At 45.2% G+C, this 71,652-nt stretch overlaps 4 protein-coding genes across 8 annotated transcripts in view; 2 read left to right on the forward strand and 2 right to left on the reverse strand.

Annotated features, from left to right (window-relative positions):
- Window positions 1-3,312, reverse strand: part of LOC135911295 (uncharacterized) — a 16,285-nt gene extending 12,973 nt beyond the window's left edge. For 2 of the 4 annotated variants that reach the window (XM_065443498.1, XM_065443495.1), the window contains exons 1-2: window positions 3,192-3,312; window positions 2,052-2,157 (exon numbers count right to left, since the gene is read on the reverse strand). In XM_065443498.1, coding sequence (XP_065299570.1) covers window positions 2,052-2,155 — 104 coding nt within the window. In that variant the 5' untranslated portion in view covers window positions 2,156-2,157; window positions 3,192-3,312. Of the gene's footprint in view, window positions 1-2,051; window positions 2,158-3,027; window positions 3,143-3,191 lie in introns of those variants that run through there. The other 2 variants (XM_065443496.1, XM_065443499.1) reach the window with 2 other exon arrangements.
- Window positions 3,313-5,256: 1,944 nt separating this feature from the next.
- On the reverse strand, window positions 5,257-28,427 carry LOC135911297 (uncharacterized). Its single transcript, XM_065443500.1, has 9 exons — window positions 28,406-28,427; window positions 26,733-26,835; window positions 25,366-25,541; window positions 16,563-16,739; window positions 14,129-14,260; window positions 13,051-13,144; window positions 12,126-12,392; window positions 11,460-11,756; window positions 5,257-6,341 (listed from the first exon to the last, which is right to left on the reverse strand). The coding sequence occupies exons 2-9, from the start codon at window positions 26,831-26,833 to the stop codon at window positions 6,023-6,025; spliced, it is 1,563 nt and encodes a 520-aa protein (XP_065299572.1). The 5' UTR covers window positions 26,834-26,835; window positions 28,406-28,427; the 3' UTR covers window positions 5,257-6,022.
- A 4,887-nt stretch (window positions 28,428-33,314) lies between these two features.
- Window positions 33,315-34,517, forward strand: LOC135911274 (prenylated Rab acceptor protein 1-like). Its single transcript, XM_065443472.1, has one exon. It carries the CDS (start codon window positions 33,502-33,504, stop codon window positions 34,159-34,161), a length of 660 nt encoding a protein of 219 aa, XP_065299544.1. The 5' UTR covers window positions 33,315-33,501; the 3' UTR covers window positions 34,162-34,517.
- A 7,527-nt stretch (window positions 34,518-42,044) lies between these two features.
- LOC135911298 (neprilysin-11-like) lies at window positions 42,045-54,069 on the forward strand. 2 transcript variants are annotated; one of them, XM_065443501.1, is made up of 7 exons: window positions 42,045-42,178; window positions 43,827-44,204; window positions 44,831-45,018; window positions 47,478-47,686; window positions 48,951-50,093; window positions 51,398-51,541; window positions 53,663-54,069. In XM_065443501.1, the coding sequence occupies exons 2-7, from the start codon at window positions 43,901-43,903 to the stop codon at window positions 54,039-54,041; spliced, it is 2,367 nt and encodes a 788-aa protein (XP_065299573.1). In that variant the 5' UTR covers window positions 42,045-42,178; window positions 43,827-43,900; the 3' UTR covers window positions 54,042-54,069. The 2 variants fall into 2 exon arrangements, with proteins under 2 accessions (XP_065299573.1, XP_065299575.1); XM_065443503.1 differs by lacking the exon at window positions 51,398-51,541.
- The last annotated feature ends 17,583 nt before the right edge of the window (window positions 54,070-71,652 follow it).

Genomic DNA, 71,652 nt, shown 5'->3' on the forward strand with positions numbered 1-71,652 from the left:
GCATGAATCCTTGTGAGTGGTGGCAGTCCATTGGCCGCTTCAGGTACCCGCTTTTAAGTGCACTCGCCCGGAAGTACTTGGCGATCCTTGCCACTTCAGTTCCTAGTGAAAGAGTCTTTTCTACCGGTAGAAATGTGACAGTGCATAGAGAGCGTTTGCTTTCTGGCCATATTGAGCAGTTAATTTTCCTTCACGACAATCTGTAACAAGCGTTTTACCTGACTGAGGGCATTACCTGAGTCCATTATCTATAATTGAGTACCTCTTTAATTTGAAGCAACCTTGTAAAATTCAATGTTATTTTTAAAAGGGTAATAAAGCTATTGTTACCTCTCTTGCAATTTTTTAATACTACACATGTATTCGATATTCGATTCGATATTCGAAGAGAGTTCTTCGCCTTATTCGTATTCGATTCGTAATCGAAAATTTCAATATTCGCACACCCCTAAAAGGAACGTTTTATTGTTTGGGCCAAGCTACCTTCATGCGTCCTTACGCCGCTCCTGGCCCTGAACGAGCGCTTCGCCTCACTGCTTAACCACGTGACGTTTGCTTGCGCGTGCGTGCTGTCGCCCACCTTCGGAGAAGCGCGAGCACGGTACGTTTCGCCAGGCACGTTCGTTTCAGTCACGCGTGCGGCATGGAAGCGTTGCTAGGCGTTGCACGACGCCGGCGTGCCAGCGTTGCTGGAACACATCAAGTTTCGCACTGTAATGCACTGCCTCTTTAGATTTAGTAAACAAAACTGAAAAATAGCGTCCACGCTTCTCTATATTAGCTCATCAACTTAAATATTGTGCGACGATAGAACCTTTTTTATTGAATAGTGGTGTTCTGGTGTTCGCCTAAAGCTTTTAAGAGATAATCTCGAACCCAGGCATGGCGGCAACCGCTCCTTACGTGAGGACGGGTGAAGGGAGCTTTCAGAGTATGCTTGCTTCCTCCATCGGTCCTTCGCTGCAAGGAGGCCTCACGTAAGGTTAGGAAGCGCTCGAAGGAAAGGAACGTTTCATTGTTTGGGCCTAGGTCTCGTATCACTCTGTACTATAATATACGTGCGAAATCATGGTGACATTGAATGCAAAATCGCATGCTACAACACAAGGAAGACATATGATAAGAAACCAGCAAACACTGACACCAAGGAAAACATAGGGGAAATCCCGTAATAAATAATATAAAGAAACGATGAATTATTGGAAATGAAAGTGGATGGAAAAACAACTTGCCGCAGGTGGGGAACGATTCCACAACCTTCGCATTTCGCGTGCGATGCTCTACCAATTGAGCCATGTCCATGTTTATGTCATTTATTAAGAACAAGTAATTTCCCCTATGTTGTCCTTGGTGTCAGTGTTTGCTGGTTTCTTATCATATGACTAATAAAAATCGGGACCCTCGGTTAACCCCTCTGTTCTCGTTTAACAAAAGAATGCGCCATTCATTATAACGGTGCTTGGGCCAGAACCTCCATCAGAAATAATAATATGACAAGTATTGATAGTATGTGTTCGTGAACGGCGCAGAAGCGTAGTAACTTCCTATGAAATCAGACAAAAGCTATTTGTTGACGATTCCTGGGGATAATGGGCAGGGGAGTGACGACATGCCTTAAGTAGAAGCTGAAGTACTGCATGCCAAGGAGACAGCTGTGAGCAACTAATGCATGTAACTTGTTAAGAAAACAGGCAAAGGCAGCGCTCTTAAAGCAATTCTGGGCTTTTACGTGCCAAAACCACAGCGTAATTATAAGGCATGCTGTATAGTGGGGGACTTCGAATTAACTTTTGCCACCCGGGTGCTTTCATTGTGGGCCCAACGCGCCGCGCACTGGTGTGCTTGCATTTTTTGCTCCCATCGGAATGCCACCGGCGCGGTCGCGATTCAGTCACACAACGAAAAGACGGAGCTGCGAAAGACATGGGTGGTCTACAGGGTTTGCAAGATTCGTCATTAAAATTTAGCATGAAAACAAATTCTATATAAGAATAGCTGGCTCTCTATGCGAGGTTTCTTCTCACGGGGATGTGTGGCACGTTCTTTCTTACCCGTGGAATCGTAGCAGTGGCGATGGCGTCGTGTTCTGCATAGGCAAGGTGTGGAGCAGGTGCAGAAGCCCGAGGCTTGCGAACAGCCTCAAGAGAAAAAGCATGCCTGAAAGTACGAATATGATTGTTGAGTCGCATAAGAAAACAAGGAATAACGAGCGAAACGCCATGACAGAAAGCAATTTCTTTAATTAATCTTTGTCACGATTTAACTAAACATATTTAAATCAGTTCAGCCAGAGTGTTACAATTGGGCAAAATGGTATGTTACTCCTGAACAACATAGAACAAGCACAGCGGGAAAACAAAGCGGGAGACCCTAGGCTTTGAGTGGCATTGTTGCAATATACTGCTTTGAAAACTAGCACCACGGAAAACTAGTGGTCGCTTTTCTTTAAATGAAAAGAGCACGCGCCAAGTGAGAGGCTGTCGCTGCACGAGCTTCCGACGATGATGGTGTGTGCCTCTCTTACTCGGGGGCACTCTTAGCAAGTGTGCCCTGTACTACGACAGAACTGCAGTCATTTAGCGAATCCACCCGATGAGCAAGGTAGCTCGATAGAGTTTGGGAGTTGAGCCAAAGGAGCGCTAAATTCGAAAGAGTAACGGGAAACCGAGATTTCTATTTCGAGTTTGAAGCGAGCACTTCATCTGCTTTACACTCTACCAGCCATTCCGTGCATGAACTGGAAACTATAGGGGTCGTGCCATCTAACAAACAACAAGGGGCGGTGGAGGGTTCGCCTATTGTTTGTCACTGCTAATCTTTGCGTAAAACTCCCATTGAGTTGGCATCGCGCGATTAAGGATGAACGATGGAGAAGCCTTTCTGGTTCTCCTTTCTCGTTGGATGACGCGATCCATAGCTTTCACTGTGCTCCACAGCGTTAGTATGATGGAGTACTGTCCAACGACGCAAAAAGAGCGCGCCTACTTTTGTCGCAACGAAGCGAGAAAGGCTCACGTTAGCCCGTACCGATAGTCTCCAGCGATTCTTCAACTGCAAGGTCGGCTGTTTAGTGCACGGCGTTAAGAAAAGGAACGCTTAGCTGAAGCCGAACACATGGCATGTCTAAAGCCGCATTTTTTTTTTTCAAACGCGTAAAAAGCTTTCAAAAGACACGCTATGGAAGAACTTGCCTGTTCCGAATTCCGGAGCTCTGGATGAGATGCTCGTGAGGCTCGTGCAGGGCACGCGCTTTCTTTTTCTTCACATCAAGCTCACAGGCGCTTCTTCTTCATCACGTTTTGCCAAAACAGCGCTCGAACTGTGCACCACCAAGTAGCAGTGGTTGTGACGATAGCTTGGTCATTACTGTGATATACAGTGATGGGTTTGGTTACAACCTGAGACCGAATCTCGGCCAAAGTTAAATCTATACGCGACCGTTGCTGAGTAGTTGAGTGTCTTGGATTGGTGTGGCGATTCAAACCGAACTCTTCCAGCATAAGCTAAGTGAATAATTTCTTGTATGGTTTGTGAATGGCCACATTGAAGTCTCCAGCAATGACCACAGGAGTGGCGTCATCACGGCTAATCCATGCAGAGTGCGTGGTCGCGAACTTTTCCATATCACACTTAGGTGTGCCTGAGATATATACAAAGTTGATATCACAATTCCGGCTTTAGTTTGTAAGGCACAGACATCCCCACATTCGGTGGCATTGTCCTCTTGCGAGTCAAGGGTGTATAGGTGCACATACATTCACTAGCTCAGATCGACCTCTCTGTCTTTCCTGTCAAATAAATTCTATCTCCTGTTCTTTGCATATAGGGTAACGCCTCCTGCCTGTGGGTCCATGTGATGTTCACAAAGAATTCCAGTATACCCGTGGACTTGAAACAATGCATCTTGATTTATTATTATTATTATTATTATTATTATTATTATTACTATTATTACTATTATTATTATTAGCGCAGTGCTTGAAGCCTGCTTCACCTCCTCCGTGAGTCAGTCCGGTATTGCACTATCTACGGGACCGGCGCATGCTCATTTCTTATGTCGTTGACGCACTGACACGAAAAATACCTCGGTACCTAGCCATATACAGCTTCGCCGTAATACGAATTGCAACTCCATGTTCTGCAGAAGGTCAATTCAGGTTCCGTAATCAGAGTCCTCTTGACTTCCCTTGCTGTAGTCATAACACCGATCATTCCGGAGGCCAGACCATCAGAACAAGGGCTGTCTGATGTGTTGTGTGCTTAGGTAGTGTAACACGTGGTGCACAATGGTTTCTTGTGCCTGGCACATGCAGTTGGGCAGGACGGCACCGTCTATGACGAAGACCTTACTCTTTAAGGTGGCAGCAGGGTTGAGGGCAATGCCAGCCCAAACCTCCTCTGACCTCCACCCCTGTGAGATTGCGAAGCAGGGAACGTGCACACCGGGCACATTTGTCGCGTAGGAGTGAATTCTTTGGGACTAGGAAAGGAGTAAATAAATGTGGCACAAGCCTTTGTTAAAGATATTTCCCTGGTTAGGAAAGAGTCGTCGGTGTCCAGAGAATATCATGCATCCCTGCCGCGGATTGGCATAAAAAAAGAAAGAAAAAAAGAAAAGAAAAACATTTGTGGATTATTCCAAGTTACACCAAGGAAATATTTTCAGACTGCTTTAATGAACACTGCTGAAAGACATAATCACATGTTACATGGAGAGGAAAAATAGTAAAGATGAATAATACTATTTGAGAAGTAAAAAAAAAAAGATTCTTGGACATTTAGCTGCAAATGCGAGAGAAAAACGTTAGAATTATGTCGCACCATTACTTCGCACTTATCTGAGGTACCGGGTTTATAATTTAGATCTTTGAATCGAAACCACGTTCACCACATTGCAAATTGTTGCTCAGAGAAACAGAGAGGCAAATGAGAGAAAGGCAGGGATGTTAGGAGCTCACTGGACGCACGTCCTGGCTTTTCGGAGAACGAAGAGCAACTGGCAGGCCCTAGTAAGTTGCACTATATATATATATATATATATATATATATATATATATATATATATATATATATATATATATATATATATATATATATATATATATATATATATATATAAACAGTCCAGTATAATACTTTGTAACATTTATTTATTTATTCAAAAGAACCTGACAGGCCCTATGGCAGCGCATTGAGGCATGATTCGGCTTGACGATGCGCAGTCTTATTGAGGCGTGGGCTTGTACTTTAGAGCGCCGCTCTTACGCGCTCGTTCCGGCGCTGAGTACAGGCCTCGGCATCGGTGTGACCGGCAGAACGAATGAGCGGAGCGCAGCGGTGGATGCAAGACGGCGGCAGCGAAGAGAGCGTGAGGAGGAAAGCGGAGGAGGAGAGTATGGCGAAAGAGTGAGGAGGAAAGTGGGGTGCCGCACGAGACATGCATCACGGCGGTGACCAATTACGAGATGGCGCCATAGTAGCGAGCACCACCACCCGGTCACCGATAACGTCCTTAATAAGGTATGCGGCGAGCGCGTCCACTGATACCATATATGGAAAGGAAGCGCTGGAGTGCGCTTCGCACCCACTGCGCATGCGCTGCTTCACCTGCGCCTCCGCCGCTTTCCCGCTTTCTTCAGCCACGTGTTCACACTTTCTGAGCAATGAGCGACACAACCAGCGACATTCAAAACACCTGAAGAGCTGCGCTCAAATTTTTGCACTAGGGGGTATCGTAATCGTCGGCGAATTTTTTGTTGCGAAAGACGGCGAGCAGATCGGTCGTGACCGCTGCAGACAAGCACGATTCCCATTGTACGTGCTCCTCAAGCGCACAACCGATAGCGTGCAGGACACGGGCTAAGAGCCTCATGTTGCTCGCAGAACCAAGTTGGGCCATAGGCAATGCGGACAACAGGGTAAGCGTGCGGAGCAGGTGGAAGCAAAGTAGCGAGAGATGTATAGTACTTCTAAGATTCAAGACCTCCAGCCGAATCAAACAGCGTACGTACACGTATATTTTCTATTTCTTATAGTTTGCAAAGAACACTTTGCGTGGCGACGCCGGAAGCGCGTCGCTGGACTCGCTTCGCGCCTTCGGCTCACGTGCCGCCGCCGAGTAACGTGAGCTGCTGCGGCTGCGCAGTCTTCTCAAGGGCGCCCGCGTCTTTTCATCATCGTCATCGTCGTCGTCGGCTGCATAGCGCTGCGACTTGCCGGAGCGGGCCGCATGCACCGGGAACGAGCGGAACGAGGACGCCTCGTCACTGCACGTGGCCAGCGGGGCCCGACGCCGATGCGGCTGCAAGCGCTGCGACGAACGACCACTGGCCGCCGCAATCCTGCGCATTCGGCGAGAATTCGCTTTGGGAATGCTGGTCTGACCTGCCGTGTCCAAGCGCAGCCTAAAACACTTTTTGTCTTAGCGGTAATGTTAAAGGTACGTGGATAATTATCAGCACTACGTGCACCCCAGGCACGTACCCAGGATTTTTTTTCGGGGGGGGCCCACCACCTTTATCATCATGATCATCATCATCATCATCATCATCATCATGTTTTATGTCCACTGCAGGACGAAGGCCTCTCCCTGCGATCTCCATTTACCCCTGTCCTGCGCCAACCGATTCCAACTAGCGCCCGCGAATTTCCCAATTTCATCGCTCCACTTAGTGTCTTGTCGTCCTCGATTGCGTTTTCCTTCTCTTGATACCCATTCTGTAACCCTAATGGTCCAACGGTTATCTAACCAGCGCATTAGATGACCTGCCCAGCTACATTTTGTCCTCTTGATGTCAATTAGAATATCGTCTATACCCGTTCGCTCTCTGATCCAAACCGCTCTCTTTCTCTCTCTTAACGTTATGCCTAGCAATCTTCGTTCGATCGCTCTTTGCGCGGTTCTTAACTCGTTCTCAAGTCTCTGCCCCATATGTCAGCACTGGCAAAATGCACTGATTGCACACCTTACTTTTCAATAATAATAGTAAGCTTCCAGTCAGGAGCTGGCAATGTCTGCCGTATGCGATCCAACCTATTTTTATTCTTCTGTGAATTTCCTTCTCATGATCAGGGTTCCTTGTGATTAATTGACCTAGGTAAACGTACTCCTTCACAGTCTCTAGTGGCCGACTGGCGATCCTGATCTCTTGTTCCTTTGCCCGGCTATTTATCATTATCGTCATCTCCTGCATATTAATATTCAACCCCACTCTTACACTCTCTCTGTTAAGGTGTCCAATTATTTGTTGTAACTCGTCTGCATTGTTGTTTAATAGAACAATGTCATCGGCAAACCGAAGGTTGCTGAGATATTTGTCGTCGATCTTTACTCCTAAGCCTTCCCAGTTTAACAGCTTGACTTCTTCTAAGCACGCAGTGAATAGCTTTGGAGAAATTGTGTCTCCCTGTCTGACCCATTTCCCTATAGGTATCTCCCTGCTCTTCTTGTGTAGAATTAAGGTAGCTGTAGAACCTCTGCATATATTCTTACGCGAAGGACGAGCCAGTAAGACGAGAAACTATTTACAGATTATATTTACAACAATGGTTGCAGCGCTGACCGGTTAGATTCACAGCGCGAGCGCAGTTCGTTCTTCCTCCTCTTTTCTGGAGTGATGGCGCCCATGCACCTCGTTCAAACAAACAAATACCACACGCATGTAGCAATATTTTTCAAGCTTTTTACGTAAGTGTTCTGTAGTCCTTGATTACGTAGTGCCTCTAGACTGCTGGTATCTCTACTGAATCAAATGCATTTTCGTAATCTATATAAGCCACATAGAGAGGCTTATTGTACTCTGCAGATTTCGCGATAACCTGATTGATGACATGGATGTGATCCATTGTAAGGTATCTCTTCCTGAAGCCAGCCTGTTCCCTTGTTGACAAAATCCAGTGTTGCCCTTATTCTATTGGAAATTATTTTGGTAAATATCTTATATAATACTGGGAGCAAGCTAATGGTCCTATAATTTTTCAATTCTTTAACGTCTCCTTTTTTGTGGATAAGTATAATGTCTGCATTCTTCCAGTTTTCTGGGACCCTTGCAGTCAATATACACTTCGTATAAAGAGCCGCCAGTTTTCTAAGCATTATGCCTCCTCCATTTTTGATTAAATGGACTGTAATTCCACCTTCTCCTCCCACTCTTCATCATTTCATGTCTTGCAGCGCCCTTCTGGCCTCATCGCTAGTTATAGGAGAGTTTCTGTATCCTGTTCATTACTGTTTCTAAGTGAGGCATCGTGACTCCTCTGGGTACTGTATACAGGTCAGCTTAGAATTTTTCCGCTGCTTTTACTGTATCTTCGAGATTGCTTATGATATTATCCCTCTTATCTTTTAGTGCATACATCATGGTTTGTCCTATGCCAGGTTTCTTTTTTACTGATTTCAGGCTGCGTTCATTTTTTTTACGGCTTCTTCAGTCTTTCACATGTTAGAGTTTCGAATATCAGTTATTTTCGCCTTGTGGATCAGTTTTGACAGTTCCGCGAATTGCGTAACGCTGTGCGGCCGCCAGTCCCATACAACCTCGTAGAGCACAGGACTCTGCGATTCTAGACGTACTGCGCTCACCGAGAAAGGTTCGAAAAACACCCACATAAGCACAGCAGAGAAGTGGCTACGTGAGGTGGTTCGACCGATGACTGTAGAAGCGTCATTCAAAGCAAGTAATTATTCTCCACTTCCGGCGGCGTTTTCTCTACTTCCTTTTTAAATAAAAAGATGTTGATCCATAAATATTCTCATAAACAACGGTTAACATTTTTAATATTCGCTTTTGCTTGCAGTTTGGTTGTTGCGTTGGCTCTCTTCCTTAGTAGATCGCTTAATTTCTCAACTCTTTGCGATTTTTGTTTCCGGTTTCCAATTTTGCACGAAAAGTGCTATATAATTAAGGAAAAACAGACGAGGTAACTGGGGACAGTCATCTTGCTTATGGGTTTAAGGGTTATTGCAGGGTTTCATCATGGACGCTCTTTCACATCATTTTATTTCCCACCTTCTCTAACCCATATCACGTGTATATGGTTCCGGGCATCTGCCAGCATCGCGGCGAGCCGTAACTCAAGGAAATAATGAAGCAAAGGGAAAAGTTAAACGCAATTGGTGTTTTCTCCGGCCGCAACTCGTTCCATGAGAGTACAGACCAGCTGAGTAACAGCCGCATCCCTCTCCTGGTCCCAGGATCAGCCTAAACAAAGAAGGTTGAACTAACAAAAGCAACAGCTATGCGTGTGACGGTTGAATAGATGGTGACAACTGACCGCATCTCGAGTTAATCGCGTGGGTGCGGAATCTACGAGAAAACTGTCCTTCAAATTACAAGAAATGCCGATAACTACCGCCATCTAAAAGGAGCGAAAAAGGCAGCATAAGGCTGACCGATGAACAGGTGCGAAGTCTCAACATTAATCTAGCGGCGCTTTAGGAATGTGTGAGGAGTGGTGGCATGGGTGGGGAGGGGGGGGGGGGTATGCCACTTGATTTCGGGGGGGGCCCGGGCCCCCCCGGGCCCCCCCCTGGGTACGTGCCTGGTGCACCCCCTTCAACCATGAGCACGAGCGTAGTTGTGGTTTGTCCGGCTCAGCCTGGTGACCGGTGAGAACTCGTTAACTGACGTAGCATATGAGTAGAATTACTCGGTAACGATGTAGTGCGATTGGCGTGCGAGACACCTTTCGCTGATGCTACAGTTATGGAGTGGTGGCGTTTTACTGACTTTCGAGACAAAAGAAAAAAGAACGGCTCTGCGCACACACACGCACATGCGCATACATACATACATACATACATACATACATACATACATACATACATACATACATACATACATACATACATACATACATACATACATACATACATACATACATACATACATACATACATACATACATACATACATACATACATACATACATACATACATACATACATACATACATACATACATACATACATACATACATACATACATACATACATACATACATACATTGCTGGTTGAGAAGAACATAAGACTAAGTCGGACATATTTTCCCCCGGAGATACCCCGTTCAACATGCACTTGTGGTGCTAGAATGTGCTGGTCCCATGCGAGACGACGAAGGAATGACGACAACGCTGTGCGATAGCGCGAAGACGGTGGCATGGCGACAGTAGATGACACTGGTGTGACGACGAGAGGATGATGACGATGGAACGATCACGAAGGCATGGCAGCGGCTTGGAGTACGATGCCATGACGATGTCATGACGATGGCATGGCGACGATGTACTGATGACAACAAAGCGATGAAAACACTAGAATCACTAGTACGGAATGACAACAATGGAACCATTCGATATAACAATAGAATGATGACGCCAGCACGGTGAAAATGATGTAACGACAATAGTGCGAAGACGCTGGATTGACAGCGGCATGACGGCAACGGAAAGACGAAGCTGGAATGACGACGCTGGTGTGACGATGATGGAAACACTACGATGGAATTATGTCCACAGTATGAGCGCGAATGCATGGCCACAACTGTGTGTCGACGACGCAGTGACGGCGATGGCATGATGATCGAATGACAGCGATGGCATGATTAGAATGACATGACAACGATGGTTTCATAACGACTGTATCACTACGGACTTAGTATGACTGCATGGTAACGAAGGCGTGCCGACGATGCCATGACTAACGACGCTATGATTACAGCGGTACAATGACGCCGACGCGTCAACGGCGGCGTGATGACAAAATGACAATGCAATGACGACGACACAGGGAAAATGGCGTAACTATGACCTCGGCACTACAAGAAAAAAATACGCGCAGAATCTCCTGTGGGAGTAATCTTAATGATGCAGAAGCATTTGCTACTAATGACCTGCTGTTTGTCGTTGCATGCTGCTGTGTTTGGTACAATTGAGAGAAACATCGCGAAACAAATTGTGAAACGAAGAAGCGCGGTTGCAACACCGAAATGTCAACAGAGACCAGCATAAGACGATGAAAAGAAGCGGAGTAGTAGCAATGTTCATTCGCCTTAAATGATGGAGCGTTTGGATGATGCCACAGCTTCGTGGAAGGTGAGCCCTCTCAGGTGCATACTGTACGTGACGTAATTGAACTGTTCCCCGTTCGGGAGACCTCGTACGTAGGCGTGGTCGATGACGGCACCTCTTCTCGATGGGAACCATTATTGACCGTGGTCAACCGTACCCCGAGGGCGGCTGCGTATGCCGCGGCCACAGGACCCTATCTTAAAAGCGATCTGAGACGAGGGCAGAGTGCGCCGAGTACTGATAGCTTCGTGTGCACTGTGCTCTCGCCGCTTGAAAGCGATCGACATATGGGACGGACGGGTGGTTTTCTCGTTGGGTAGGCGTAGAAATGCTTACATATTCAAAACGAATGATCACAATGGAATGACGCCAAATCGAATCTGACAGATACCTGCGCAGAGACTCCTGCAGCGAAGTGGGCAGCGGCGGCACCTCGCTGCCGTAGCGTGCCGATAGGGCCGATGGTGGCGCCGGACTGGCCATCGCCGAGCGGGGTGGCATTGGCTCGGCGACGCTGGACGAGTCCGGGTACGAGCTGGAGGCGCCCTTGCCCGCCATGAGGCGCCTGACCAGCTTGTTCTGGTAGATGGGCGACGCCAGAGAGGTAAACGCCTGCTGGGCCCACATCACTCGGTTGTGATCCGCGGCACCTCCTCCGCCAGCGCCATCCAGTGAGCCCTGGGCGTTCCTGGATTAACGAAAGGGCACGAATTTATGCCATTACATAGAGAAACAATGCGCGCGACAAAGAAAAAAAAATGGGATGGAGGGCAGGCGGGCCGCTTGACGACTGTCCGATGTGAACTTCAATCGGCCAGGTGGGATTAGTGCACTTAGTGTTGTTCTGCGAAGCTCTCGAGGATGCGAGCAAGATATATCCCTTATCTGCTGAATACAGGGGTTCTTGGAATAAATATGAATAAGGGCACCATATTAGGCCCTGAAGAGGCTATGTTTCTTTGCATGAACAGGGAGTCTCTCGCTGAACCAGAATGTTGTAACAGCTTTAACAGCTGAAAAAGAATACCCGGTTCTGTGAATCTAACGGCAAGCTCACCCCCTTAATCCCTTCGGGACGCGGACCCAGTCCTTCATTGGCGGGACGTTGAGGCGGCTGAGCACGTCGCTGTGCGGATAGCGCCTGGGCACTGCGCCGCCGTCTTCGCCGCTGTAACCGCGATAGCGTGACTCAGGTGCATGCTGTGTCGACTGCTGATGTTGCACTGGCGGCTGTTGGCGGCAGCTAGGCGCTCCGGGTTCGGCAGCCGGCGCGCCTTCCGCGTCGTTGTCATCGCTGCTGCCCGAACCCGAGCTGGACTTCTTGCTGTTGGCAGCACAGGCAGAAACAATAGCTTCAGGTAAAGTTTTATGAACCCTCGCGCTCATGAAAGCAAGCAAAAGGAAATTTCTAATGCAAGCTATAGATGATCATTTGAGTGCGCGAAATAGCTTTTGTTGACAGTGGAAGTTAAGCGCCCACTAAATGGTTGAGAACTCTATTATTAGCTGCGAATGCGAAAAAAAATTAATCAGCTGTTTGTCACGTCTGAGAACATTTCCATGTCTGGCCGCTATCTTAAGATAATTGTGTTATGGCAAGCGATATGATGCACATTCTAATTCAGAAGCTGCATCTCTAAATCGCCGTTGAGCTACGATAAAGGCTAGGTTTGCGGATTGCGCATACGACAAAAAATTAGGCTTTCTTAATGATGATCCGCAGAAGGCGCTGCGCAAAACAAGTGTTGTAACTTGTGTATCTGGTAATTGTGGTATAAGGACGGTAAAAAAGAAGTGATTAGCGAAATTTAATGTGAAAAATGGTTTTCGTTAGTTACATTTGTCTCACACCAATTTAATGTTGCTTTAAAGCGGAAAATACATTTTCTAAGCGACAAAACGTTTCTAAACTTGCAAACGTATGAGCATGTAGGTAAAGTAGGCTCCGCTTAAAGTAGGCTCCACTGTAGTAAAGTAGTTACCGCTTTGAAATCAGCCAGGCAGCCATTCCAACTCCTGCGAGAGCAAGGACCGCTACAGGAACTAGCCAGGAGATCCACTCCTGTACCGAGGCACCTGTTAAGAGCCACAAAAGCTACATGCTTTTGACTTCCGTTCGAGTTTACTATCCGTTGATTTGTGAGATACACGGATGGAACACAATATAAAAGAAAATATCCTAGTGAAGCACTGTGATGGGACCTCGAGTTAAACATTAACTGAAAAGCACTGGAAACAGAAGCAATTACGAAATACGAAAAATGTAGGCACTTCGTTTTGCAGTCTTTCGACGTAGTGTACGCCAGCTAAGTAGAACTGAAGAAATATGAATGTGACAGAGGTTCTATCATTAGTAAAAAAAAAAGGTACGCACTATGCTTTGTTCAAATATAATAAAATGCCGACTATATTTCCGTAATCCTTTCCAACAGTGCGTTTTATTTAGCTCAGAAATATGAATACACAAGTTTATTCTTCGGTAATTATGAGGAATATCGACAGTGTGGTCATATACAAGAAGTAAAAGGATAATCCTTCAAATTTTATTACACGTCAATCAAATTACTCAGTGACATAAATACCAAACGCTCACTGGAAAAACAAAAAAAAAGAAGTTAAAACCTACAAAGCTACTTCGGCGTGACCGTATTAAGTTGCATGTTGCATTACCAGAGGAAGTTAAAAGTGCCAATTTTACCATAGGGGTGGAAATCCCGCATGTCGTCGAATGGTCGGGCCTATATGCTAGTTGGTGAGATCGCGAAAATTTGCTAGAAGTTCGTTCGATGTGGTTGGCGCGATAGAGTTAACTGCCGTATTCAAAAATCTATCGACTAGCCTTAAATGACACCTCTTGTGAACGCGCTGAAGGAAATGGGATGACCGTCATAGGCGCATTTGCGCCAGGCGTCATTTAGATCCAAATGAAGCACGGGCTTCAAGTTATGCATTGGTGAATACGGAGGTATAGAGTCGTGAGAGCGAAGATAACGCTTTCGAAAACAGCCAGCCAAAGCGCGCACGGAGGGATTAGCCAAGTGTCATGAAGGTGTTGCTCACCGCCGATGCATTCAGCGTGGTCTTTGAGGATGTGGGGAGGTGGGCAGGAACACAACCGGTTGACGCACTCCAGGTACGGGTTGGTGGCCGCACACTCCTCGCTGCTTCGGCATTCGTCAAACAAGTCCTTGGCTGTACGCAACGACACGAACAACTGTTAGTGATAAGTCTTCGTTGGACACCTCAGAAAAGTTACGTTTTAGTGTGCCACTCTTGAAACACTAACCGATGGTAAAAGTACGCTATGTTTGAAAGTTACTGTTAAAGAGTGCTAAATGTCCACAATTACAAAGACAGCAGTGAAAAACGTTGCTCAGAGCGACAGAAGACTGAGCAAGTTAGTAGACAATCATGGTATGAAAAGGCCGGCGGACAAAAGAGGCGCACAAAACAATAATTTCTTGTGCATGTTCATGTCAGTGGAGTGCCAACACGTAAATCATAGACACACTAGTCAATCAAATCATAGATAATCATAGACAATCATAGACACACCTCAATCAACGACTAATAAAGAACAAACGATCGTAGGCCGGTGAAACAACGTCTAACCTTTCGGTGCGCTGGGGCAATCACAAACTTACTCCTAAAATTCACTGTAAATAAACTTTGTTCAGAAGTAGAAATGATAGAAAAGTGCGTCTTGTGGTGATGGCATATCTATTAGTAATAGAGGTGTGTATGGAAGCTAGCCCTCGGATATCTTGTATAAAGATGAATTGTCCGGCCTGAACGGATATCTTTGGAGAGTGTATACAGGTTTTGCCATGATTAACGCGTTGACGCTGCTTTGCCATGAACATGCCAATATAGTTTTCTTGTCTTCTTTCCTTTGTGCCACTGTGCGACCTTTCAGTTGATAGCCGCCGTTCGTCTTGTCCTTTGCGCTACATTGGTGTTTTTATTTTCTAGCCTGTTTCTTTCATACTGTATGTAACTGAATTCGTCTGCTGATGCTTTATGAAATACCATTTGCACTGTTTAGACATCTTGGAGAGAAAGTAATGTAAACAGCCACGGTAGCTCAGCTGTTATGTCGCTGCACTGTTGAGACTGAGATTAGGGGTTTCATCCCAGCGGTGCCAGCCGCAATCAAGGGGGGGGGGGGGGGGGGTGATGCGTAAAACACTCGAGTATCTTGCATTTGGTGCACGTTAAAGAGCTCTAGGCAGCTAAAGACATTCCGTGGTCTCCCACTACGACGAGACTTAACATCAGATCATGGTGTTAGTACGTGATGCTCCCGTATATAATGTAGAAAGCAATGTTTGGCGGAAAATGAAGTAAAACAATGAAGGTTACGTTTCCAATATTCAATGAAAATGTGTTGGTTTGTCTACTTAAAACATTACGCCGCTCGACACATGAATCAACCTAAACAAACAAGGAATCAACCTAAACACGCTGTAATGCATCCCACATGCGCTGTGTAGGCATTTTGTACCACGTGATGGGTCACCTCGATCACGCTGGAATTGCACCAACCATTTTAATAAAGTGACGCGAAGTACCTTTCCTTCGTACCGATGCTGTTTTCTTCAGAACTTATGCTTGCAAGCGCAGGAGTGCTCAAAAGATATGTAGCTATATGATAACATGGTCGTAAATAAATAACGATGAAAATAATTCACCGTCCAAGTTTATACGAGCGAGTATGACCAATAGAAAACTTGTGTCACATAGGACAATATACTATAGAAGCGGGAACAGGATATACTGTAGAGCCTGTATTTAAAAAAAAAGAAAAACTTATGCGAAGTCAGTTTCCCACGGCCATCGATTGAGCACCCGGTGACACTCACTATAACGAACATCGCGACATGAATATCGCTGGCGCGCAGTTACGGATGGAACTTACATAATAGCACTTTTGTGAACTCGGGCTAATAGTCACATTATGGAGCTTTTCCTTCGCATTCAAGCAAGTTTCAACGACAGCAAAATCCTGCGGTTGAACACACGATCATGGTAACGTAGCGCAACGCACAAGTAATTTTATTGAAACCTATTATTTTTCGCTGAAGAAATAACTGTGTTGTCAGTTATCCACAAACGACCGCTAAGATTGATTGTTTTCTTTAGTTTCGGCCATCACACAAAACCTGGTGACAAGGCTAACGTCCAATTTTAATGCAGATGCTAAAGCAAGTCTATAGTAGGCATTAAGGCGCCGTTGAGGAAGATGCCACCGTAAACGAATATTGTGCGTGCCGACACGAAGGCAACAACAACAACGAAGAGCTGAGTTGTAGCCTGACGCCGTAGTGGAGGCGCTCTGGGTTAATGTTGACCGGCTGAAGTTCTTTTGACGTGCACCCAAATCTAAGTGCACATGCGTTTCGCCCCCGTAAACATGCCGCCACCAGGGCCAGGAATTGAACCCGTGACCTCGTGCTCCGCAACAGAACCCTGCAGTCACCGAGCCTCCACGTACCGGTGACGCAACGCACGACGCCGTTAAAGGTGGCTTCGACGGGACGGTAGAAGGGGCACTGGCAGCGGCCGTGCAGCTCTCCGGCGTGCTTTATGCAGATCTGGCTGGGCGAGCGCCTGCAGTCCCGGTCGTCATCGCATTTCTCGTGCCGCTCGGGCCGGACCTGCGGACGGGGCCCTGCCGCCGAAGAATGAAGGTGCGAACGCTCGACACCACATGTGGGCAGCCCATAATGTCGCATATTTTGCTCGTATAGTATACGATGGGGGGACCCTAAAAATAACTGGTATCCTACTCCTGCGCATTCTGTGCTATAGTAGTATGAGGCATCACCACTAGGGTGCTGTGGGAGTACCTCTCGTGAGTCAGCATGCCAAGTGGCGCCAAGCGACAACGACACGTGTGGTTTCGCTGGCAGTTCTGTGTGTGTACGTCTGTAGTGCACTGGGGACACAAAGAAATTGCAGATTCTCACGAAGAACGTGCAAGCAACCTACAAATAACTTTACCTCAGTAAAACTCAAGTGTGCGAATGGTATTCTTGGTTTAAAACTATCTAGACCGTAATATGCAGACCGACACCATCTTTCTTGATTTCGCTAAAGCTTTTGACAAGGTTCCCCACCGCCGGCTATTACTAAAACTCTCAAAGCTGAACCTTCCCCCTAATATTCTCAAATGGATTGAAGAATTCCTAACTAACCGTTCTCAGTCTGTCTATCTTAACGGCCATCTCTCTACATCTCTCCCGGTTACTTCAGGCGTCCCACAAGGTTCTGTCCTCGGTCCCCTCCTATTCCTAATATATATTAACGACTTGCCCCTGCATGTTTCCTGTAGTATTCGAATTTTCGCAGATGATTGTGTTATTTACCGCACCATTAATAACTGTCACGATCAATACACTCTTCAGACAGAGCTTAACAGCGTACTAAATTGGTGTAATAACTGGCTAATGTCCCTCAATCCTAGTAAATGTAAACTCATGTCCTTCACTCGTCGTCCCAATCCATATCTCTTTCAATATTTAATTTCTAACACACAGATTGAGCAAGTACAATCATATAAATATCTAGGAGTCACCCTCTCTTCTAATCTATCATGGCAGGTTCACGTCGGTAACATCATTTCAGCATCAAACAAAACACTCGGTTTTCTAAAACGCCACCTTCGTCTTGCCCCACCACATGTTAAATTGCTCGCGTATAAATCGCTTATAAGACCCAAATTAGAATATGCATCCCCCATCTGGAGCCCACATCAAGCATATCTAATCACCGCATTGGAAGCTGTGCAGAATCGTGCTGCCCGATTCATTCATTCCTCATACTCATATGACGTCAGTGTTTCATCCTTGAAAGCTACATCCGGACTGCCACCCCTCTCTTTTCGTCGTCGCATTGCTAGCCTCACCCTTTATCACAAATTCTTTTATTCTCCTCTCAATCAAGAACCGTATATCGCCGCCGCATCACGCATATCTCACCGCACCAGTCATCCCCTTCAAGTTGCCCGCCCACTATCACGTACTACTACGTTTTCAGCTTCATTATTTCTTCGAGCAGCCACGGACTGGAACGGCCTACCCCATGACATCGTCGCCATCGCTTCAACACCTGCTTTTCAAGAACGCGTAACAGATCACCTTCAATGTTAAATCACCATCGCTGTTTGTTTTTCCCACTACAAATGTAATCCCACCCCTTATGTAACACCCCCTGAAATGGGGGCCTTTAAGGAATAAAACTGAAAACTGAACTGAACTGAACTGGAACTGTACATGGAAGATCAGCCCCGTTACGCTCGTTCTTCAAGTGCCTGAGCCGAGGACAACGTCAGAAAAATCTATCTTATCAGAGAAGATCGACGCAGAACAATGGAGAAACTCAAAGAGTTATGCGAGTTATCCTAGAGCTAAATTCAGCGCATTTCGCACGACTCTTTGGAAATGCGATGAGTGGCTGCCTAATTCGCGTCCAGACTTCTCACCGAAGATCAAAGGGATCGTCACGTAGAAGCCTGTCATGTAGTCAAGGACGCAGTCATGGATGTTCTAGAATTTTCAAATAAAATCATCACAGGCGGTGCGTCATGTCAAGTCAAGTCAAGTCAAGTTTATTTACAACATGTACAAGGTACAGTGTTGCAGGCCACTCTGGCAAGAAAGCTGTAAACATACAGCTTGTCGAGGCCAGGGGGCCACCACCAGGCAACATCAGCATCGCACACATCCGCAGTGCAAACAATAAGCTTTCGTAAGTAGCTGCAGTAGTACAACACGTGGTACATATCCACTTCACTGGGCATGCGTAGATCTTTATACATACATAATCATTAACAGCGCATTGAAATTCGGGTGGTTAATGTTAGCGCCACGGAAATATATACTGTTACACTTTAAAAATGAACATTTATTAAAAGCAATAATTAAAAGAAAGTTAAACAACAGTAAAGAATCTGCACGTGCAACTCAAAAGAAATGAAACGAATATACATGTGATGCGTACATTGTGATTAGGTATGAAAACCAACTAATTTGCAAATTTTAGACAGTCAGGTGAAATTTATCAAAGACAAAGATATCGCGAAATAGCCTGCGTGATAGAACCGTATCTCCATTTACACATTTCTGCAGTTGATTTAATTGTCGCTGTGGGTACTACACCCCGAAAGTACTAAGCGACAGATAAGTAAGTAAAAGTCACCTGCCTCACCTAGCCCGTCCGGTTAAATGGGATTTGAGGGGAATGCTGGTCTGCTTTTTTTTTTTTTACATCGAAGGGATCGCACGTTCAGAATTCATCCCTTAATACCAGACCTTCAACCAACAATTCTATTTCAATCAATCAATCAATCAATTAATCATTTTATTTCAGTATCAAAGACACTTGGTGGGTACAGACAAAAAGCCATTCATCAGGCTTGACGAGGTCTGCACCCCCGAATACTGGCAGACAAGGCGCATAACAAATACAGCATGCCTAAATAAATAAACCGAACAGTGTACAGAAGTCAGGTGTGTGTGCGTTTACGGTCCTAAATCACCTGCTGTTGTCAGAAATACTAGTAAAAGAAACATAACAACAAATCATTGTGTAGAAACAAATAATAAAATAAGAAAGAAATACGCTTGAACACACGACAGGGTAACATGAGTACATGAATACTGCATGAGATTACACACTCTATTGCGAAAGCAAAAAGCACCGATAATTAGAACGTCACAGTAAAGGAAGAAGACAATTAGGTGATCAACAGCTAGATGTTCAACTAGATGTTCAAACAGCTGCGCAGAAGTGCGGCGCGAAAACATCCGGCCTTGTGCAATTCCAGCGAGTGGTTCCGGCATCACGACAATGCTCCCGCGCACACGGCTCTGATTGTTCGCCGATTTTTGGCCTCAACGCAGACTGCCTTGACTCCCGCCCCCTATTTGCCCGATTTGGATCCCGCGGGCTGTTCCTGTTATGTCGGATGAAAAGGAACTCGAAAGGCCAGCGTTTTTTGGAAGTCGACGAAGTGAAACGTAATGTCAGGACGGCGCTAGGAGGTATCAAAAAAGCTAAATTTGCAAGGTGCTTCCAACAATGGGATTAACGTTTGGAGAAGTGCATTAGTATTAATGGAAAGTAAATTGAGAGTGATTAAAGTTGTACTTAAAAAACGATAATGATCATGTGCTTTATCAGTAAATTCCGGTAATTTTTGGGTCCCCGTATTGTTAGGCACAGAATGGAGCATGCGATTTGCTCGATTGCATAGTTGTCAGACACCGCGTCGCAAGGGTGCACATGCAGTGGTCACTCACAGGGTACAACATGCGCTGTTGACTTGGTTTCAAAGGAACTGGTAAGGATTTTAAGTGGCATGGATGAACAAAATTCTGGCTTAGTATTGATCGAGCTTGGAGCAGGCGCTGCATTCACCAAGGTTCTGCGATCAAAGTTTCTCGGGCAGAGAAGTTATATATTTTCTTTCGGATGTGGTCTTTCATATTGTTTCGTGTCCAACGTCATAATTGGCTGGAATAGGATCTTGTGAACTTATTTAGTGCAAAAATGCTTTCGGCAGACGCTTGTCCTCACTCGCAACGATTGCTTGCCGTTAGCCGGTGGGGTCCTTTAACATTATGTTCACTAGTATCGTTCATTAATGGGCAGATGCAAACGAGCTAGCGTCGATGATACCGCAAAAACAAATTTCCCAAATGAAAACGTACAGACACTGTGCAATAAATTTAATGAAACTTTTATTACTGCAGCAGAGAAGCTGAAAAAAAAACAGAGAGTGACCAACATTTAGAATACGAGCCGAAACGCACATGTGCGCACTCAGCTTATCTTCCAGCGATGAGTGAAGTTGATCTTTGGATGATAATTCAAGGCATGGCAAAGTTCAAACCACCGGGGTTTGATAAAATCCGCCCTCGAAATTTGTACTTCAACTTTCACAGACTCAAACAAGTACTGTTAAAGATTTTAAACGGAATTTTCGAAACAGGCATAATACCCAAAGAACAAATAACTTCAGTCGTAAGACCTGTCTACAAAAACGGAAGGAGAAGTGATTGAGCAAATTACAGACCAATAGCGATATTGTCCAGAAGAGCGCATATAATGGAAACATGTGTGGTCTCTGTAATGCAGTCATTCTGCGAAAAGTATTCTCTGAATAACATGGTGCAATTTGGTACCACAAAGAATAAAAACACAATTAATCTGCTTGAAGAATTCTCTGACTATATTAGTACATCAATATAATATAATAATGTAGTCTTAGCCCTATTTTTAGACCTGTCATATGCTTTTGACACAGTGGTACATTTATTTATTTATTTTATTTGTACATACTGCAGCCCCATAGGAGGGCTATTGCAGGAGTGGGTAAAAACAGTGTTGAACAAAAATAAAGTGAAATCAACATTGACTCTTACATCTTTACAATCATTTACAAAATCTTACAAATTGTTTTCAACAATTCATAAAAAGCAACGACACAGCAATACGCACACATCAAGTATAAACTAAACCTGATTTAAATAGTTAAAAATACTGGTTTTTATAGACGGCAATTTCAAATTCGCTTATCGGGAGTGAACGAACGGAGCCAGGCAAGGAATTCCATAATTCTGTTGTGCGGGGAAAGAAGCTGTACTTGAAGGTATTTGTACGGGCATAGAGAGGGTTAAGATTAAGCTCGTGGAAATTACGCGTGCAAGAGGGCTTGGTGAAAGATATGCAAGCTGTGTTTGAAGTGTGGTATGACTTGTTAATTATGTTGTGCAAAAATTTTAATGATTCCACATCACGACGTACTGAAAGTAATGTTAGATTCAGCGTAGGGAGGGCGGACGACGGTGAAAAATAGCGGTCATACCGATGTAAAATGAAACGGACGGCTTTTTTCTGAACTGCTTCTAGTTTGATTATGTTGTTTTGGTTATGTGGTGACCAGACTGTTGCGGCATAATCGATAATGGGGCGAACAAGAGTTTTATACATGAGAAGTTTTGTTGCTTTCGGAGCCTTTTGCATAGCACGACGTAGGTATCCAAGCTGTTTTAGGGCCTTTGAACATGTTTGGTCAATGTGTGTAGTCCATGAGAGATTGTGAGTAAATGTTACGCCAAGGTATTTGCATTGTCGAACTCTGGTTAAAGGAGACCCATTCAATGAATATGTCGCAATTACAGGTGCTGCTCTTTTCGTGAAGGACAAAAGAACTGTTTTTTTTTAAATTAATGTTCATTTTCCATTTTTCACACCAAGCACTGAAAGAGACAAAGGAATCGTTTAATCGCTGAAAACTATTCGGGGAATCAATCACGTCGTATAAGACGCAATCATCAGCATAAAGACGAATATTAGAGGAAACATGTTTTGGGAGGTCATTGACATAAATTAAAAATAATAAAGGACCCAGGACGGATCCTTGAGGAACCCCGGAGCCTACTTAAAGTATGGATGACCTTGCAGAACTAAAGTCGACGTATTGGGACCGGTTAGAAAGGAAACTAGCGATCCAATTGACCAGATGGGAATTTTTTAGTATTGCATTTAATTTTTGCAAGAGGTGAGAATGAAGTAATGAATCGAAAGCTTTAGAAAAATCAATGAAGACAGCATCAATCTGTTTACCGAGATCCAACTGATAAGCGATGTCATGGGTGAAGTCGGTTAACTGCGTGATAGTACTGAAACCACGTCTAAAGCCGTGCTGAACATTAGTTAGAATGGTGTTCGACTCCAGAAAATCCATTATGTGTTTGTAAATAATATGTTCCAGCATTATGCACGATTGGGAAGTTAAAGAAATGGGTCTGTAATTCGTTATGTCTGTCTTCCTGCCTGTTTTATACAAGGGTATTACTCTTGCAAGTTTCCACGATGAAGGAACGATTCCTGTATCTAGAGACTTACTGAATATAATTTCAAGATAGCGTGATGTCCATTGTGAATAACGAAGTAAAAAGGAATTAGGAATACCGTCGGAGCCACTAGACTTTTTTGTGTCTAAATTTAGAATCAAATTAAGAACGCCATTAACATCAACGGAAATGTCGGAAATAGAAAAATATGAATCATTATCAAAAGCAGGGCAGACATGAGAATCGTTTGCGTACACCGAATGGAAATAGTTATTGAATGCATTGGAGATGCGTGCAGGATCATTTATAGTTTCATCATTGATAGTCAATGAAGATGAAGATTCAGTAGTAGGCATGACAGAACGCCAGAACTTCCGAGGATTATTTCTTAGTAAACCTGGCAGCTCGATATGAAAGAAAAAATCTTTGGCCGTATTCATTTTCAAATTTAGTTCCTCTTTGGCAGAGGTGAATCTAGCAATTGCATCAGGGTCATTACTGCGTTTTGAGCGTCTCAGTCTTCTATCGCGGCGTGATAACTGCAAGATTTCTCTAGTCATCCAAGGGAGGGCACGATTTTTTTTCTTAGTTTTTAACGGAACAAAGCGTTGAATACACAGCTTTATAATGTTTTCAAATTGGCGAACTAATGTATTCACGTCACAGTCTTTACTAAGTGTGCAAAACGATTCAAAACGTTCTGATAAGACATCAAGAATAGACGTGTCGTCTGAGCGATTAAAGTCGAAAAAAGTTTGAATTTCGGCACGCGGTTTACAAACTGTGCAGTTTAGCGATATGAACACTGCCCTGTGATCTGAAATGCCGTCAGTAATTTCACACTCAGACAGCTTATCAACAAGGTCTGAACTAATGAACACCAGGTCAAGAAGTGTGTTTTGTCTTGTTGCGCCAGTGACTACTTGTGTAAGCCCAAAAGATAAAGAAAAGTTAATTAGTTCGCTACCTAAACAACTGTGATGCGATAGTGAGGGCCAGTGAATATCTGGTGTGTTAAAGTCTCCCATTAGAATAAGATATTACTCAACAAGCTAAAGAATCTAGGATTCAGAGATCACTTCTATAATTTTTTTTCTAAATTATTTTACTGATCGACTACAATGCGCTAAACTAGATGATAGCTACAGCAATTTCAAATGAATAAAGTGTGATGTGCCCCAAGGAAGCACGCTAGGGCCAATACTCTTTAATTTATATCTCTCAGATCTCGGCCTCCTACCACTGAAATCAAAACTTTTTCAGTACGCTGATGACACTGCGATAGCGCTACAAATGAATGACTATAATTCGGAATGTCAAATCTTCCAAAGAGACATATCAGTAATCGTAGGCTGGTTCGCACATAATTCAATTTTGCACATAATATTTTTGTGTGTTAGAATATTTTACTTTGAAGTTGTATAATTTTGAACGGTAATTGTATGTTTCATATCTCTATTGAAAGCTGTACCACCTGCTGCTTGGTCTTCTAACAAGCACAATGTGCTTAGATTAACCAGCAAACGAGATCTGTCAAAAAAGCGTATTTGAAATAAAGTCTGATTTGATTTGATTGGCTGGAATATGTTAATATGAGCTGCTTTAGCGGGAGGGGTGCCCGCCACTTGGTGCAATGTCACTAAGGCGCAGTGCATACCCCTTCCTTCGCTTCCTGACTAGAACGGGTGCGAGCTTTCGGCTACCGCCTGAACGTTGCGCTTACATGCATGCCAAACCGCACCTGCGTGAACGTGATACACAAATATACTTGTATGCATTCTGATACGCCACTAGTCAGTTGGTGATCGAGGTGGCTAGTTCCATTGTGACCTAATGGGGTAGCAAATATGTTTTACCCTGTGCGCTACAGACTGTATGAGTGCCTGATTGTGCGTGTACCGTATAGTACACACTTGATTTTTTTGGATCCCTAATTTCTCCGATTTCTCAGTGTGTTAGAACACGAGGAGCGTTGTATAAATAAAGTGGGCTTAATAATCCACGGTAAAGTGTTTGGCATTCATGCAGATCAACATGAGTGGAAGTGGCAAGCATTACAGGGTTACTGGTTTCTAACAGGGGCTAGTTCTTTATTTTTCAAGCGAAGCTTGTGTTGCCGCACTCGTGTCGGCGTCGGTGTTGGTGTTGTCGTACCAAAAAACCCAAGCCGCCCAAAAATAAAAATTACTTGTCGGGCGGCGGATTTGTGCCACTAACATCCGGGTTGCGAGCCCACCGCGCTAACCGATTCAGCTGCTGTCGGTTTGACACACGCTACCTTTAAAGCAGGGTTTTACATGCATGAAGAAGTATACTTAGTGGAGTGTGGGTGTAGGCCAGTTGGGGATTCATGGTTTTGGGAAGTTACCACAAGCAAAACACGAGACTTGAAGTAAGGAACAGACCGCTTCGGGTTGAAATCAGTGGCTTGCGTACCTCGAGTGACCGCTGCCTTCTTCCTCAGTATCCTGTTGTAGTAGTTTTGGCCCATGTGGTCGTCCTCCTCTCCTGCAGCCAGCTTAGAGCCCTCCAAGCCGTCGTCGAGTCGAAAGGCATTCATCCCTCTGAGAGGCTCGTCCAGAACAACCTCGTAGTGGCCACCTCGCTCATCGCTGGGAATAAGCGAAGAAACATATCAATCACGCTCTTTGTAATGTGTCCGTATCGGGCAGTTGGATCTCTATTAAATTTACGCGCTTGCTATTTTCCACGTGGTCCGCTTAGCACTGGTTCCACGTAGTGGCAGTAATTTCTTGAGCTTGATTTTATAACTTCAGTAGACCTTATAAAAATTTGATGTGTCCTGTTCGTAAGCGCCATGCTTCATTGCATCTTTTTTTCTGTGTGGCTATCAACGCGTAGAAAATTCTATAAGGAGATTTTCTTACCCTGAAAGTGGTTATATGTCCAACTGGAACTATTTGAAGAGGTGTCGTACAAAAAAAAAATCGACGTCCAAATTTGCAAGACATTTCTTACGTAAATGTTTGGGAAGTGAGATCTTTGATTATCGTTTATTGCAGCGGTCGTCCCGCCATCGTGCCAGTCGCTATCATGAGTAGCAGGCGTCCGTACGCCGGCCAATGAAAGAGAGTCTTGGCATTAAGTTCAGACATGGCAACATGTTCTGTAAGAAAACATATTGCGCCAGGACATCCATCGTGATGCATATAGGGAACATCACAGAAAAAACAACGAGATGAAGGAATCAACAATGGACGAGAGATTTGTTTTGCACTTACTGTGAGAGTTCCATTGTGGACATCGAGTTGATCCAATAACTAGCTCTGTACTCTGTGCCCTAACGTTTGTGCCATAACGGTTAAAGTTTGTTATATTTCTAGTGCAAATTGAAACAAAACTCTGCCAGATGGCTGACAGAGATACGACAAAACTATATGGCTTGCTATCATCTTTCAGGATAATAAATGCTTTAAGTCTATCTAAAGCATTCATTATATTAAATGCACAAGAACTTACGATGAAATAATCAGATAAAATTAACGCTGCTGGTTAGTACTGGTTAGTACTTGGTAGTAATGGTTTGTGAGGATAATGGGCAGTGCAACTTTGACATGACTTAGAGGTTGCACAAAGACACAGCTGGTAAGCCACGTGTGAGCAACTTATGCAGTCGATGCGTGAAGAAAGATGTGAGGAGCTGTATAGCCTAACTGACCCGTCGATGGTCTGCTAGGTTTGCACGATTCGCCGTTGAGGTCCAACCATAAAGAGAAATCTATGATTTCTTGCGCTATGTGCAAGCTTGTGCTCAAGGAGAGAAGGATTGTGCTTTGTCTTACCCGTGGAATTGTAGCAACGATGGCGTCGTATTCTGCACAGGCAAGGCGTGGAGGCGGTGCAGAAGCACCAGGCACGCACACAGCCTCCCCACAAAAAGCATGCCTGAAAGTGGAACACGATGATATTGACATTCATGCAAACCAGAAAGGCCGACGACGCTGAGAGACAACGGTTCTTTTCCGTTCCTAAGAAAACCGCCAAACTAAATCAGTTTAGCCATACAAGTACAGCTATGTCATACACGGTATGTCTATGAGAGCGAAGTGCGGGAATGGTGCAACGCTAGGCAGCGCTCGCACACTTTACTGCTCCGAATCATGTGTTCGGCCATAGGACAAAACATGCTCTGTTTAGTGAGTCCACTGGCCAGGTAAAAAAGCGTGCTACAATTCAGAGGGAAACGAATTATCGCATTGTGTGTCAAGGAAGAATTTGAACGCAGAGTAAACAGCGCCCTATGTACGCTGTGTCTCACCAACATCCCTGCGGCATGGCGAAGGCTAGGGCTCCTGTTAGCAAATGCAGTAAAGAGAGCCGACTACGGGTTCCGCAAAACTGGGAGTAGGGCTCGGGCATTGTAGGTGATGTAGTAATTCATCCGCGAAGCTTCCATTTGGCCGGCGTCGCGCGATCAGTGGTATACAACGGAGAAGCAATTCAGGGCCGGTATTTTTTAGCGATACCTTTGGTTCACTTTTCTCGTTGGTTCGTGCAATCCACGGCGTTCGTTGCACTACGCGTAATTGGTGAGGCGCAATATAAAATCAATCGATGGATGGATGAATACAACTTTATTGTACGTCCAACAAGGTTTAGCGCGACTCGGGCTCAGGTCTCACACGGCGGAACGTCAAGGCTCTACCTCACCGCCAATAAAGAGATGGAAAAAAAGACCTCCTGTCGTTGTTGGAAAGAAGCGAGAGAGGCTAGCCCTTCCTGATGGTCCTCAGCTAGTCCTCAATGACACAAGAAGCTGTTAAGTGAGTGGCGTTTATAAAGGGAGAGGCGTTCCTGCAGAAATACAGGGCAATACTAAAGCTCTTTTCTATTCGCGTAATAAACGTTCGAAAAAAGAAGCAGTGCTCTAACTCGCCTGTTCTATTTTCCGGAGCCCTGGATTGAGAAGCGCGTGAGGTTCGTGAGGCTCGTGCGGGGCGTGCGCGTTCGTTTTCTTCACTGCAAGCTTTTTCTTGTTCTTGCTACCTAGTGAGATGATGCAACCATAGAGAAAGGGATGCAACCCACTGTGGGGGATCGGCCATGAATCGTGCTAACAGTTCCTTGACCGCAAGCTGCCCAGCGTTTCATTAGGGTCCAAGGACTCCTGGCCGTCGTCTAGGTGGGAAGGAGTAAAGGCTTCCCTACATCTGTTGGACAAATAAAGTTTTACAATCCAATCCAAACAATTTCTTCAAAATTTCTCCGAAACTGTGCACTTCCAAATATGGGCAGAGATTTAGCATGCTCCTCAAGGATGTTGGTACTCGCTTTTGAGTGTAATGAAAAAACAAGCTAGACGTACAAGAATATGTTTGGTTTCAGTAGATACAACACAGAAAATACGAAATAATGTTCATGAAAGCGTCACATTTTTGCATATATGGACGCTATTCATTAATCGGAGATGCCATAATGTCGTCCAACTAACCACTAGATACATCTATCCAACTACCTCCAGCAGTCTTGCACGAGATTCGCCATCTCCCTCGGTGATTCTTGAATAATGTGGCTGGTAGTCATGAGGGAGCTAGAGAAAGACAGATAAATACTTTCATCGGGCTCATAGATATTAGCACAGTGAAATGGCTGGCATGGTACTGTGCACTGATGATTAAAGAAGCACGGGGTAAACTTTAGAGGCTAGGGAATCCCCGAATTTCCATCTTGTCCCAAGACGGCGGCGATTATATATAACTCCATAAATACATAAGAAAGAGTCAATCCGAAAAATAACCTAAAGGGCTCATTGAAGCTCCCTTAACATGGACGCTTTGAACTTGGAGAGATTCTTGGGCGCTGGGGAAACGCAGATTCTTTTTTGCGCACGACACATGCACTTCTGCTTTTTAAGAGGAAGCTTTAGCTCAGGCCCAACTCCGACGCTGCCCATTCCAATACTTGTAAGACGCAAAACATTTTTCTTAGTTAACCCCTGAATCGATTTGAACGAAATTTTTTACATTTCAGAGAGAAAGTCAAATTCTAGCTACTCCTGGAAATGGAATATTGATTTAGGGCCAGAATATTGTTCGAAAGTTTGAAAAATATAGAAGCACAACGTTTACACATGAATAGCTCTGAATCAAGAACAGTTATTGCGGTTCTGTAAACGGCATCCACAAGACCATTCAAAGCGGACAAATTTGATATGTCATTTTATATCTTATGTGAATTTGTTAAGTTGTGTACAAGTGTTTTGCAAAAGCTGCATTTCCATATTATTAACTTTCTTGAGATTCATGTGTAACATATCAATGTTTTCCGCTTTAGATGCACTATTACATGTAAGTCACATAGTTGTGATATTATTTTTCATTGCTTAGTTGCATAGTTGTAAACTTGATAGTTTCCTTTTCTGAAAATGTTTGGTTTTGACCAGTTTTTAAAAAAACATGCATGACCTAAATCAGAAATTCGAAACCAACAGCCACTAGAGTGTAAGTTTTCCTTTTAACCACAACAACCCTCGCCAAATGTGGTGCAGTGGTTGCCGAGAAAGACGATTTTTCCTTTTACATGTATTTAGATAGGAGCACTCGAGCTAAAGCTTCCTCTTAAAGCCAACATTTCTTACCGAGTTGAAGGCACTCTTTTTTATTGTGATATGAAATACACAGACTTATACGGAATTATGCGGTCGCCATGAGGTTTCGCATATATTTAGGTATATGTATGCTATATGCCGCGCCCTGCTATATTACATGCAGTATGTGCGGCCACACCATTCTATCACTAAAGTCGCTCATACCAGGTCTCACATTCTTGAGAAATATATTCCTCAGAATTTTGAGAACGACAGCCTACTCCCGAATGTCGTGAAGCAAAACATCGACAGCACAAGCCTTTCATCTTAAGTCTTCTCAGACTTTGATATTAAAAGTGCGCAGCAATAACTGAGTTCAAACCTCAATTTCATTGGCGCGGCTATGCACAACCCCAGAATCGGCCCACGAAAGAGGTTCGAAGCATACCCGATACGCAAAAGTGGTGGTAAAATCGCTATGAAAGTCGTTCGCTTTTAATAATACCCATAGATGAAATTGTCCGATGGGATGATTTAAGCAGAGGACCCCTAGAACAACCGCTCGTTTTTGCTTAGCTTGCGTTTAGTTCAATTCATGCTGCCACTGCAGTTACAAGGCTTACACTTCGTGTGGTATTCTAATATGTTGCTATTGCATTCATTGCTTCGCTCGTATAGCGATACTGTGATATTTTCGCACATATCTACCTTCTAATGCCGAACGCGTCTGACGGGATTGCGCCATCCTGCAACGGTGCAGTTAAATAGTTTCTGAGTTCAACGTTTTAAGCATAAGGTTTCATACAATAACTACTAGATGGAAATTTGACGCTTGTGTCTACGGGAACTTCAAGCAGGGCCATTCAACCAGTACGTGATTAATGGTTAGTGCATGGATTTGTCTAAACTTCGTCCTTTCGGCTTTAAGTGGCTTCATGACATTATAAACCTTAAAAGTTTAAATGAACGCTGATAAAGTTGCCCGATTGAATGATCTGAACACAGGATCTCGAGCATACAAGCATTATATTGAAATCATCGCGCCACGGACGCCATGCTTCGACAAGCAGCACAAAACACCCTTTCTCGCGGGCGAGCCAGCGTTTTGCGACGCTTGGCGCGTTTCGATACGCAGCAGCACTAAAAGAAACCGACGCATGAGAAACGCCCCGAGCGCTCCGTGGCCACGACCGCAACACGACACTAGATATATATATATATATATATATACATATACGCACGCAAGCACACACGCACACGCACACATATCTATATGTTAATCTATATAAAAAACAATCAAGCACACTCAACTTCAGTAGATATCTACGTAAAGCGAAGCATTGTTGGTGTGATTGGCTCATGAAAATTGTGTGTATCTGTATAATATCTGGTTGTTTAGGTACACACATTACTATTAAAGAGCAGCATGTTATACGAAGAAATGGACACCGCTATGCATGCGAAACTATGAAAACCATTGAAAATGTAAGTAAACAATATATATGTACACCTGGTGTTTGGTGTTTCAGCGAAAACATTCATTTTTTTTTTAATTGCCCGGGGCAGGTAGCACAACTCTAGTTTATCAGCTAATCTACTCGAAGAGGCGAACGTTACTCGCGCGAAAAATTGAAATGCATAATCAGATAATTAGCAGAAATGCACTAATTCACTTTTTAACTTTGCGAATGAATGCATTGGCGTTCCAGTTACTTGCTTATCAAAATGCCGTTACATGCATTCACGCATAAAAATAGCTAGAACGCCAATGCATTTCCCCGCAAATATATCGAAACTAGTGGCATCCTGAGGATTCGTTCCAAGTGTATCCGCATTGCAAACTCCACGGCTAAAATTTGCAAGTTTCAATATGTGCCATAATGTAATTATTTATCAAGTTAATTAGCTAATGTTTGTTAATTAGGCAATTATGCATTTCAATTTTCTGCAAGTGGTGTCCACCGCTTCGAGTAGACCACTTCAACAAGTAGAATTGGCCTGCCTCAGGCAACCTTAAAGAATTTATGAAGGGTTCACTGAAACACCCCGCATATATATATATATATATATATATATATATATATATATATATATATATATATATATATATATATATATATATATATATATATATGACGCAGTGCCGGACCTGCTGGGTTGCGCCAACTTGTCGTTCCGGCCGTTAAACCTACTTGGTTTAATGCAACCCGAGCTCGCTCACGGGCTTGCTAGGCTGCCCGCGTCTGGATTCCGAGGTCTCAGCTGCGCAAAGCGGTGGCCCACCTCGACGAGTGGGTCTCCGGAGCAACTGCCATCCTTCCTATAACTACGTTGCACTCCCATAGCATGTGTTTGAGTGTTGCTGGTCCTTCGTGGCACACTTGTCCTGATGTTTACCTGGGAAGATACGTTTCAGATGGAATGGATTAGGGAAGGCATGGGATAATTTTACTGAAAGGTCCTGCGAGCTGGCCCCGGCGTAATATGAGAACACCGTCCTGGGAACTCGAGCATGAGGGAAAACCTTGCTATAGCTTTCCCCCATTCGCCCTTTGGGTAATATTGCTAGAGTTTAAAATCTTTCTTGTATTAATCAATGTATTTCATTTTTAGTTCCAATTTTATGATGACAATAGCTTTGCCTTTTCTTTCCATCTTTCTTTCTTTTTTATTTATTTTCTCTTTCAGCCTCGTCGTCAGGCGTGTCAAGTTACACATGTGCTAGGCTGCCGTATCAGCTCTTAAAAAAGTTTGTCTGACTCTCCGTAAGTCCACTCGATTTCGAGCAGTTTTTTTGCTTGCGATGCCAGCGAAAAAGTTCAGTAACGTCGTCGGTCGGACGTGAAACCTCATCTTAGTCTGATGTTTAAAAAAATGTCGTTTAAGCGGATTCACTCAAGCAATAAATATAAAGTAGTTTAGGCTACCCCGGTTGATTAAACGAACCAAATCAATTTCTAATGAGGTGAGGTATGGCAAGAACAAATATATGAAAATGTTAAAGATTAACTGAAAGTTATGAGTATGAACAACGGGGTTAAAGTAAATTATTTTGAGTAAAGAGCAAATTAATGAGCGGAGACTAAAATGTATTTGAAGGACACAACTGTTACAGCGCCTCTTGTTGTTGTTTTTTTCAGAGCATTCCGTGTGGGACAAATGAACCTGGGCATCAATATAGTTTCTACTGCATCAACCCACTAGCAGGGGAGTGCTTTGCAACCTTCCGCAGTAAAGCTCACTTGATTGATGGAGCTGCGTAGCATTAATGTCATACTAGGGCCTCAACAAATTTTTCGCGTTGCCAAATATCGGAAGCCATTTCTACGAGAAGTTCATTTTGATCAGATAGAAAATTCCTGTCTAAAGTTTCTTTTTCCCTTATTGAAGTTAAATAATGATTACGACTATTATTTCTTATATAGTAATAGTACACACCCACTGTGGATGATAGGCCATGAACCGGGTGGTAATATTACAAAACAGATAAAAAAGTGGGTGCTGTTATCCCCAAGCCATGGCATGTGCCCTCGAGGGGCGTTGAATTGGCCATGGTTTGCAATGGAAACATAACATTAATTCTTAAGTTAGTTCTCATACATGTCGTCGTCTTCCTCATTGTCGTCGTCGTCGTCGTGACCTTCATCGAAGAGAGAGCACGCGACGACGCTGAATATTAAATATATTTTTATTGTCAAATGAAAGACGAGGTATGCGAGAAAAAGGAAGAGAGAGAGAGTGCAGAGTGCAGAAACAAAACATAGCAAAAAAAACCACGAAGAGCGTTTTGTCAAAAACCCACCACGTGCGAAAAAAAGAAAGTGGCACTCTATGGACCTCGCGCCATACGCCGGCGACGACGAAGACAAAGAAGCGCGTGAACTTGCGCTGGCTGAACGGGATTCGCTACAGTTCAGAGCAAGCCTAGCGCCACGTCAGGGTCTGTTAATCCTGCCAAGAAGGACAGCAGGGTGAAGCTACCGCTGACGACCAGCCAACCAGCCAACACAGCGAAGCTCGAAGCCATGGACCGTGAGCAGGGCGACATTGGGGAGTCCTTGAACTACAGGCCGAAGTCATCTGGCGATGCTTCAGCCACTTCACGCCCGCCAACACCAGTGGTGCGGAAGCGCATGCCCTCGTCTGCCAAGGAGGAGGACCTTGACGTACGCCGCGCCATTCTGTCCTGGTTCAGTGAGCAGCTCAACCGCGCACAGCCGTGGGAGCTTTTCGTGGACACTGCGAAATATTCCATTCCCTGGTCGGTTCAGGAGGTTGTCAAACGGATCCAAACGAACGTGGATCGTTTCCGCAGCAACTACGGCATCCTGTTCGTCGTCATCCTGACGGGCTACGTCATGTCTAGCCTGGAGCTGGTGGGGGCCATCGCGATGGTGGCTGCAGTGTGCGTTGCGCTCAAGCTTCACGAGGACGACGAGACTGCGGCCGTGTGGGGCACGAGGCTGGTGCTCAGCAAGAACCAGAGGCTGGCCGCGGCGGCGCTTGCGGCGTTGGTGCCCCTCTATGCCGCAGACTTCTGGTCCGCTGTCATGTGGTCCGCTGGGGCCATCGTGGCGACTGGAATGGTCCACGCCACTCTGTATACCGGGCTTGACTCCTCCAAGAAGGTCGGCAACAAACTGCCGGACATTCCCGAGGAAGGTGACAACATGGGTAACATCTGAGTGAAATTCCTGTTCTTCAGTTCTTCAAGACATTTTGTTTGTGACTTTTTTGTTTCACCAGTGTGTCAGTGAACGCGTTTTACTTGTTTTACTTGGCCAAGAGCACGAAATATGGCTTGAGAGGTTAAGAGTTACATCTGTCTTTGAACGTGTTTGCGGCGAGAACTTCATCTGTCATGGTGGGCGGTGTGGGTTTTAAAAATTAAGCTGCACCAAAGCCTCGGAAATGTCGCGGCACACTGCCGATGAAGCTCACGCAGCGGGACACTACCTGAGGGGTTCTTCTGTCTGTACCATTTGTTCTTGTGTGTGTTGACTTTGTTGCAAAGCTGGAATAAAATGTCTGGCGTCATGTAGCGTGCGCCTCTTTTTTACCTGCCTGAACATTTATCGAGAAGCATACCTATGTTGTATGAATGCACTGTTGGTGCATTTACCGCGTGCTTTGTATTGCAACGTGACAAATCTCACACATTTGACTGAGTAGTGCTGCTGATTCTGGATAATTTTGACCAGACCTTGGTCAGACATTTGTGTTGAGTATTCTGCATATAAGACAGGCTCCGTAAAATCTATGCGATGAAGAGGTCACGGTTGAACACGCCGTAGCTGTTTGCCACAGTGGGAAGGGTGAACGCTCAAATGCGGAGTCTTACGTGGGCAAATTAAATGCAAGTTACGCGTGTGGTGCGCAGCGCGAGTAGCTTGACGCTGCACTTATGTTGTCAATTTGCAAAGCTTCTTCGTGCCCTAGGCACGAAGAAGCTTTGCAAATTGTGTCCCTCTTTAGTAATTTTATCAGTATTGTTATTAATTGGAAAGTAGTACAAGCTCCATGGAGCGAATATCCGTTGTAGTCGACGTGACCGAAAGATGGTCCAAAATATGTCCGATGGCGCAAAGTATAAAAACACGCAAAAAATGCTCGCACTGACGTCATATTTCTCAGGGAGGCTCCTGTACACAAAGTAAATTTATGGCTCTGAAAAAAAAATTGGCGAATTTCGGTCTGGGTCGGAACTCGAACCCGGGCCTCCGGGGTGCTGGAGGAGCGAGCTTTCTCAACGCCCCGTGGGCTTCTTTTTTCTATGCATTGTCTTCATCGCAACACTACGTAACGCATAGAAAACAGGTTACGTGGTGCTAAATAATATTATTACATCGTTTGGATAGACTGTGTCTATTTAAAAGGCCTTCAAAGATGATATCACAGACACCAAACAGTCAAGCTCCTGAAACCACTTTGGCGGTTCAATCATGTCCTTTAGGGTGTTACGCGCATACCTAAGACTTTTGCTTGGTGTTGCCTCGCAGACCTTGCATCTACGTGGGCATTCCTGATATCCATCTGCATTTTCTACATGCTGCTCATACACAAGAGCATTATCATGTCAGCTGGCACTCCCACTGCATCAGCCTATGGCAAAACCGAACACCGAAAGGGCTTATCGGCAGTTCTTTCTCCAGAGTTGTTTCAGAACTTCCCACAAGAACGCGGAGTCATGGCAATCCAAGCAGATGTGCTCAGTAGTTAGGCGTTTGTTACATTTGATGCAATTAACAGAATACGGAACAAAGAAGCCCTGGCTTAACTTGTAACCGTGGCCATAGCCATATAGCCATAGCCACTTGTAGCCATGGCTTCACAGGGAGAGTGACGGAATGCAATCGAAAAAAAAAGAAGGTTTTCGCTGAAGATCTAGCGGGTATTTTTTATGTGCTTCAGCACATTGCGTTCAGGTCCTAAGTTATATAGCGGGCGATATACAGGAAGCGGCAAGAAAGCATCAACAAGATCCCAATAGAGTTTCTTACGCGTTACAGAAGGCAAACAATTCATTCGAAACGTGTGCTTTCAGTAATTAAAAGGACATAACTTTCAAGAAAAAACCAATTGGTGTTGGAGTTCCTTCATTTCTTGATAAGACAACCAACTCAGGCAAGGAAGAACTTAATCTGATTTGAATAACAGTATACAGAAATATATGAATTTCATCGCTTAAGAAAAAAAAACCTACTACAATCTGTTTCAAAAACAAATGTCCTAGCCTTAGTCTCCCATTCTTCACCGAGTGAAACAAGTTACAGCGGCTAGTTTTTTCCCGAGTGGATTCCCAAATACAGTGTGTCCCAGCTAATTTTAGCCAGAATTTAAAAATATGCCAATGCCCCGCAGCTGGGCAGAACCAAAGTAATGTTGCTTGCCGTTGCTTGGAGATACTCAAATAATGTCTGTGTATATCCACCTAATTAGACAATTCGTCTTAATTTATTAATCAACTTCCTAAGTATTTTAATTAGAGTAAATGTATAAATGGGAAAATTGTAGAGCGACATGAAAAACTTCCGTTACAGCTTTCTGCTGCTATATACGTGCTACATAAAAGTGTTTTTTCGAGCATTAAAGAAGCCGCAAAACGCATGCAAAATTGCGCGCGACTGGCCGCTCTAGGCAGGCGCAAAATTTTTGCCCACACGACTTTTGTGTCTGATTTTTACCTCTATTTATTTCTTCTATCCAATACGCTGCACTCTCACGCTAATGTTGCAATGTCACCCCAAGGTATTTCCCAGGGTCAACGCCCCAGTTCACGTTACAAAAATACTCGGCTGCCTGAGGCCATCTGCCCTGCCATAAGCCTATAGGAACATAGTCCATCTGACAACACTTCTAGCTGTGGCGCAAAAAGAAACAACCTCTCTCATAGTTTTATTCGCACTCTCTGTATCACATCAAAAAATTGCCACGTCGTACGCGTAAGCCAAAACTCTAGTATAAATTCCTGCATAGATAGACCCACAAGTTGATTGTTTTTAATTATTTTCAAACAAAACGCCGCTATAAAGAAGGCAAACAAAAGAGGCGACGAATAACATCCTTGTTTTACTGACGATTCACTTGTATTCTAGAGCTTAATTTCCTATTTATTGCTAACATTGCAGTGGAATCTTTGTGCACCATTTTTACTACATCTGTTATCACTGCGCCGGCGTTAACGTCTTCTGAAAGCAAGAATATTACATCCTGGACGACTTTATCAAAAGCCTTTTCAAGATCCATTTGTATCATGGCGACTCAGTCCTCCTTCTCATCACATTCCAGTATGGACCTTGCAGTAAGTATATTCGAAAAGAGTGACCTGACTTTAATGCTGCATGTCTGATGGGGACCCACAAGTTCTATTATAACAGTCTGCAATCGTCGCACCAGTACTTTAGTGCACTGGTGCGACGATATGCTTCAACCACCAAAAGCATCGCACGGATTTTCGCTTTAGGAAATAAAATAACGTGCGATGTCCGAAAAAAAGGAGGCGCTTCCTTGTTCTCGTACACCTTCCTTATCCCGCGGTGTCATGCTACAGCTACTCCACTTTTAAAGCTCTTGTACAAAGCCCCTACAAGACCATCAGGCCCCGGCGACTTACCGAGACTAAGTTCGTCAATCGTATCCTCAACTTACGAATAGCTTATTGGTCTGTCAAGCGCATCACAGACTATATCTGATAATGTTGGCATTAATGGCAGAAAGTAAGCTCTAAAACGTTCAATAGCACATATCTTTTTCCCCATCAAGCTTTCATAATAAAACTCAAATGAGTGATCTATCCTTCCAACATCATTAATGACTTCCCTTGATAACTTATTTCTGTTATTTCTTTGGAAACCACGTGTTTCTTCTAGTCGCTTATTGCTCGCATGGTTGGCGTCTCTACCATCCATAAAATCTTGGCCCATTCCCTTGATACCACACCCCTGTACTTTTCTTCATCTATGACTTCTCTAGCGCCGACTTCTTTCTATTCTTTCGAAAATAATCCCGGCGAAGATCTTTCTGCGGAGAGCAGGCATTTTAGCAGAAGAAGCAATACCTTTTCATGCGCTTTTTCTTAATGCTAGAGTACGCATGTTCTTTCAATTGGGGTGAATTTGACGTCTCTTTTGAAGAGTTGCCATTATGCAATGTTGAACGCTGACGTAGTTGTGCTGAGCAAATTTTCGACCTTTTACTGCCTTTTGGAAAACGTCGTCTTGCAAAAGCTTATCATTTAGTTTCATAAGTCCCAGCTGAATTTTGAGGTGTTTTGTTTCTCTCCTATCGTTGACATAACGGAGCATAAATTCTGCCTAACCTGCTGACACTCGCCATAATAGTGCATATACATGGCATTATTTTCGCTTGACAATGCTTAACCAATGTCTTCAAGGTCTTTTTCCCTTAGGATCGAAGTTAATAGCACGCCAATTTTATCGCAAACACTGGGCAACACAGATTTATCTTTTCGAAAGAAAACACAACTAAAATCACCCAGTAAAATGGCATGCCTTTCACAATTCAAGTACTGCTGAACTTCAAAAAAGACAACCGCTCCCATGCTACGTTCGGAGCGTACACGCATATTTCCCTCCAAGGAATCTCTAAAAATATAAAACCACAGAGTACAATTCTACCATCCTCAGGTAACGCAACCGCTTTAACTGCAGTAATGCTGTTGCGCAAAAAGATAAATCAGCCCCCACACCTCCCCGCCTCGTAACATACAAACACGGTCTATTTGGGGCGGTAAACGCTAACCATTTGCTCCGCGTGTTCATCAACCGTGATTTTTGTTTCTTGAACGGTGAATATGTCCATATTATTTTCACCAAGAACACTGTTAACTTATCATCGCCTTCTAGGCTCGCTTAGTCCACGCGCGTTCAACGTCGCGACACAAAGACCACTCAAAAGGTTAGCTGCATTTGAAGAAAAGAGAATCTAAACCAATTACCACACATCGTCCGCCTCACACCTGATTCGTTGACTGGACGTTCTAGTCAGGCGGACCATGGTTTTCTGGGCTTCAAAACACAACGTCGACGGCTGACGCACATCCTGCCCACAAAGCCCAGTCCGCACAACTCAACGACACTTTTGCTCTCCTAGGAACGCATCCGTTAATGCGTAGGCATCGGGTTTGTAGTACGGCGTTTGGCTGGAACGCTGGGCTTGTGTTTGAACGCCTGTCGGCGTCCCTGTGCAGCCTTCAGTGAAGGGTCGTCGCTACCTGTCTCTTGATCCTTTTGCTCATGCTCATCCGCATATTCGTGAAGCCTCTTAGCAGGCGCACTACTTAACGTGGTGTCGTCACTTTTGCTGAGGTGCAAGTTTCCATGGCCTCTTTTACCTCGATCTCTATCGAGCTATTTGGTTCTGCCATGTCATCCTTGTCCTGTGTGTTTCCATCTCCGTCCGTTGTCGTTTGCGCGGTTGCATAATGCATTCCACTAATGCATTCCAACATCCCGCGGGTCTTTCCAGCCATCCAATGACTTGGCTTCATCAGCATTCGTTGCCTTCTTCAGGGGCCTTAAAACCGAGGACTGGGCATATTTTCCTTCACCTGCGGCTTGCACTGCGTCTGCCACGTCCATCAGGGGATCCGTGACATCTTCCCTCAATGTGGGGCTTGTCACTATGACTTATGTTCGGACGTACTTTGTCTCGTCATGGCCGTAAAGACGACATAGCCCACACCGTTGTACACGGCATTCACGTCGTATGTGCCCGATGCTATGGCATCAGAGGCAGAGGGGAGCCTTGCCTGGGTCATGCACGAGCACATATTCCGCTACTCACACCTGGTGGGGCAAGTCCTTAGTAGTGACACCCACCTTTAGCTTCAATCCTTGCATCCTCCACTTGTCCCTGGTGATCGAAGTCACTTTTCCAAAAGGCGACAAAGCAGTGCGAACGTCGCCATCAGGTACTCCGTGAGGAAGCCAATAGAGCTTGATACGGACGCCTCTGTCACACGGGTAGACGACCACACAGCGGTGGTCCTTGGCATCAAAAGCGTCTGCAGCGAGAATCTTTTTTCCTCCTTCGTCCTTGAAAGTCACCGCCCATAGAAGGTTCATTTGATCTGAACTCCGCGCAACCACTACTGGCACGAGAGCCAGTCGTGTAAGAGCGTCTCGAAAATGTTCCGCTCTTTAATGCCTCGCCTTTACTTTACCATGTAAAAAATATATGCGTAGAACAGACGCACCTGTCGGCAGTGATGGCAAAATTAGTTGGTAGTCCTGGCCTGGTTTCTCATTTGACCTGATACAGCTGCCTTGTCGGGCAGCTTAAGTCCACTCCTTGGAAGCTCGTGCTACGCACCACCTTTCAACACGGACGCATGAAAGCAACTCCGACGCCATGGCGGCTCCACGGTTCTGGCAAATTTAAGGTGTGCCTAGTGCACGCGTCATTGCCCATGTCAGGTCGCAGCCAACGGGGAGGAGGTGGCGCCACGTCATGAGCGTATAACATGAACGCGTTCATGGCGTTCCGAGGTCTGCAAACGGTATAATGCTTTCGCATTCCTACACGAAAGCGATCTTAAGCGTCCCTGGCGAATTTTCATTACTGCTGTTTTCTTTATTTATTTACAAATACTGCTGTCTCAGACTTGAGACATAGCAGGAGTGGGCAAGCACATCAAGACAACATACAATCAACGTGTCACATGTAAACGAGCTTCTACGAAACGCTCATGTGGCAATTCTCGGAGATGATTATGTAGGTTATTCCACAATTCAATGGTAAATGGCAAGAAAGAAAATTTGAGGCTATCTAAGTGAGCTTGAAAGGAAACAGTATTCAAAGGATTGGCTCTTCGCGTCATTTTTAGTTATATTTCCCTGCATTTTGTTTTGTTTTATGCATGCGTGCCGAATAGCTGACAAATGTGACAAGTACGTCGACAATGACAGAGGCATGCATAATTTTGTGCAACGTGATAATCCTTTCACACGTGCGCCTACGTGCCAACGACTCAAGCAATAGCAGGCCAACATGCAGAGAAGGGGAGAAATTGCGATCGTATCGATTACAAATAAATCTGAATAGCTTTCTTCTGCACAGCTTCAAGCTTTGATACATCAGATACGCAGTGAGGTGACCAGACAAGATATGCATATTTTAGAGTGGGCCTCACGAGGGATTTGTAAGCTGCTATTTTGCATTCGTTGGTTGCTGTTTCTAGTGTTGTTTTTTAATATCGAACTCGCTGTAGCACCCTGGAACAAAGGAAGTTGACGTGTTTGGGCCATTTTAAGTTGGAAGAAAAAGTTACACCAAGATATTTAAACTCGGTTACATAAGTCAAAATCTTCTCATTATTACTATAGGCAAATAAGGCGACTTGTTCTTTCTAATAATTGCACTTTTCATTTTTAGTTATATTTCCCTCCATTTTGTTTTGTTTTATGCATGCGTGAGCCAGCACACAGATTTTAGGATTCTTCCTGGGCATGGTAAATAAAGGAATAATTAGTTGGTTGATTATTACAATCCTTTTCAATGTGATTTAAGCTCCCGATGACTTCACGTCAGCAGCGTGCTCCAACAAATGACTCCGCAAATGCCCTTTTCACCAGTAAAACGTGTATCATAGCCAAGCAAATATCTTTTCAAAAGCTTCTTTTCGGAAAGGAGAGGCAAGGAGCATAAACAGGGCTACTTATACGAGGCCATGACACATGACGCGAAAGAATATATACTTGAGGAAAAGAGTGCCGTACTATTTACGCAAATAAACACAGCATGACCGAGAGTGTGGGATTGAAGGTTTTAGTCAAGGTAATCTTATTGAAAAGAGGAACAAGCATATGTGCCTGTCACTAATCTCACAAGTAAGAATGAAACGAACTTTTTTTTGGTCTTCATTTTCTTCGGAAGGGTGGCGGGGGGGGGGTGTTAATGTGAATTCCTTCTTAACACAGAATGTACACAGACGACCGAGTGATGTTCAAGAGAACTTTGTTTGATTTGCGTTGAATTCCACTGGCCGGTGAAAAAATTGCACAAAGAGCGAAGAGAAAGAGAATTAGAACGTGCTCGGTCGTTCAGTCGCGCGCACTGCCCACCGCGTGCCATTTCACGTTCGTGCTTCCCTGGGCCATTGGAGCTACCGGTGGTGCTGCTGCCGCAAGTGCGAGAAACGTTCTCTGCTGAAGCTGTCGTTGGCCCGTCGAGCTAACATAGGTGCGTGCCTTGCTCGTAAGGCTTTTACTTTACCGAAGTTTACAGCTTGGAGGAAATGACGAGCGCGTTATTTTTCTAAAGCATATTTGAAGAAGCATCAGTATACATTCGCTCTAACAGTTTCACTGTTCGGGTTGCACGAAATGTTCGGAAGTTAGATATTATTCTGTAAATCTTAAAACAAGCCCAAACTCGCACTATCTGCTCGAATAGGAGAGAGAGAGAGAGAAATGTTATGGCTTGAAAGGCGGCGAGGTCGGGCGAGAAGGTCTGCCTGAGGAGTAGCTGTGGCGCGCTATCTACACGGGCAATATGAGCGAGAAAGGGAGAGGGAAAAGGTTGCGTGTAAATATATGCGCCGTGGTGGTAAAAATAAGGCGATGAGTTCAGTGCGCGAAGTCGACCGCGCAGTGTCTGCAGCTTTCGAACACTGAGTTAAGCGTGTGCTTGCGAAAAAGCTTTACAGGTATCGATAGCGCTCTGACCACGTCAAGTCAATGTATTTCCTCGTGCACCGGGACAACGGGCAGAATATGGGCACATAAGCACTGGTGCACATTGAGTGTGAATACATAACATCAACTGTGCGCTTTATTTTTCCCTAACCACGGTTGTAAAATGCTTTATTTGTCCATACAAATTTTGGCATTTTTAGTTTTTTTGACGATTCGCGGGCGCGCTTGTTATAGGTGAGAAATCTGCCTATGCTAACTATATACAGCCAAGGCATGAACCTCCTATAAACACAACGCAGATTATTCTTTTTTGGGGGGCGTTCCTGTGAGTCGTAGTTATGCCATGTAGCCTCCTCCTTAAGCACAATCTGTTCACATTCTGCCCCTTTACTCACCGCAGATCATTATTCATCCTTATTCTATTTGATTCGTAATGTTATGAACTATCCACCAGTGACGTGTAATCTGCTCCCTCAATTCTTGACAATATGACTGGTTTGTTTGTTACTACAACGTTCCTATTGAAACACATTGCTTTTGGTTCAGGGGCACAATGTGTGTGTGTGTGTGTGTGTGTGTGTGTGTGTGTGTGTGTGTGTGTGTGTGTGCGTGCGTGCGTGCGTGCGTGCGTGCGTGTGCGTGTGTGCGTGTGTGCGTGTGTGTGTGTGTGTTTGTGTGTGTGTGTGTGTGCGTGCATGCGTGCGTGCGTGCGTGTGCGTGTGTGCGTGTGTGCGTGTGTGTGTGTGTGTGTTTGTGTGTGTGTGTGTGCGCGCGCGTGTGCGCGTGTGCGCGTGCGTGCGTGCGTGCGTGTGTGTGTGTGTTTGTGTGTGTGTGTGTGCGTGCGTGCGTGTGCGCGTGTGTGTGTGTGCATATATATATATATATATATATATATATATATATATATATATATATATATATATATATATATATATATATATATATATGAAGTGTTTGTTTTCGTATATACGCTTCACTATGATTCGGCTACACGGCTGCATAATTGCATGACCTTGTCAGGAACCTTATGCCTTTTGGCTGGTCATTCAAGACAACTTTCCTTGCAAATTGTTTTTTGAATGAAAAGGATGAAGCACAATATTCCCTTTGTCGTAATAATAGCCAACCACAACTACCAGCATGCGGGTCCTTACTTTAACTTCCATATAATGAGGACACCTTCTTCCTTGCAGTCCGCCCAGTGCCTGCCTTCCCATATTGAAGTACAAAGTCCTATAGGTTGCGTTCGTCTTTTCTAATCGACGAGATGACTACTGACGAAGGAAGCATTCTTGCAAAGTCCGTTCAGCCACCGACGAACGGCTCCGCAATCCTGACGAAGCAGACCGGTTCGGTGAAATCGAGGAAGTCCGCAACCCCCAAAATTGAGAAAAGTGCCTCCCACCTCGAGCTCGCCTCAGACAGAGAGCCTGCACCCAAGAGCACCACTCAGGGCGCGCGTCCCTTGAAGCATGCAACCATATTGCCTCCCTCTGCGGACACCGTGACGAGTGGCTTGAGTAGCGGTCCCAAGGAAACCACGGGTGTCGGAGACAAGTCAAAGGCGCAGTGTAAGTTGTAAGTTATGGTGCTATTTTAGGCCACGATACTGCTGCCCTCGCTTACAGTCGGGTTGGGGCTCTAATTAGGCGCCGGTTTGCGGCCGTGCGCTGTCCTCGACAGGCGTTTCTGTTGAGAATGGCAGGCAAGCTACCTTGTGTCTTGCCTATATAGTGAGCATCTCACGCAGTCAGAGACACGTTTCTTTGCCTTTCTGCATTGGGACGTATGCCATAGAACGGGCGTGTGTCCGGTTGTTACGCTCCGTGTCCCGCCTGCTGCTCTGTACACTTCAGAAATGTCCTCTCTCTAGTATTCGTGGCGGCCCGAGCAGTGTCCGCAACCATTGTATTAAACATGCAAGGGCTCATCCAAAGCATATCGCAATAATTTACTTCCGGCTATAGTTGGCCCTCCCAGCAATGCTAAAGTCAACGATGCACACACAGCGCTCGACCTATCCAGAGTTGACAAGAACTCATGGGATATACCTATTGTGATGACAGCCTTCTTTCGGCTACTCTTGAGTAGATAAGAACGGCAGAGCAGCGGCGGGAAGCGTACAATTGTAAAGAATGCAAGAGAATGTGGCTCATCTAGGTGCAATATTTTTTTGTTCTCATTTGACGTCCTGCAGTCGACGAAAAGGACCAGCGAGGGTATGACAAGGCGCCAGCACGCCCTGGTGCAATCGCTGGCGTGCTCGTAGGATTGTCCTGTTCGCTCGTCGGATTCGCCGTGCTCGCTTTCGCCATGGCCATGTCGCGACGCGCGGAGGAAGTCGCTGACTTGTCAATGACCTGCGAAACAGAGCAGTGTCACGAGGTACGTTCAGATAGGAACACTCGCAATGGATTCATTCGACAAGTTCGGCACTGATGGCTTCGTAACTATAGAGGGACACAAAGGAGAAAAGTAATCCTGAATTAGTGTATGACTGTGATGTATAGTAACAATCGTATGGCTTTTAGCGGGAACAAGGGCTAAACGAGCCGGACAAGAACACAGACACGAGACTGGTGAAGGAGCCATGGTGAAACTTCGAAGATCATTCCACTTCGCTACCAGCCGCTGCGTGTATTATGAGACTGTATTTTGTTCCAGTAAGAAATTACGTATCCCGGTTTGACGTCGAGAGCATGCTCATTTATCCAGGATTGTATTACAAGAATCTTTCGGTGCTTCCTCTTACTGCACAAACGCATTGTAAATAAACATCTTGAGCAATGTATAAGTTTGCACTGAAATTAGCAGATCGCACTCGAGCTTCTTGAACACCTCCTTGTAGCCTTACGTCCAATGTTTCGCAGAGAATGCAATCTCAGAAAACCTTGGAACTTTTAGAATATAGAGCTCATTGTATGAGAGTTTCACAAATGTTCACGTGCGTAATTGCAATAAAAAGCCCTGTCACATCTTCTCAAGGACATTGACCAACGTTGGCGTCAGGGCACACAGACGTGATTAAGAAACCCGAAAGGGGAAGATATTAGGAGTCCCTTATTTCAGAGCCAAAGGCACTGGCGCCAGCTTTGATCTATCCGCTGCCCCTTGAGTGTCCCAAGGGTGTTGCGGCGTCCACTTTATTTATTTATTTATTTATTTATTTATTTATTTATTTATTTATTTATTTATTTATTTATTTATTTATTTATTTATTTATTTATTTATTTATTTTTGTACTCTTAATCGCCAGAATTAACGTTCTACAGAAAAGAGGGACAAGAACAAATATATGTGTTAGTGGTGGTCTTGAAATACTTGAAATACTTACAAATGGCGGTGACGGAGGCAAGGGCATGATTTCAGCTTTCCGAGGATTTAGGTATATATAGCTCATAGTTATTTCAGTGCGACAAAGAAGTACACCTATTGTTGGGATACGTACGGTGGAAGATGGAGCAACTGTTCTCCATATATCTAATCGAAATAAGATTTTCTAAAATCGAGACGCAGTCGAGAACACTTTCAGCGCCTATCCAGGTCTATTAGGTCAAGCGTTAGTTCCCCTTATGAAGCACTAGCATTACGCCTATAGTTAGACTAAACCGCGTGCTGCGATTCTGAACAGACTCTTAAAGGTTTGTTAGCATAATCTCAACTACTCTCCTGAGGTCTTCGTTTACCGGTATTATTATTTTTTTCAAGCTAAATGACGTCCCTGCTATGCATATGTGTACTTCCGCGAAGCGTGGTAAAGCACATACTTTATATTGAAACTCATATAAGGCATTTGCCTCCAGGCGTGTGCTGCGTGAATCAACGCCAAATCAACGGAATGGCAGGTGCATTTCTCTTACGGTGACGCCCAACTCTCAGCTAAAAATTGGCGTCGCCACCTGTCGCGCGACTTTATTCGCCGTGTTTTGCCGGAGCGGTTGCACATGGCGCCACCATTGCGTTGCAATGACATCGCGAGCTATCCCTGTGTGACCATAGACTAGGCCTTCGTCAATCGATATTGAGAACCAATCTCAAGACTCGCGCGGAGATAACACCAACAATTCGCTTCCGGGGGAAGATAAGAATCTACAAGACAAGGCTAACAATGTGAGCTTGTTGGCATGCCATCTTGATCTGAAATTTTCTTTTAGCGCGAATGAGACAGGACGCAAGAAGACACACAAGACACAAATATAGCTCCATATGGGACCTGTGTGCCTTGATGTGTTCAGTCTCACTCACGCTAAAAACAAACAAAAAAATCGGATCAAGATCTACAAGACCATCCACCTCCTGTAAGGAGATAAACTCGTTCGAAACGGCCACACGTTCGGCCGGAAGTGGGCAGGTCTAAGCTGGCCAGGTGCCACCATGTCAAGTTTGAAAAAATTTACGTTGTATCCGTGAAAGAGAAGTCTGCGGGAGACCTCGACAAAAACCGCTACCGTGGTAAAAATGTTCATAGCTGCGCTGGGATTTTCCGTATCGGCTTCAAAGAAATGGACTTGTCACTGTTAGAAATAATAGCGAATGAATGGTACCGTCTGTGGCAGAGGCATTCTTTTGCCCAGTGTTGAGTCGAGCGAAGGTGTTCTGAGGTGTGTCTGGAAGTATTGTAAGATGACCCAAAGCAATATTTCCCGATGGTTCCCTCACACGAAAAGAACGACAACTTTTCGGATACATGGCGCAAACATGTCCTATATGAATTTTTGTCTTTGATGTAAAAGAAGAGCGTCGGTAACACGTTGTATGCGGACGGTGCTGGACGGTTTGAGTGGTGTTACAGTGCACTACCTATTATACATAGTTTGCACGCCTGTCACATACGCTGTACGCAGGCGCTCAAGCTGCTCGACACGTCTGGGAACCTGACAGTGGACCCATGTCACAACTTCTATGACTACGTTTGCTACCGATGGACGCAGAACGGCAGTTTCATGGAAGACATCATGACGGATTTTTATTCCCTCCTGGACAGCATCATCATGCCAGGCGAACTACCTTACCCGGACGCCTACGGATCGCACATTTTCTTCCACACATACAGGCAAGCATGTGCTATGTGGATACTGTCAGACACTAATTAACTTCTACGCACATAAGATTAAGAAACTAGGGCTTACTAGAAAGGGTGGATTGCTAACTAGTGCCTTAGTGTTCAGAACGCTTTGAGGTGACTGCAACTTGCAGACTTTCGTCTTATGCATACACCTTGCTCATAAAAAGAATAATTTAGTTCATTCCAATTTAGTCTTTTGTGATAATAACTTTTAAATAAGAAAAGACGCTCGATTAGAGCGCATGTGTGTGGTACCTTAAGTCCACTGCTACCCATCAACGTATAATCTACTATAGATTTTCCCGACAATTAAAATGAGCAAGTCATTGATGCGACAACCACCATTAACAAGTTATCTTCAACAGAAGGAAGGACACAGCCATGTTTATTCGACCGGCCGACTTTAACGACCCCTACGCACTACATAAGTTCTGCCCCTATGCAATGAGATGCATCTACAAGAGCGAGTGAGATTCCATATCGACAGAAACCTGACGACAACTATAGGCATAGAGATAAGGGCTAAAGGGCTAATTGATGGGGGAAACCCCGTCTTTATGTCGTAATTGGCATATTTGCAAAGTACGTGAAATGACCATAAAATATGCGTTGGCAAGACTACGTGCACACTGTCAAGATGAATAAAAAAAGATAAATTAAGAATCTGAATAGCAAAAGGACTCGTAATGGCTTAGATTGCGCTTTATCGTTCTCCTGTAGTTGCTATGTAATAACTATTCTCGTTTGTTTGCCACATGACTTATTTGCGTGGCTTCTGCCATGACTGGATCGAGCAATAGGCTTTGATTATGAACAAGACAATGAAGTTTGTTTGAATGCCATGACACCCAAATTATTCAATTCTCAGTCGAAAGCATTGACAATATTAAGGAGTTCGTGCAGACAATCCTGTGAAACCTATGTGAAGGTTTTTAGCTAACACCTAATGTCACCTCATGTTACATAAGCGACTTGGTGCCTAACGCTAAAAAGAATGTATAAATTTGGCCGGAGTAACTCTGCGCATAAAAGCGATGAAAGTCTTTAGCAGAGTTAGCCATATGTGATCAGACACAAAGACAGGTGACGTGCGCCCTTGATAATTGCTTCCACAACGCACTCTTCCGCCATACGGGACTTGATAATGCATCGCAGAATAGCAACCTTAACGTTGCGTTAAATATATTTACTACATCTATCAAATGTATTCTGCGTGAATGTTCCCTTTAAACTTCGTTTCTTTCTTTTTCAGGGCTTGCACTAGCTTTATGAACAGCAGTCAAGACACTGAGGCTCTGACATCCGTTCTTACACGTCTGAAAAAGCATGCCAGCAGCCTGCACAACCTATCTCAGCGTGATCTGATTACGGCCATAGCGACACTGTCGGCAGTGAACGGCATCGACGTCATCTTTGGCGTCGGGCTAGAATTATACAAGAAAAACACGTACCCTGCCCTTTCGAGCGGACGCTCAATTAGAAAAGCATTCGAAGGCCTTCCCAATTTCGAAAATCACCTGGAGGAGGCTCTCTCAAAGATGGCTACGAACGCACCCGCGAAAAACTTGGTTGGCGACATCCTGGAACTCGACGACGTCGTGAACGCTGCCTTTGAAAACGACTCTGACACCAGGCTGCTTAACATGAGCACGATCACCGAGGTAGCTCAAGTATTGGGGCAAGCAGATTGGTCATCTCTCTTTCAGAAGTACCTACGTGTGCCCCGCGCCGAACGGTTCCTCTATACCGGCCATAACCAGGCAGAGAGCATCCTGAGAGCCATAGGTAGTAATACAACGAGCGAGACAGTGCGAGCCTATCTGTCATTGCAGGTAGCCGCGGAGGTGCTTGCTCTTCACTTCAAGAGTAGGCTGTCGAGCGTGGACAGAACCGAACTGGAAACTCGCGAGACCTGCCTGAAGACAGCGTGTCGCGTCGCCAGTCACGCCTGCTCGTACCAAGTCAGCCGCCTTCTGGGCCTGCCCCCCATCGCCGAAGGAGACGCGCAAGCGCTGCTCGACGCGGTCGTCGACGCGTTCGCCAAGAACCAGGGCTTGGTCCCGTGGATCGACAGCCGCCGTTGGGTCACCCTGATAGCGACGTTCAGGAACACGACAGTGACGCTTCCTCACCGGCTCGTCAAACGGCTCAGTGACCGCCACACGCCGGTCTACCCCAACATTAGCGAGTGGTCCAGTGACTTCCTGAACGATCACCTGACCTTGATGGGGGATCACAAGGTGGCGTCCATAACTTACCCGCTGCCTGTTGGTATGAAACTGCTGGCCGAGCGGCAAATCAAAGGTGCCTTCACGTTCAGCGAGCTGCTCAACAGTATCGTTGTTTCGGGAGCTCTCATGAGCCCCCCGGTACTGTACTCCGCCACGATGCCAAGGTGTGTTTCTCTTGCATATCTCAAGTATTGCATGCGTTACGTTGCTAAAGTTCCAGAAATGTCATTTGGCAATGTATACGCCTCCCTTAATTTCTGTTTCCGTAGATGTTGCATTCAATTATTCAATGCCATATAACAACCACGGCAACTTTATTTTTTAGTGCCAGTCTGACCGCGGGGTCTATCGGTGAACGCTGTGTTGGAAGGTTTCATTTTAAGCACTTGGGATATCCATCGTATATACTACCAGATGAAAGCACGAAGGCGTGAGACATCTGCGCTATTTATTATAGCATGGTAACGCAAGACAACACAAGAGGGTGATCATACTCATAATGAGTCACTATGCCAACTAGCCCTTTTGCTAGTCCTATTTAATAAGCTGTTAAGCTGTTAAACACACACTAGTCATACTTAAGTTGAACCACTGGTACGCAATGACCTTTTCACACATTGTCACCTGAAATACATAATTTCATTAAACTATTATCGGTAGTATCTCTGTATAAAATATGAATAAATGATTCTTTTCCCTCAACTGTGAATGTACTCCGACAGATAGTAACTGAAGTTCAGCTTAACCACAGTTACCTTGCCCGTCAACGGGGGTAGTATCATCGCAAGGACACGCAAAATTATATCGTAATTGGTAGGTACGAAAGAAGTCGCATACCAAGATAACTCAGTTTCCCGATGTATTATTCAGCTCCACATGTTACTGGATCTTACTGGTCTCCGATGTCGTACTCGACCAATTTATGCGCATCCAGAATACAGAATGCCGAAAAAACTAAGATGAAGTTAAGAAATATCGCGTTTATAAAAACAGGGATTAATATTGAGAAAACAAACAACAGTATATTTCGCTCTGTGTTTACATTTCAGGTCTCTCTTCAATTTATCAGTTACTGCTACTATGTAATTTGTACATGAAAAGCAGGTAAAGCAATTCAACAAAGTTGTGCACTGCTGCAATTTATTGCGCAGTGACGTTGGCTGATGGCAGTGTAATGGTGTTGCTTGCGTTCGGTGAAGCTTTGATGACTTCAACAGGCCGTACAAATTGCAAAGGCCACTTTTAAACGTCGACTGTAACACATTTCAAAAGCCTACGCAACTAAGCTGGGTGGGCATTATGACAATATTTCTGTGCATAATAATAGCCAATAGATGAAGGACTACGTCGGTGATATATCTTTACATCACAAAGGTTTATTTACGTGATACAGAATTGCTTTTCATTTGCCACAGGAGCTGCCTTAAGAAACTGAGGTAGCCTAACTCTATGCTCCTTGTGCCCCCAGAGAATTCAACTTCGGAACGATCGGTTCCCTTCTGGCCCGTGAAATCGCGCACGTCATCACTCCCGCCAGCAGTAAAGAATGGTGGGACGGGCGTTCGCAAGAAGGCTTCCGAGAAGGCACCGAGTGTCTTCGCCAACTTCATAGGCAAGCTTTTCATACGAAACCTGTGTGTGTATATATATATATATATATATATATATATATATATTACGTGCGGGTAGTAGCATGCCAGTTAATCGTATTCATTCACAAGCGTAACAAGGCTTGTAACATTACTTTTTAATTCCAATATTATTATTGTGTTTGCGGATGTCCTGGTCTGATGCAATGGTTCTGCCTGCCCTGCCACAAGCGTTTATTTCTTAGGTATGGTATAGAATATCTTAAGCAAATAAAGGGCCATGCAGGTATTATTATTATTCGTAGGATTAGTAGTAGTAACAGTGGAGGCCCTTGAAACCTCACACCCAATCCTTGTCACGAGACATATTGCAGAAACTAGTGACAAATTATTTAGACAGTTGCTTATTCAATAGCCAATATAGTATTTTATCCGACACTCAACAAAAGCTGAACGATATATTTTGGAAACTATCTAAGTATGGTGCGAAATCTGAGTCATCGTTATAACATCTAGCACGTCGGCGCCGTAGTTCGGTATCAAGTTTTGAAGGGGAAAACTTGCGTTCAAAAGAGAAGTGATTCCAGAAAATTTCGCTAGCGATAAACCAATGTTGCCTTAGTAGGCTGGAGGCATCGAGTGAAATTGAATATGAAAGAAAGTGCTCAGGGATAGGCCATCTCACATGGTGTATGGGTATGGCAGCGACGATTTTTTATAGAACATTAAAGGAGGGGTGATCGCCTTTTCGCACTCCTTGCGATTTACGTGGACGGCCTAGTTGAACGTATAAGGAACATTCGCACCCAGCCAGTCACGGTTCGCGCGACCATTTTGACCGCAAAGTAACGGTCGTACATTTTTCTTTTTAATCTCACGCTCCTCGGTTGTTCAAGTATGTTTTTCGACTCGCAAAACTGCTGACCGAATCAACCGCCCGTCAAAGCAGCATGTCTGAAAAAGCGGGCGTTTATCTTACCCGGCGATAACGGTGCGAAAGGAGGCGCACTGCCACTTGCCGGTTTCTTACCGGCCGCTGCCCGAGAGGCGACGCCGCGGCTGCACGCTTGAACGCATTTGTAACAATTTTTTTATCCAAATGCATGACTACAGTCCGTAAAGAACTGAAATGAAAAGCAGCTAGAGGAAAGGATGTAAACGATGGAGGACGCAAACTAAGTAACAAATCATTTACATTACGGGGTTTTACGCGCCAGAACCACGATCTGAATACGAGGTACGCTGTAGTGGGAGACACGGGCATAATTTGAACCCCGTGCACTCAATGCGAGGTACATGGGCGTTTCTGCATTTCACACCTGTCTACATGTGGGCGCCACAGCTGGGGCTTGATAAGCGAGCTCCAGCTTAGAAGCGCAATGCCGAAGCCACTAAACAACGACGGTTGGTGAATAAGTATGACGTGGCAGTATTGATGGCGAGTATCATCGCCTGCCCTAGATGAACGCTGCGCAAGCAATGTCGCCTCTGCTCTTGCCCTATGCATTTTCTTTTTAGCTGCCGAGACCAGAAACCACGAAACTTTGTTCGTCCGAAGGAAAAGCCCGTGCAAGCGCGTGAATGGCGCTTATCCTGAGACAATTCGAGGCGGCGGACCGCAGGCCACGTCTGCTGGTGTAAACGTCGGTTGTCGCGAGCCGCTCCTTATTCGGCATTACAGTCTGTCACGTACTAGCGGCAGCGCACCGTTAGTGTGTACGATGCCTGCGTGATCATCTTCACTGAGCCCGCTGACAGCGCACAAGTATACTGCGAGTTCATTGTGCCCCAGAACTCATACATGGTGTATCACATGATTGAGTGTTAGATTGAGTGATGAATTAATTTGCAAATTGGGTTTAACGTCTCAGTGGAGCATTTAGTATTTCAGGGATTGTTGTGGATAGCTCTCGATTTATATTTGCAACCTGCGGTTATTTACATGCCGCAAAGTGAAAGAGCTCTGTTTCACTGTAACCCCACGAGAAGGAGGCCATCGCCGCAGGCAATCGAACCCAAGACTTAGTTCTCAGTGGCAATACACCACATTTACAGCACCACCACCGTGAATGGCTGTGACACTAGGGCGAATATGTTCGCGAGTGCATATTTCATAATTGACTACCACAAGCTCTCTTGCACAGCTCTTTCAACGGAAACCATTCGGGTTGGAACGTTGCCACTGCATCGAAGCTGTTCGCTTGGACCATGGCGTCGAGGACGGCGATGGATGCGCTACTCAGTGGTGCTGGAGGAATCGGCGGTCCACCTGTGCCTGGCATGCATCAGCCTCAGACGAGTGCCGATGCCATGCGGGCGTTCTTCCGGCGCTTCTGCTTGTTGTCGTGTGGTCGCGACGAGCCGCATCTCTCAGCGCGCAGCCTCTGCATGATCCCGCTGATGGGGATGCCCGAGTTCGCGGGTGCCTTCCGCTGCCCTCGAGGCACGGTCATGAACCCCAACGACAGCTGCGCTCTAAAATTCCCTGAGCAGCGAGATTTGGAGCGTACTAGAAAATTTTGATGTGCTTAATAAATGATTTGAAAGCGAATATGATGAGTTAGTACGGAGGGCGGTCTTCGGCTTGTTCGGTCATGGCCATCGCTGTGTACATCTAATGCTGGTGTGCGTGTCCCCGCAGTTGAGTGAAATACAGGTCTAATTTTTAGAGAGAGGCATTTCTTGCAAGTACATGGTACAAACTATTTAATCTCTTTTCACTGTAGTAAAGCCCCGTTATTGAGCAGGCTAAGCAGATTCGGCAAAAAGAAATTTAACCAAGCTAAAGAGATTTCTAAGTTAATGCTTAATTTTATTGAGCACACTTCATACAACGAAATCTGCGACTGCAGCCCATGGTATGGCCTTGTGATCTGCTCCTTGTTCAGCGGAAAAGTGTGAAAATGACGCAAGGTACAGTTGCAGAGCGTTGAATGCCACTTTTGCTTGCCTTGTCAAAATTTTTGGTTAGCCTGCAGGCTCTTCATCACTGCTGATTGCGCCGTTATTTCTCCTCCACCACGTCGTTGGTGGCCTCGATGATATCGTTAGTTCCGAGCAGATCATCCCGGCGTTTAACGTTAGGGAAGACGGGAGGGAAGGGGAGTTGGAAGAGGGGTCTACCATTTTCATTGCGGTGTCCGGACTCTCCTGCAATGCCCTTGCTGTAGTGTCGACCGGCGCTTCCTAAAGTGCATCGCCACTGCGTTGCAGTAACGGACAGAAGTTGTAGCGCAGCTACGTGCTTTTGTTCTAACGGAGCAAATGAGCCTTCGCAGTCTCCTATATTCTTTGTTGCACAGGCTAACTTGGTACAGTCATCTTCACTGTAAAGGCGTTCACAATACCCATGAAAGATAGGAATCCCTCATGAACATAATTTTTCGTTAAGCAGGTGATTTTGTTTTAGAGACGTTCAGGATGGCCTAAGACGCCGCCAGAAAGCAAGGACTGGCCGCCGTCTTAGAAAGAAAGGGCCTGGGGTTTGTCTTCCAACTGCCGCCACTACTGGACCCCATCAAGTACGCAATAAAGTTTTATCTCTTTCTACAGTATACGCCATTCTTTCTTGCGTGCAGTTGGTTCGCAACCACTGATAACTGCATGCTTAACACTATACATTATCGGTGCCTTTCTGGTATTTCCTAATGGTTAGCTTTACTCCACGACATGCCTAAGCGGTCTGCAGTGAGCAACTGGAGGAAATATTCGCAGAAAAAAATTCAAGGATAATTTATTACGATGGAGCACGCTGAGATGGGCTTCACTGACGTTGTTCACGCCTGCAAAGTTAGATATTTAACGCTCCTTTAAAGCTCCTGTTTTCGACGCGTTATTTGGTAAACATGTTTTTTTTTAAATTTTCTATTAATTAATCTCTTACCTGCTTATTTATGTTACAGGAAAACAGGAATGGCAGAACTTCACTTCTCGAGATCGTATCCCTCGCTGAAGCTGAAAGATGAAATACATATAAACAATGCACACCCTCCAGCTGGAAGGCTATATGTTTGAGTTTCCGCGTAACACAACTATGTTTTTCGTATATTCGAATTACAATCCGGTATCTGCAGGTGGCGCGTAAGTCGTATTCTACGAATTTTCTGACGCATCTTAGGGAAATTCAGTTACATCAATAAAGCAGTTGTGCTAGACGGAGGGCCTGCAAAAATGAGGATGCATGCTATGCTATGCCAACGGCTCCGCACCTCTTCGGATAACAGTGTGAAGCTATCATATCTGCAGCTTGTGTGCAAGTCGTACTTTACCCTTTTTACTTTGAGTAATTCCATTATTCCAATAACGCACTTGCCCTTGGCGGAGGGCCTAGATGAATGAGGATGCATGCTACACTTCAGGACACGTGCGTGTGGCCGAGACGTACGTCGTTTCGGGTTACACAGCTTCGCTGGATATTCGCTATTACAGCGTGGAATGGAGGCGGATTCCTTTAGTTTCAGCGAGTACAACTTTTTTGCGTTTTCTGGGTTTCCTAGGGTTTACTTCTGGGGGAGAATAAAAGAGTGCAAGGTCAGGTCGAAATACCATAGATTACTCAGAAAAATTTCCGAACGCCCTACGGCCCTACCGAGCCGCGAAAATGCTGTAAAAGCCCTACTGTAAGGTAATCACCCTGCTGTTGGCAACACAGATCTTCTCCCACGCGCTCACCTTATGTCAAAGAAAAGCTGCACTTCATTAGCCATGCACCGCTACTGGGGATTGAGCTTATGCCGCTGCAGCAATGTTAATTGGAATCAGCGCGCCCTAACCAGTCGGCTAACGCACAACATGCGCGCTTGAAAATTTGTCCGGGGCTCGTCGCGCCACGCTGACTCTGATAGTACCGGCATCTCTGAATGTATTGCGGAGTCCACAACAGGCGATATGGTAGCGGTCGAAGACATGTTCACCGCTTTGCAGAGAAGGTGTTTTATTGAACATGACTACGTCCATGTGTTCGGCGACTGCTGCAGTAAATGTGCTCAGAGACCGATCCTTAGAAATCACTGAGGTCTGGCGATCTTTCTATTTCCTTCTTCTGCACGTTTCCTCGACGGACTAGCTTTAAGAAAATCTCCCAGGACACATTTCTCGCAGTCAATCTGGGAATAAAATATTCTGGTGCTGTATTAAGTTCACTGGATCTGGTCCTTTGTTTGTATAGGTCAATGATAGCCAAACCGTTTATGCATTGTCACGCCAGCATTGTTCCAGAAACTGCAACACCATGTGGTTTATGACTGGGTTTGTGAAAACATTTACTTCCGCTGAAGTCGTGAAGTCGTGGCTGCTTAGACCCGGCAATGTTATCGGTAGATAATACGTACATGGCTCAGAGTTATACTGGACCCACGTTCGTGTTTTGACAAGCGAGCAATAAAAAGAGGATCGTTGCGATCTATTTCTATAAGTTTAACCAACCATCAAACGGAGAAGGCGTTGAAGATCTAACAGGTGCTTGCATAATCCAGTTATCTTAAGTTACGTTTTTCTTGCGGTAACTAGGTATGGTTCAGCAGTGAATACATGAAAGTACCTACTTTTCACCAGTGCAATAATATGTTATATGTCCTGTGAACATAAGGGCAAGTAAACATGAGCGTGCACAGTGGTCAGATTGTCATAGGAGGCATAATCGACATGGAAAGAACTCTCAAAGTGCGATTTAGCTAAGAGACTAATCAATACAAAAAATACAGCAAGGTTCTTGCGGCGCAAAAGTGCATTCAAAGTGTTATTATTGAAATAAATGCAGCAGTGACGGAACAGCTGGGGTATTCCGATAGCAGTGCCCGCAGCAGATAGGAATAGCGCATCGAGAACAGCCTTCGTACAGAAGTTCGAATCGGAGACAATCACAAGGACAGAAAATATTACAGATTGTGAACAAGAAAGTTTACGGAAATAAATGCAGATACTAAACGAAAATACAACTTTACTGGCACAAAAACATGTCGAATGTCAACAATGTAGCACACGATAAAGGAGCAGCTTTTCGCTCCTATAATATTAGCTGAATTTTTAAGAATGGCTTCTCGAATATAGAACAAACATACTATCTCCTGTAGATTACTCTAGGGTGTGCTCATTTACACATGAGAAATCACTCTAAATATTTGGCCAATTTTGTTACTTTTGAACCAATCATCTTGAAAGCACATGTGATTGATAAACTGAAGCTGATGAGGTCTCAAGGCTTGTACATTTGGAATGAACTTCAGAACTCGTGTCTGCCTCAAGATAAGCAGCATCAATATCATGGCAAAATAACTGCCCGAGTTACTTTTTTTAGACAAGACGCGTTCTTAAGCAGGACCGAAAAAGTTTAACTGGAACAACAACGCATTTCATCGCTCAATTTTGGAGCGCGTATAAACAAAACTGGTGCCAGCTTCTACATTTGATATGAGCGTATATTACTCGCGAACTCACCAGCTCCAATTAGTTAAACAATTCATTAGTAAGTTTAAAATTTTTCCTTCATTCATGTCGATTTCCTTCACAAATAATCTGTATAACTTTTAGAGTAAGCAGGTAAAGGAATAGAATGGTGCCATCTTAAACATATGTTAAGATATACGAAAAACAGTTCCTCATGCTAGTGCCCAAAAGTTGTATCTGGCTTGTCACGTTAAGACTATTTGTGGTTCAGTTTCTTGTGCAAGCAGGAAGTAAGTCATGACCTTGGTTAAAAAACATCTTCCGCGATTTTTTTTAGCTGACTCGTGATTAAAGTGGAAGTAGGCAACCTCTTTTGCCTTCTTTATATCTTAAATTTTTTATTAACAAAATTCTGCAGCCCCCTTATGGTTCGTCCGAAAAGAAGTGGGTAGAATTCAAAGGAAGGTTTAGCACATAAAATTACGTGAAGATTTTCCTTTATTAAGAAATATTAAATACGCAACACCATGATACACATCAGATAAATCAAGAAAAGATTTATAGAACAAAGCGCGTTAGTGAAAATTATTTTACAAAAAAAAAGAAACTGCCAAGACCACGACAGAACGCACTCTGCAGAATTGTACTCCCCTCTAAGCAGTGATGCGGACATCACTGTACGAGCCACGATGCGTGACTATATATGTAATAGGCCTGAGTCTATGACTGAAGTATACGAAACGGGCCCCCTGCAGCACGCATTAAGAGACGCCGAGCGATAGGTGAAGACTAACGAACATGAAGCAGACGCGAGCCATTGTTGCAATTTCAGGCAGAATAAGGAATCTCTACTCGGAACGGCTTCCGCAACTGGGAAGGCGAGGAGCTTGACCAGCCAGGAGGCGCTGACGTCAGGTCTATCAAGCTCAGAGCTGTAAAATTCTAGCGGATGTCTCGAAATTATAGCATCTGATGGCGCGATCGTGCTCTCCAGGTGCGGTATTCTCCACTGATGCGCTAATGGCGTGCTCTACGAACGAGAGAGAGAGAGAGAGAGAGAGAGAAAAGAAACCTACAAAGAGAGACAAGGCAGGGAGGTCAACCAGACGAGTGTTTGCTACCAGGGAGTAGGCGTTAGAGAAAGGAGGAATAGAAAGGGGAAAAGAGGAAGTGAAACATTGAATGAACACTGTTGGTGCACAGCAGGACACACAGCAGTGCTACCATTGATCATTGAGGACGGTGGTCCTCTAAAACCGCAGTAGCGCCCGAATAACTTTCTGCGTTGTTCCCTAATGTTACCATAGTCCACGAATTTGCGTTTCAGAAGATGTTCTGCTAGAGTCCAGACGGCTTAGCCTGCTTTCTAAAGATGTGTGTTGGACGTCGTATTGAGGGCATGGGCATGACAGGTCTTACACGGTTTCTTGAGAGCCACCGTTGTCGCATATTGCTGTATCGGACATTCTCATACAGAAAGAATGCTCGCTCTTAAGCGCCAGATCAAACCATAGGTGGTGAAGCAGGGTTGCATCCCCGTGGAAGAAGCTATATATAGTTGGCACTTGGAGCCGCAGCAAAGGGTTCAGGGTACTCAGGGGTCAATTGCAATTAGAAGCTCTTGAATAGCTCCAGAAAGTTTGTGTCGTTGTGGGAGTAAGTTCATTTCGAACTAACGTTATAGAAGACTAGGTGTATGTGATGGAAGTGCACCACGCACATCCTGAACCATCCGAGTGGATCAGTGTGGTTGATTATTTTGTTCTTTTGAAAGAATTTTGTTATTTTGAAAGAAGTGAACGTATATAAACAACTAAATGTTTCTGTTGGTTCACTGCATCTTGTTCTGATATAAATGAGAATGAAGCAATAAAAAGAAAGCGAAGTGACCTAAAGGTAGAATATTCCACTGTCCGGAGTTTGAATTATCACAATTCAAATAGTTTTTTTTTCTTTATTCTTAAGCTTCCCGGAGAGAAATTCGGTATTCAAGCGCCGGACACCATGCACCCGCGGCGTACGTCAGAACGGTCAGGGAAGTCAGCCAACAACAGCTATCGTTATAAAAAAATATATGTCGTCATACGCCTTCGTACTAACGTTGTCACCGTAGTCATGCTGCGGTCCTCACACACACGTTCACGTCAGACACTCCAAAGGTCACTTTGCGCAAACACATTCGTCCATCTGGTGACGTTTTTCATAACTCCGAACAACGCTGGACAGCCAGCTGCTTGCGAAATGCTCCCTATGACATCAATTTTCGCAGTAGGTATTGGTGCGCTAAATTTTATTTTAATTTATTTATTAATATGTGCGTTTACTTTTTTTTATTTGGTTTTATTGATATATTATTTTACCTCAAGGGCTTTTCTTTAAAGATTGACAATAAGTGGTGGCACTGTTTCCCCTTTCGCGGTTTATTTGAGAAAGATGCTGAAGTTACTTGCATAATAAACTGCAATACCTATATATGTGGCCACTAATATGATTCACTAAAGAATTCAGCAAAGCTTGGGACACATCATTTATTTGCGAAAATATAGTGCAGTAATGAACTACTATTTGTCAGCATATATCCCATGACTAGCCCGCTTTCCAGAAATACATCACAAAATCTAATAAAAACTGCATAAGCGATCTTGTTATTATTGTCCGGAACTGCTAAAGAAAGCTTTTGTGGGAAATACCAAATAGCATGCCAATGCATTTGGTACCACACAGTAAGAATGGTTATCTTGAAAGAGGTACTGGTCATAGAATGTCTACCAAGCAGGGATGACCTCGCTACTATTAGGCTACTACTAGGCTAAAAAGTGAACAAAGTTCTCATATAGACTGTTTCTGTGTAAGTTACTCTTTATGAAAATTTAAAAAATGGTACCAAATATACGTGATTACAATACATTTCACTTAACAACACCAGAATACCCATCTTTAACCCTGAAAGCTACGCATGCTCTTTTGACTTTTCTAAAATCAACTCACCTGAAAAGAAGCTCATACAACTATATCTTTCATCTGGACTTGCTTTTCTTTTTTTCAGTCCATCATCCCGTTTCCCCCGTGCAGGGTAACCATCCAAACGTTTGTTTGCTTAACCTCTTTAGGTCGAATGGACTGCGGGCAGAAATAAGTGCAATCACCGTCTTGGCTCATAGCTGCCGCTTCACTCTGCTATTTTAATTTATGAAGTGCGAACAGTGCTCCCTCCTTATAGTGCGCATTGATTACCCAAGTTAAACCCGCCAAGTCATATACTCCATACGTGTACGTGCGTGCGTGCGTGCGTGCGTGCGTGCGTGCGTGCATGCATGCGTGCGCGCGCGCGCGCGTTGAAACCAGACGACTGGCAAGGCCTTCGTCAGAATAAACCCCTTATTCGCTTATTCTGACGAAGGCCGTGCCACGGCAGAAACGTTACAACATTAACAGATGCAATTTTCGTAGGCACGCTCCTTCGGTTCTTCAACTACCTATGTACCGGAGCTACAGAACTTTTTCTTAAATCATATATATATATATATATATATATATATATATATATATATATATATATATATATATATATATGCGCTGTGGATGTTCAACTTCAGAGCAGTTTCTTGAATCTCGCACAGAAGCGAGCAAACAAAGGTGTGCTTGGTTTCCAAGATGTCCATCGTGTTTTCGCAGAGCATCATTCCTTAGCACTTTAACGAATGTCGTTACAAAGAAGCTCTTTCCAGCAGCTAGTGACATGTTATTGTCTAATATAAATATAAAATGGTACAAAACGGACAGGACGGAAACGGAGTACTGCACATGCCTAGTTGGCCTCTGGGAGTACTATTCTTTCCTGATAACATTTATGAAAGCGACACCACGTGAGTGATCACAGCAGAAAAAAATTTATCACAGGTAGAACAATGAAGCGGACAAGGCCCGTCACAGGCCGAATGCAGCAGCTGCGCAAAGTGACACGCGCCACAAGTACAAACAGATGCACGTGGATTGACAACCTGGAATAAGTCAGCTGCCTTGAGCGGCTGGTACATTCCCACGGCTGGTGCATTCCCATACGGCGAGCGCACGTGCGGTGCGTTCTTCCCATACAAACAAAAAAAATAATTATAAATGAAGAGAGAGAGATAGACGAAAAAACGAAAAAGAGCGCAGCAAACATTCACGCAAGTTAGAAAACTCTGTTTTTTTTACTATTATTATAAGCCTATGACAATGTGAGTCTTTCTTTCTCTATCTCCTTACAACGTTCTCACGATATATAATTATATAATTAAGAAAAAGCAGACTTTCCCATCAGACTAAAGCAAATGACAGCGGTACGAAAAAATGTGAGATACCTTGGAAACCGACTCATGTTCTCCTTCCCTTTCCTTCTCGGTCTTGTTCTTACAGAGTTCGCTGCAGAAAACTTTAGATGACACGTGTCTTGGATGTTTTGTTTCTTAGCTATAAAAAGATAATGAAAAACTATCGCAGATCTCACGCACTGGGGTAATGCATACTTTGCGATGCATTTTGCAGGTACCTGGCTATGCAACGTTGTTTGTTGTTCCCCAAACCCTACCAGGTAGACCAACTGTTTTTTTTATGTTGTGTAGTTGTGTGGGGGAGGGGGTCCCGAGCGCACGCGTATGTGGTGACATCCGCACCACGACAAGCACATATATATATATATTAATATATATATATATATATATATATATATATATATATATATATATATATATATATATATATAGACAGTCGTAGGACCGGCAATGAAATGATTTCAACGCCGGTCGTTCGACGTGAGTCTCCGACATGGCGCTTGCTGGGTTCTAAATAGGTAGTGGACGAGCGTAAGTGCGAGAAACGCGGATTGTGACACCCTCGGCTACTACGTAGTTTACAATCATACGTATATATGGCCATTTCAAGCATTATATAGGGCCATTTCTACAGCGAAGAAATGTTAAAGCTTCATTAACTTCGTCGATCATGAAGCCTCTACAACGTCGCAGCGTTTCTACGTAGCGCAAGTTGCTACAAAGTACTGGGCAAAGTGATCTGGTCCTGAAGATATTTCAGTCTGGCACGGCGCGTCGAAGCGCGAGCGGTCACATGGAAAGAAGACGACAATGTTGCGCAAGGTGCATGCGCTGAGTGTTTCAAAGAGTTGACTGGCTTTAGAACGAGAGAAGCATGCATGCCATTGTGGCCTAGTGGTACCTAGTCTCTAGTGCCTAGTGCCTGGTCCCTAGTGCCTGGTGCCTAGTGCGTACTGCCACAATGCCTAGCGGCATTGTGGAATGCATCCAGTGCCCAATACCTCAAGAAGTCGCTTCACTAAGCCTGTAGGGCTCGCGACACGGGTGAGCCAGCCACAGCACACCATCTGCTATGGACATGGCCTGGCCTATCCACAGTGCGAAGAACCTGCCTTGCTGGGCTACATAGATCAGTCGGCATACTCAACGACTGAATCCTTCCATGAGCGAGTCCTGAACATTGCAAAGCTATGTACGACAGCTTGCTGCTGTACTTATCAAGGGGAGAAACGATTCACTTAATCTAGCACCTCGTCCAAAAAACCACTGAGGTTGAATTTGAATATATGTGGGATTTTTTTTCGATTAATAAACGTTTTTCTCTGCTACTGGTTAGAGCACCCGGCTGCTCCACTGGCAGAGCTTCGATTTCCTCATTGGCCGCACATTGCTTTTTTTTTAGTAGAGGCGAGATGGAAGCCTATCTACCGCCAAGTTCCAGGAATGTGGCAAAGAATGCTTGGTGGAAACAAAAAATATAGCCAGAGACATCTAAGACCGCTTGCGTGTGGGAATGCGAAAGCATTGTGCCGATTGCAGGCTTCGGAACGTCATGCACGAGCTCGTTTTATGCATTGATAACATGGTCGCTACCTCCTCCGTATTGGCTGCTCCGTCAGTTACACAATGGTGCATGCACTAGGCCACACCTTTAGTCAGCCGGTTGGCTGCGACGTGACGTGTGCAGTTTACGCACGCACTAGGCACAGCTCCAGTCAGCCAGAGCCGCAGAGCCGTTGTGGTGTCGGGAAGCGTGCTCGTGTCCCTCCCCGGAGGCCTGGGCTCGATTTTCGCTCAGACTGAGACGTGCCATATTTTCCTTTCAGAGCCGTTAATTTACTTCGTTTACAGGAACCTTCCTAACAAATATGATGTCAATCCAAGCATTTTCTGATGTGCTTTTACTCTTTGCGCCGTCGCCCATTTTTGGTACCATTGCTGGGTACCGCCGCCGAAGACGCCGCATTTTCCCGTAATGGATCAGAGTTATTTCGCATTAAAACAAAACGCAACATACAGTTAGCAAAAGAGAGGCTCAGGAAAGTTTGCTCAGCGACGGTTCATTTATTTACTGAACTGCATAAAAAAAGCACACATCTCGCCTAACAATTGCTGCTGCCTTTACGGCAGCTTCCACATTGTTCCTGTATTCTTTCGAAGTTTTCTTGCACATGGTTGCAATACAACCTAACCTAACCTAACCTAGCCTAACCTAGGTGCACGACAGTACAAGCTCACAGCTATTTGCACGAATAGATAACGCCTCTGCGACTTTTCTGAGGTACGCCGTCGCATATTTTATTATTTTTCAATAGTCTTGGCTCTGACTTAATGAATACTTGTTATTATTGGTGATCTGAATCGTTAATGTCTCTGATATCAGCACCTGAAGCGACTTGGACGCACGGGTAATATCTGTCACTTTTCCAGTAGAGCCGTGTGTCAATGCACGTTGTTTTTGTAATTGCATTTCCGGCTACTCTGACAACAGAAAAACACGTTGCGTTCAGCAAGTTTGTGGAAGCGCTGTCACGCTGGCGATATGTACTGGTAATGTTGGTAGTGATGGATTCCACAACAAACCTTAAACGGAGAGATTAAAAAGCGAGAACTGTAGTAAATCTAGCCTTAGACAAATTAAAAGAAATCTTCAAAGAGCACTTGTTCCAGCAATTTCTTTCTTCAAGGCCATTCACATTCAAGTCACAGCAAGAGGTTGGAAAGGTGAGGGCCGCACGTAGTGCAAAGCAAATGGAGGTGTTTTTTTTTTCTTCTTATCGTACAATGTTGGCTCTACTAGATCAAGTGCAAATTATAATCACGTGGCTAATTCAATTCGTGCGAAAAAGACCAACCATGTTTAATGGCGGCTGTAGCAGAATAGCTACTGCGTTTTGAGACCCGGAGAACCAGCTTGTAGGGCCAGATTTTCATCGGCGGCCGCATTTTTACGGATTCTGCGTACAAAAACACTCATGTAATGAACATTGCGTGTATGTAAGCCAAGTCCGAATAAACAACATTAATTCGAAGCCCACCAGTGCGGGGCCAGTCATATACCGATTCAGACCTTCGGACGTAAAACCTTGTACATATATTTAGTTCGCATGCATAGTATGCACAGGGACTTTATGTGAAATCTCGGTTAAGTACGCCTACGCAAGCGGTTATCGTGTTTGCTCTTAAAACTACTAGTTGTTTTATTCTTCAAGATGCCTGCTATTTGTCCCATCGCAACTACGAATACTGCATTCGTATTATTGATCGTAGGACAATTGCAGTTTCTAATGCATAGTGGTTGGAATGCAGCATGATTTAAGCCTTACTGAGACCTTATGATACATCTTAATTTACACCAAGCGCGCTCTTACTTATTTAGCTTATGTTTATAAATGAATTAGGCAATTTTTTCAGGAATCCTACACAGCTACTGAAAATCATCGAACTGTTTTGAAAGGATGCATCTTAAGTAAGGATATTTTTTTTTCTTTCTCGGCAATAATGTTTATGTTCTTGGTATATTGTCCGGCGTCGTCGCATGCTTGGCGTCTGTTATAGCTTCGCTCAAAGCAATAACGTGCATTAGAGTTGGTCTTCACAGACGCTTACTTATAACTCAAGGCAATGGCTTGGAAAAGACTAACGTAAAAAGCAAGCTTGGCTTCACTAAGAGAGGCCCATTTTCTGGACTGGCCTGCCTTCACCTGAAACACCAGAGTCTTTGGCTTCGCAATGTTCTTAAGCTTCAGCATAAAGAAGGTTATTTTATAAAATCCACAAACATGAAAGCATTTCCTCATTGAATATAATAAAGCCTTTTATCACAAACATTATCGGTGAGCCATCTATGTCTCTTGTTACACGGGAAAATTTAATGTCGTGTGCAGAGAATGACTTACCCTGGCATATTTAATATTGTCACGCTCTAACACAAGAATAAGTGACAGTAGGATCAGCCAGAGATGAAAAATGCCAAGCACTGAGCGACGGTTCTCCAGCTGGCGCGGGATCTTCGACTTTGTCGTCTTCTTCGCCGCTTTGCTGGGCACGAAATGCTGAATGTTCGCTGGCTCAAAACACCAGGTGGCATTATTCCCCCTCCCTATGAAGCATCTACTTGATGCTCAAATACAAGACGTACACGAAAGGTACGCGCGTTAGGTAGGACATAAAAAAAGGGGGGAAACGCGCTAGCACACATACGGGCATGCACACGAGGCAAAAAAAAAAATGGGTTCTGTCGGTGGGAACAAAAAAGAAAAAAAAAATGACTTCGCAGTTCTTTGGAGGACGACGCGACGAGAGCAAAAAAACAAGAGTTTGTTTCACCAGTAGACTTAACATCACCGTGCAAAATACGGCTTGAGGCGGACGACATGTACAGTCTCTGCGCGTGGTAAACGGCGCTTGGGCGATGGTAGGTCTCCGTCTGGAATCACTTCATAGTTCACGTCGCTTACACGCCTTAGCACTGTGTATGGTCCGAAGTACTTGCTCAGGAGTTTCTCGCTGAGGCCTCGCCGTCTAATGGGGGCCCAAACCCAAACTTGGTCACCAGGCTCATAGGTAACTTGTCGATGGTGAAGATTGTACCTTACGGCATCTGTACACTGCTGCTGTCTTATGTGGACACGGGCCAGTTGACGTGCTTCCTCGGCACGCTGAACGTACTCCTCTACGCCAGGAGCTAACTGGTCGAGCTGATCAATGTCTTCATATGGAATCATGGTGTCTAGCATAGTTTGAACATCTCGACCATAAACGAGGTGAAACGGCGTAAATCGTGTAGTTTCCTGTGTGGCAGTGATGTACGCAAACGTTACGTACGGCAGGATTTCGTCCCACGTTTTGTGCTGCACATCGACGTACATAGAGAGCATGTCTGCCAGTGTTTTGTTCAGTCTTTCTGTTAAGCCGTTAGTCTGAGGGTGGTATGCAGTGGTCTTTCGATGAGTCGTGTACCTCAACTTCAAGATCTCGTCCAGAAGCTTCGCCGTAAATGCCGTCCCTCGGTCAGTGATGATGAATGATGGTGCGCCATGCCGAAGCACAATGTGGTGCATAAAGAACTGGGCAACTTCCGATGCTGTCCCGCGTGGTAGTGCCTTCGTCTCAGCGTAACGCGTCAAGTAATCAGTTGCGACAATGATCCACTTATTGCCGGAGGAAGACAAGGGAAATGGTCCAAGAAGGTCCATTCCAACTTGATCAAACGGCATACGCGGAGGGTCGATGGGTCGTAGAAGGCCTGCAGGCTTGAAGGGTGGTGTCTTTCGGCGCTGGCATTCATGGCATCCTTTCACGTCGCGTTTGACGCAAGCAGTCAGTCCAGGCCAGAAGTACATTTGCCGTACCCTGTCCAGAGTCCTTGAGTAACCCAAGTGACCAGATGTCGGCTCGTCGTGGCAGGCTAATAGGATGTCGTCGCGAAGGGCTTGAGGCACTACTAGAAGATGTGGCTTGTCACCGGCACCTGTGTTTCTTTTGTATAAAATGCCCTCTCGAAGGCAAAATGACGACAGCCGTCGCGAAAGTGGGCGAGGAATGGGCGCGATGCCGCCTTCTAAGTGATCAATGATGGGCCTTAACTCAGCGTCCGATCGTTGTTTAGCGAGCAGGTCCGGTCTGCTGAGGGCTCCCAGGAAGGTGCTGTCGTCTTCCTCGTCAGGATTCTGAGATGCAACAGGTGCTCTTGATAGCGTGTCAGCATCTTCATGTTTCCTACCGGACTTGTATACGATGGTGATGTCAAATTCCTGGAGTCGCAGACTCCAACGTGCCAATCGTCCAGAAGGGTCTCGGAGGTTGGTCAACCAGCACAAAGCGTGATGATCGGTCACCACTTTAAATGGCCGCCCGTAGAGATACGGCCTAAACTTTGTAGTAGCCCAAATAACCGCAAGGCACTCCTTCTCTGTGGTGGAATAATTGGACTCTGCCCGTGACAGAGTGCGGCTCGCGTAGGCGATAACTCGTTCAGTTCCGTCTTGCCGTTGCACCAGGATAGCTCCGAGACCGATATTGCTGGCGTCAGTGCGTACTTCTGTTTCAGCATCCTCATCAAAAAGACCGAGTACGGGAGGAGAAGACAATCGACGTTGTAGCTCCGCAAAGGCAGTCTGTTTTTCATCAGTCCAGAGGAATGGTACGCCGTCACGTGTAAGGCGAAATAGCGGCTCTGCAATCTTCGAAAAATTTTCAATGAAGCGCCGATAGTAGGCACACAAGCCCAAAAACTGTCGGACACTTTTCTTGTCGGTTGGAGTGGGAAAAGCAGCTACGGCATCAGTCTTCTCGGGATCGGGCCGAACACCTGCCGCGCTCACGACGTGACCTAGGAACTTCAGTTCCTCGTAACTGAAATGGCATTTCTCTGGCTTGAGTGTAAGGTCAGCCGATCGAATGGCTTCGAGTACATTCCGAAGGCGTCGAAGGTGCTCGTCAAAAGTCTCCGAAAAGATAACGACATCATCGAGATAGACGAGGCAGCTTTTCCATTTGAGGTCAGCGAGAACTGTATCCATCATTCGCTGGAATGTGGCTGCCGCGGAACAGAGGCCGAAAGGGAGTACTCTAAATTTGTAAAGGCCGTCCGGAGTCACAAACGCAGTTTTCTCACGGTCCCGCTCATCTACTTCAATTGGCCAGTAGCCACTTTTCAGATCGATAGAGGAGAAATACTTCGCGCGCCTCAGTCTATCCAGAGAATCGTCGACACGAGGCAACGGGTACACGTCTTTCTTTGTGACGTTGTTTAGCTTCCGGTAGTCAACACAAAACCGAAGCGTGCCATCTTTCTTTTTAACGAGAACGACTGGCGATGACCAGGGACTGCATGAAGGCTGTATTACGCCGTCTTGAAGCATTTCCTTCACCTGCGTTTGAATCGCATGTCGTTCGGTCGGGGAAACACGATAAGGCTGCTGCCGTATGGGGGACACGTCGTCATAGGTGATGATACGGTGTTTCGTAATCGACGTTTGACGTATCTTCGTCGACCGTGCAAAGCAAGAGTGGAACTGGAGCAACAGCTCACGGAGGTGTTGTTTGTTCTCTTCAGGAAGCGTAGGACTAATGTCGACGTTGCGTATAGATGGTTCAGCATTGTCGATTGCCTCGGAAACAAAACACTCCGTGACGTCGGCGATCGGGTCGGCCTAGGCGATGATAGTACCGGGGAAAAGGTGCCGGTGTTCGTAGCTGAAGTTCGTGACAAGAACCTCACAGTGGCCATCATGGAGATAAATAAGGCTTCTTGCTACGCAAACACCTTGAGAAAGCAGGAGAGAGCGATTGCTTTCTGCGACCGCTTCACCGTGTGAGAGTCTGTCACATGCCACCTGAACCACGACACTTGCACGTGGTGGTAACGTGACAGCGTCGTCGACGACACGAAAAGGTGCTCTAGGGTGGATGGTGTTGGTCGTCGCTGCCGCGCTCTTTGTCGAGAAAGTGACGAGGCGTTGGCGAATGTCGATGATAGCTCCGTGCTCCCTGAGAAAGTCCATGCCGATGATTAGGTCTCGAGAACACTGAGGGAGAACGCTCAAGTTGGCAACAAACGTAGAGCCGTGAATCTGTATTCTTGCCGTGCACATGCCGAGTGGGGTGACGATGTGCCCGCCAGCTGTACGAACTGGCGCTTGATTCCAAGGCGTTGTCACTTTCTTCAGAAGGGTGGCCAGTTTTTCGCTGATTATAGAATAATCCGCTCCAGTGTCCACTAAAGCAGTCAATTCACTACCGTCGAGGAGTACAGGAATGTCCAAGGAAATTCTTTTTCTGTAATCAGCAGGTACCGTCGTCGTCGATGTATCGTCGGTACGCGTACGCGTCAGTAGGGGTCCTTGAGCACGTCCAGACTGAGCGGCCTCGCCCCCGAAGGCCGCTGTGGTTAGTTTTCCCGGCGCGGGCTGGGCGACCGACCCCGCACCATACTCGAATACGTACGGCGAGTCGGAGAAAACCGCCGCGGCGAAGGGGAGCGTGACTGGTGTCGAGTTGATGGGGATCCGCACTGTTGGGCAACGTATTGTTCAATTTCAGGAGGACGCTGGCCGAACCTAGGTTGCGGCGAGTTTGCTGGAAATCCGCGTAGTCCGAGCTCTCGACAGGAGCACTGTCGGTAGACGTGCCCAGCTTCGCCACAGTGAAAGCAAAGGGGACGGTGATCAGGTGCCCGCCACACGTCTGATTTCTTTGGGGCCTGTCGGTGGTCCTGGCAATACGAGGCCGCGTGGACGGTTTGTAGCATAGCCGGGCACGCGGTGCGAAGCGGGGAGGGAGGTGGGGCAGGTTGCCTCAAAGCTTGCGCATACGACATGCGGGAGCTGTCACTTCTTAGTGGTCGAGCTTCGGTGTTGAAGGTTGGTTCTCTTAGCGCTTGCTGGACTTCATCACGGAGAACGCTGGACAAGGAGTTGAGCGTCGGCGGTGAGGGTACCGACAGCTTCTGGAGTTCTTCGCGGATTACGGAACGAATGAGCTCTCGAAAGAAATCGACGTGGCCCCCGAGAGCTCCGAAGAAGTCCGTAGGTGAGGCAGCGTTCACTTGGCGTTCGTATGATGGTGCCCGCTGCCGAAGCGTCTGTTCAATGGTGACGGCCTCGGAAAGAAATTCTGACACAGTCTTGGGAGGACTGCGCACGAGACCGCCGAACAGCTGCTCTTTCACTCCGCGCATCAGGTACCGCACCTTCTTTTCTTCCGACATGCTGGGGTCGGCTCGTCGAAAGAGACGCGTCATGTCCTCGACATACATTGCGACACCTTCGTTCGGCATTTGTATACGGGACTGGAGATCACGCTCAGCTCGCTCCCGGCGATCAGGGCTCGCATACGTCTCAAGAATCCGGCGTTTGAATTCCGCCCATGAATTTAGGACATCTGCACGGTTCTCGTACCAAACACGTGCACCATCGTTCAGGCGGAAATATACGTTTTTCAGTTTCTCTGCGTCATCCCACTTGTTGAACGCGGCAACACGTTCATAGTGGACCAGCCAGTCTTCAACATCCTCATGTATGGCGCCGTGGAAGGGATTTGGCGTTCGCGGGTTCAGCAGCGTACAATGAATCGGCGTTAGGCCTTCCATACCTGTTGGCGTGGTCGGAGCTGCCATTTTCTTTGGGAGGAGTGCAAACTCAGGGGCTTGTCCACGGATCCTTCTGCTGGCGCGGTGTACAGGCGTAACCACCGGTACGGGGCTGGAGCTCCTACTGCTCGGAGGGGTGTGGTGCATAGATTAAATTACCCCGCAGCTCCACCAGTTTGTCACGCTCTAACACAAGAATAAGTGACAGTAGGATCAGCCAGAGATGAAAAATGCCAAGCACTGAGCGACGGTTCGTTGTTGTTGTTGTTGTTGTTGTTGTTGTTGTTGTTGTAGCCTGTGGCACGTGTGGCTCCTACCCACGATGGGGGATTGGCCAAGAAAT

This window comes from Dermacentor albipictus, chromosome 1 (genome assembly GCF_038994185.2).
Source record: "Dermacentor albipictus isolate Rhodes 1998 colony chromosome 1, USDA_Dalb.pri_finalv2, whole genome shotgun sequence".
In the NCBI taxonomy this organism is placed as follows: Eukaryota; Metazoa; Arthropoda; class Arachnida; order Ixodida; family Ixodidae; genus Dermacentor; species Dermacentor albipictus.

Excerpts from the sequence above, each read along its gene's own strand:
- LOC135911297 (XM_065443500.1), bottom strand. The coding sequence starts at position 26,833 with ATGCTTTTTGTGGGGAGGCTGTGTGCGTGCCTGGTGCTTCTGCACCGC. Across the intron at positions 25,542-26,732 it reads TCGTTGCTACAATTCCACGG|CGATGAGCGAGGTGGCCACT; the intron begins GTAAGACAAAGC and ends GCTTATTCCCAG. Across the intron at positions 16,740-25,365 it reads GAAGGCAGCGGTCACTCGAG|GGCCCCGTCCGCAGGTCCGG; the intron begins GTACGCAAGCCA and ends CTTCGGCGGCAG.
- LOC135911274 (XM_065443472.1), top strand. The coding sequence starts at position 33,502 with ATGGACCGTGAGCAGGGCGACATTGGGGAGTCCTTGAACTACAGGCCG.
- LOC135911298 (XM_065443501.1), top strand. The coding sequence starts at position 43,901 with ATGACTACTGACGAAGGAAGCATTCTTGCAAAGTCCGTTCAGCCACCG. Across the intron at positions 45,019-47,477 it reads AAACAGAGCAGTGTCACGAG|GCGCTCAAGCTGCTCGACAC; the intron begins GTACGTTCAGAT and ends CGCTGTACGCAG. Across the intron at positions 51,542-53,662 it reads TGTCTTCGCCAACTTCATAG|CTCTTTCAACGGAAACCATT; the intron begins GCAAGCTTTTCA and ends TCTCTTGCACAG.